At 36.1% G+C, this 72089-nt stretch overlaps 2 protein-coding genes across 20 annotated transcripts; one reads left to right on the top strand and one right to left on the bottom strand.

Moving 5' to 3' along the window:
* Positions 1–24359: 24359 nt before the first annotated feature.
* LOC18424908 (putative lipid-A-disaccharide synthase, mitochondrial) lies at positions 24360–44417 on the top strand. Of its 14 annotated transcripts, none has more exons than XR_016043147.1 (9): positions 24362–24811; positions 27050–27149; positions 27270–27375; positions 27465–27688; positions 30251–30329; positions 41048–41077; positions 42858–43096; positions 43447–43673; positions 44072–44417. XR_016043147.1 is itself a non-coding variant. In XM_088850099.1 (8 exons), the coding sequence occupies exons 1-8, from the start codon at positions 24555–24557 to the stop codon at positions 44253–44255; spliced, it is 1416 nt and encodes a 471-aa protein (XP_088706225.1). In that variant the 5' UTR covers positions 24360–24554; the 3' UTR covers positions 44256–44417. The 14 variants fall into 14 exon arrangements, 8 of the variants coding, with proteins under 8 accessions (XP_088706225.1, XP_088706226.1, XP_088706227.1 ...); XR_016043146.1 differs by lacking the exon at positions 41048–41077 and adding an exon at positions 34380–34498 and having other exon boundaries at positions 43447–43577; XR_016043145.1 differs by lacking the exon at positions 41048–41077 and adding an exon at positions 34380–34498.
* A 2326-nt stretch (positions 44418–46743) lies between these two features.
* LOC18424907 (putative carboxylesterase Os04g0669500) lies at positions 46744–71346 on the bottom strand. 6 transcript variants are annotated; one of them, XR_016043151.1, is made up of 8 exons: positions 70887–71346; positions 66410–66462; positions 66130–66253; positions 65919–66040; positions 53531–53615; positions 51167–51274; positions 50950–51078; positions 46744–47289 (listed from the first exon to the last, which is right to left on the bottom strand). XR_016043151.1 is itself a non-coding variant. In XM_006829479.4 (7 exons), the coding sequence occupies exons 1-6, from the start codon at positions 71206–71208 to the stop codon at positions 50989–50991; spliced, it is 819 nt and encodes a 272-aa protein (XP_006829542.2). In that variant the 5' UTR covers positions 71209–71346; the 3' UTR covers positions 46744–47289; positions 50950–50988. The 6 variants fall into 6 exon arrangements, 4 of the variants coding, with proteins under 4 accessions (XP_006829542.2, XP_088706234.1, XP_088706235.1 ...); XR_016043152.1 differs by having other exon boundaries at positions 46878–47289; positions 53531–53690; XM_006829479.4 differs by lacking the exon at positions 53531–53615.
* Positions 71347–72089: the final 743 nt, after the last annotated feature.

Genomic DNA, 72089 nt, shown 5'->3' with positions numbered 1-72089 from the left:
GCAAATTTTGGACACTAATATACTTTTGTTTTGCATATTGATAAGTTTTTTAGCAATGATATTTTCGATCATTAGGAGGGTAATGACATCATCCACATAGAGTGTGACATCACCCACATTTAGCATTTATTATCTTGTCTTTACCTTGTTATTAATTATCTTATACTTTATTTCTTTCTTAAGAGATAATAGGAAATTTTCTGTGTTTCGTATCTTGTCTTTGATTTGATTGATTTCTTGAAGTCTTGGTCTTTCTATGAAATTCACTTTGTGGCCTTCGAGTTCTGATTCTATTACTGTTTCATACAATTTTAATATAAGATAAAGTATGTTAGGGAATGGGGTTCCTAATATAACAGATTGGCTCAGAGTTTTTACCATGATAAAATGCATAAATAAAGCCAGTTCCATTATTACATATAGAAACTTCTGATAATTTGTATTTAATTTTCATTCTAGTTCCATCTGCAGTGTTGAGAACATTGGTTGTTTTGTCAAAGTATTTTGTGGATACGGGCCCATCATTAATATAATTTAAATTAGTTCCTAAATCAATAAGAGCTACAGTTTGAAAACTATATTCTTTGCTACTACCACAGTGATTAGAGTATACCTTTTTTGGGTTATTACCTTATGAATCATGTTTATGTATTTTATGTCTTTTAAATTTTCTTTTGCTAGTGTGTTTACATCATTTTCTTCTGGATTTAATGCAGGGGTTTGGCCCATATTTTGGATAGAGACCTGAGGCTCATTTGAGGCTTGAGGTTTATTTATAGGATTTTCTTCAAGAAGATTGGTCCTGTATTCTTCTATTATTTCTTCAAATTATTTTTCACTTTCTTGGTATTATGGTTCTTGCTAAGAAACGTCGTTTGCTAATTCAATGATATTAACCCTTTTTTTTAATGCTATTAATTCATTGCAAACTTCATTTAGTTCGTGTCTATATTCCTGAACATTGGGTTCCTTATTTATGTTGCCTTTTTTTTTAATATCCATGATATTCCTAAAATTATAATGTTCATGTTGGGACCGATTTATTGGTTTAGACTTTGGGCTTTCTTTAGCTATTTTGATATGTTGTTGTAATGCCTCTTTTCTGGCTTGAATATCTTTAATCTTTTCTATAATGTCTATAATGAGGCGTTCTTCCTTAGATAACACATTTAGCCCTAAACCATTCATATTAAGAATAACCTTATAATAATAATTATATTTTCTTCCGTAGATAATACATTCACTATTATTTTCTTCTTCACATAGCTATCATCTGAACTAGATATGATTATATCTTCATCTTCAATAGCACCGATAACCACTTGATCTTCCTCATAATATGATAAAATCTCATTTTCAACTATAATTTGAAAGATTTGTTGCTTAACCTCTTCGTCGATTTCTAAGGAATTTATTTTCTTCTTAATTTTGTATTTATTTTTATAATGTCTTAATTTTCTAAAATTATAACAGATAGGGATTTTTCTTTTATTTCCTTTTTTAAGAAATTTATACCTTTTCTTTTTGAAAAGTTTATTCTTTGTTTTAAAAGACTTTTCTACATATCTTTTTTTTATAAGATGTATCCTTACTCTTCTTTTTAGATGTATAACTTGTTTCCAAAGTCTCTTATCCAAATTGTTCACAAAAATAGCCTAATTCTTTTTTCGTTGTTAATCTATCTTTTTCCTGCTGTTTTCTGAGTCTAATATCAGTGCATAAGGCTAGTCCATATGAGAGTTGCCCCAATGTATATTCCTCCCAAGGTATTATCCCATGATGCTTGTTTCTCAGTCTGGTTTTTACCTTTTCAGAAAATAGATATGGGAATCCTGAGACGAATTTTTCCTTCCAGTAATTTGCATTTGCATCTTCTCTAGTTAGCAGTCTTTATCAGAAAACATCTTTATAACATTTATAATGGGACAGAGTGGGACATCTACGGTTTGATAATAAATCCTTGGATTTTTCCAGCTGTAACGTATTACTGCCTACAAAATTGTATAAAGCAAAATGTTTACAACATCCACTAAGTTTCTTTGTTTGTCTTCTATGCTCATATAGACTATCCGCTGCTTTTTAGCAGTAAGTATCTGGTTTCTAGTTTGTTCATCCAAGACAAAATCCCACCAACCTTTAAGTTGGCTTGCAAATCCACAAACAATTGCTTTAGCAATGTCTGGATTCTTATAAGCCGTGACATACATAGTCATATGCTTCATTAGATTTATGATTTGATGCTCAGACATCCCATCAATATTCCATTCGACTATTGATCTGCTAGTATATTCAGCCCCTCCTATGGCTTCTTCTTCATAATGAAGGTCTACTGGTGAAGGCCTAGGATAATACATTTTTGTTGGGGTAGTAGGAATTGTTTTAGTTCTATAAGTAATTTTGTTTAACTCTAGGTTGGAATTAAACCTTATTTCAATTTTGACTAACTCTTCTTCCGAATAATCTTCTGTTATATCTTATAGAGTTAAGGCCTGACCTAAGCCCTGAGGGTCTTCTTTTTAATGTCTAATTGAGACAATTTGGTAGTAAGTTGATGTAAGAATTCACTGGTAACTGGATTAAGTTTAAAAGTCTTATTTGGATGTTCAAGAGGAGGTCTGAACATAATTGATTCATTTTCCTTATTCCTAATCTCTAGTATTTGTCCAAGATTTTCAGGATTTTGTTTTATAGTATCTTCTTTATTAATCATGAGTTTTATTCTAGAAACTTATTTACCTAAGCATTCAAATATAGGTTTGTATAATTGTTCTGTTCAATAACGTGGTTTATGCTTTCAATAGTTGCAGTTTGATTTATTCCTTTTGGCTCCAGTTTATAAGGAACTGCTTGCACCCTTTTAAGATCCAGAGGATGGACAACATGGATTTCTTTCCCTTCTTTGGTAATAAAGACTTAGAACTCTTTTTTTACCATGTTTATTTATTTTTTTTGAAATTAGGGATATGGATTCCTTGACCTTTTAAGAAATACTTTGGCCACTCAAAGAATTTTATGTTAATTCTTTCTTCTTGTTCAAATTTTATAAATTTTCCATAAAAATTTGATCCTGAGCTTTTTTTTAAACTCATTATGGTACCATTTCCTTATCTCCCTATTTTCTTCGGAGTAAAAATCCTTTTTTATAGCCATTCTATTCATTTCAAATACTATTTCTTTACTTAATACATTAAAGTCAAACACCATATCTGAGAAGGTAGGACTAGTAGGATTTATTGATTCTTCCTGATATCTTGAGGATCCAGGAGTTTTTACCATGTAATGAGGTCTCTGGACTTATCCATGGGTGGTCCTAATTCCTTCTAGAATAATTCTTTCATAATTTTTTTGCATGCTCACTTTGAGGGATAGAAGAGCATGACACCCTAGAGGGAATCTTGGTTGACCATCAGCTATATTTATTCTAGCACTTCTTAGTGGGGTAAACTGGATCTCAATTTCTCCACTATCATTTTCAATTATTTGCTCAACCTCCTTATTTTCAAGAGGTCTTGGTGGAACCTCATTTTGTGGGTTTCACCGATCAGGCAACCTAATTTCATTCCAAGCAATAATTATGGGAGTTATTCAATTGGATTTTACTACCTTAGTTTGGAAAACTATTGTTTGTCTCTTTTCATCAATCCTTTTAACATTTAGACAAAGCATAGTCATAGTCGTATAGTATATTTTATAGACTATGGCTAGATTTTGGGATCCTATATCCATATCAAATCTTTGAGTCTTTAGGTTTAAAATTAGAATCCTGAGGATATTTTTATCTATTAACAAGACTGGAAAATTTATAAAACAATTAAAGTAAATAGGTCATTCACTTAGACTAGATTCTACAATCCCTAATAAGGAATCAATGAATTTCTTATGTTTACAATCTCTTAAACATAAAAGTACTGAGTTGTTTAACCTTATTCTGATTAAAGGTTTTATCTCAACCTGGATCAAAATAATATGCAAAGGGACAAATTGAATTCTGTTAGCCCACGGGTTGATAGCTACAGTGTCAGTCAACAGCCCAAATTGAATATAAACAATCAATTTAGACAATTAAGGGCACACCTCAAAAAATCACTAAAACATGATGTTTTGAAGCTTAAAAATCCTCAAATCGACCATCTCGACCTCAAGATGTATGGATATGAGAAAAATAGATTTTTAGTCTTAGAAATAGTGCATCTTGTAATGCATTTTAGTACCGTCAATTTTTAATATTTTCAAGTGTTTATAGATCTACTTGATCTCACTAAATAAATTTTTAGACCATCACAAAGATTTCTAGTTTTGACACGGTATCTTTCGACATCATTTGAAGTTGCACCTTACTTTGATTGTTTAGAGCATTGGCCTTATACAAACCACACCCTTATATATATACTAAAATTCAAATACAAAATGTAATCGTGACCATTGGATCGACTCAAGTTCAATCTGAATCATTGGGCATTTACTCTAATTGTCAGCTAGCGGGGCCAACTTCATATTATCCCAAGTTTATGGGCACACAATACACTTGGAGCAACAATTTTGCCTCTCAACTACAAATGCCCAAATTAGACCACTTTACTACAAATGCCAAATTAGACCGCTTTTTAACTTCTGTACTATGGGAGGCAAACTTTCTTAAGGTTCTAGTCAAATCCGCCCCATTCAACCTCATACCACGTTCCCTTATTGCTTGATACGGAATATGATACCTATGGACTATCTCCCTTCTGATTTTAGCTTATGTGGTTGGGGTAACAAACTTTAAATGAACTTGTAATAGATACATGGAATAATACTCTTTTCGAGAGATGGTCAGGGGACATTATTATCTATACACCAAAACTTCTCAAACAGAGGCTTAAACATTGGGGCCATTGCAAATTTGGAACTATGGCTCACAAAATCGCTACCACCACGGCTAATATTGAATAGAATGTAATTTCTTGGAGTAATACTCAAATCCAATCCCAAGAGGATCTGAAAGGCCAACTTGATAATTTACAGATGTTGGAAGAGATATTCTGGTTTCAACACTCTCGATCAAAATGGGTCAAGGAAGGGGATAATAACACTAAATATTGTTATGCCATTGTAAATTCGAGATGAAGGAAAATAATTTAAGTGGATTCAAGGAGTAGATCATGAGGACAATAGAGCCATAGAAGAAGTTATTATCAATCATTTCAAAGGACTTTTACATCAGAACCTAGCTCCCTTTCAAGCTACAAGACATTCCATTCAAGACTGTATTGGAATACTCCGTCAGATCCCTAGAGGAACTCTTTACACTAGATGATTTAAGGGACGCGACTTTTGGCCTACCCAGAGACAAAGCTTTGAGACTGGATCGCTTCTCTTTGGTTTTCTTTTCAAAGAGTTTTGGGACATGGAAAAATATGATCTAAGGCCATGAGTTAATTAGTTTCATCATAATGGACTCATTAATAAAACCATAAACTCTGCATTCATTGCCCTTATTCCCCAAAAATACAATTTGAAGTCTTTGCAAGGTGTTAGACATATCAACATTCTATCTATAGTGTACAAGATTTTGGCTAATATGTTGGCAAATAGCTTGGGAAAAGTCCTTCATCAAGTAGTGGAGGCCCACAAACGGCCTTCATAAAAGACAGACAAATAATGAATGGAATGTTGTTAGCACAATAATTCATCCATACTATAACACACATGGGGCTCAAGGGGTCCTCCTAAAACTAGACTTCGAGAAGGCATATGATCAAGTTGAGTGGAACTACCTAGATAAGATCATGCACCTCACGAGTTTCGACAACAGATGTTGAATATGGATAAGAGGTTGTTTACCTTCGACTGATTTCTCAATTCTCAGTAATGGTAAAGCTTGCAGCAACTTCAAGGCTTCCCGGGATCCTTGACAAGGCGACCTATAGCCTTTCCATTTTACTCTAGTGGCAAAATCCTTTGGTAAGATGTTGGAGGGGTGGTAAACTGCAAAATGATCAGAGATCTGCAAGTGTAGCCAGGAGGACTATTAATTTCGCATTTAAAATAAGCGGATGACACACTTATGCTGCTAAAGGCTACAAATGTCTACATTCATAATACTTAGGTTTTTTTAAAATACTATGAATTGATTTCTGGGGCCAAAATTAATATGAACAAGACCAGGCATTTGGGGATAAACTACTCAGAGACTAAGGTAAATGATTGGGCTACATGGATGGAATGTGCCACAGATACTTTCCCTTCAGGTTGTCTTGTTCACATTGGAATCCACTCATTCAAAGTTTCCAATCCAAATTGGATGGGTAGAAATCCCAGTATCCTTCTTTGGGGGGGTCATATTACTCTCATTGAAGCCTCATTAGTAAATTTACCAATTTATTACCTTTCGCTTTTCAGGGCGCTAACATGGGTAATTAAAAAACTTAAATCATTAATGAGGAATTTTTTGTGGAGTGGTGACCAACATAAAACAAAGATCCATCTACTTAAATGGACTTGTATTTGTTTGGCAAAGAAAGAAGGTAGTCTAAGTATCAAGAGGCTAAAAATAGTAAACGGAGACCATCTGATGAAGTGGTGGAGGAGGCTAAACAACATGGTCAACTCTGAAAAATAGTTATACTAAGGAAATATGGCCGAAATCCTGATGGATTCATTGCTCGACAAATCCCATAAAGGGCCACGGCCTCCTTGGTATGGAGAGGTATCTTATTAGTCAGACTCCTTTCCTTAGCCTATACCTAGGGAAAATAATCAGTTTTTCACACAGTAAGTGGCTTGGTCAATGCCCCCTCAAGACCATGTATTCAGAGCTTTACAGGAGATCCAAACAAAAGGATGCTAAGGTGTAGGCGATGGTTTCGAATGGAGGATATGAAGTTATATGGGATATTACACTTGATGTGAGAAAGGTTTACGATAGAGTGGAGCAACAATTTCTTTGCCTAATGTCTTCTCTCTATAATTTTTACTATTACTCGAGGAGGATAAATAAACTAGTTTAGACTCTAAACCAAATAGAATTTTTACAACGAACTCATTCTATGATAATACCTATCAGGATCGCTATATTCAAGACAACAACAAGGTTTATAAACTATGGAATTGTAAGGTCTCACACAGAGTGAGAGCCTTTATGTGGCTACTTGGAAAACGAACACCCCTCACCATCTACTGTGTAAAAGAGACATGATCTTAACTTCTGATTTTTTATTTTGTAACAAACAATGAGAAGATGTTTGATCATATTTTTGTTCATTGTCTCTTCGTCTCGGCTTTGTGGGGATGGTATGTGGTATATCTGTGAGATTTAGTGCTATCCAAAATCACCCACATAAAGAAATCACATATTATGTGGCATTGAGATTGATATTGATAAGTTTCATAAAGGAAATAGAAATCCAAAAAGATTAGGACACTTAGATATATCTCTTGGTATTGAGATATATGTAATATCTATATGAAGTTTTCTATTTAGTGTGAATTCCTAACCTTATATATATGAGATGAAATAGCAGAGAATTGGTGTGCCCTATTTAGGCCACCATATGGGAAAGGTGGCTTCCTAAAGAGAGAGAGGGGAGTAGGGCCTCCTATGCATAAGATGCAAGGCTTCCTATTAGATAGATGAGAGTTTCTTCCTATAGAGAGAAACATTGTAATGGTGCCTCATGTAGACTCTTAAAGATTAAGGGGCTTGTTTCTTGTAGAGAAGTGGTTCCTATGGATATTTTGGATTACATTGTTTGATTTGGAGTTACTAGCCATAGTTGTATTATTTGATTTGAAGTTAGAGCAACTTGATGTCAAGACTACATTCTGTAATAGAGAGTTAAAAGAACAAATTTATATAACTCAACCAAAAGGGTTTGTCTTTAAAGGAAGGAATACCATGTCTGCAAGCTGAAGAAGTCATTGTATGGCCTAAAGTAGTCTCTTAAATAGCGGTACAAGAGCTTTGATACATTCATGATTGGACGTGAATATGTCAAAAGTAAGTATGACAATTGTGTCTATTTTAAAAGATTTACTAATAGTTCGTTCATCTATTTATTGCTCTATGTGGATGATATGTTTATTATTGCGAAGAATTATTCAGAAATTAGTAAATTGAAGACTTAGCTTGTTAGAGAATTTGAAATGAAAGATTTAGGTTCAACAAAGAAAATTTTGAGCATGGAGATTGGCACTGGTAAATTGTGGCTATCTCAAAAGGACATTGAGAAGGTCCTCGTTAGATTCGGGATGGAAAATGCACATCTCATATGTACTCCTCTTGCTGTGCATTTCAGATTGTCAACAACATTATCTCCAAGTTCAGATGCTGAAAGGGAATACATGTTTGATATTCCCTATGCGAGTGCAGTTGGAAGCCTCATGTATGCACTGGTTTGCACTCATCCATATATTTCTCATGTTGTTAGTGTTGTCAGCAAGTATATGGCTAATCCAGGAAATGAGCATTGACATGCGGTAAAATGGATTTTGTGTTACCTAAGGGGTACATCAGATGTAGGTCTGGTGTTTATTAGAGATAACGGGTTTGGTGACAAAGTTATTTGTTATATTGATGCTGACTTCGCAGGTGATTTGGATTGTAGGAGATCTACTACAAGTTACGTATTTAAACTTGTAGGAGCTACAATCAGTTGGAGGTCGTTGCTACAAACCATGGTTTCCTTGTCTACGATTGAAGTAGAATACAGTGTTGCTACTGAGGCAGTGAAAAAAGTCATTTGGCTTGAAAGGCTTGTAAGCGATTTGGGCTTATAATAGGATGGAACTATTATTTATTGTAATAGTTAGAGCGCAGTACATTTGGCGAAGAACTAGGTATATTATGCAAGGACAAAGCATATTGATGTCAGGTATCATTTTATTTGTGATATAATAGCTGAAGGTGATATCTTGTTACTGAAGATTGACACTAAGAAGAATGTTGTAGATATGTTGACAAAGCCGGTTCCATTACGGAAGTTCAAGCTATACTTGGATTTAACTAATGTGTTGTCAAGATAAGTGCCTAGTGTGAAGATGACGGTCGATGGAAATCTCTTTTGAAATTCAAGCCAATGTGGAGATTTGTTGATAATTATTGTCATGAATCTCAAATATTAAGGATTAGTTTCCTTTAATTTAGGTTTCTTATTTTTAAATAATTCTTATTATGTCGGATCTTATTTTATGGATAAGTCCTACTTAGATTAGGATGAGTCCTTGGGCCACATGGGTGAGAGAGCTTTGGCAGAACTTAGCAAACGTTAGTTGATCAATGACATAAAGAAGTGCAAGTTGCACTTCTGTGAGCATTGTGTTTATAGTAAATAGTGTAGGGTTCAGTTTCACACGTCCGAACATACCACAAAAGGTATTCTTGATTATATTCATTTAGATGTATGGAGCCCTGCATCGATTGTCTCCAAAGGTGGACCTCTATACTTTGTTTCCTTTATAGATGATTTCTCAAAGCATGTGTGGATTTACACATTGAATAAAAAGGCAGGCGTATTTAACACATTCAAGCATTGGAAAGATATGGGAAGAAGGTCAAGCACTTGAAGACTGGTAATAGTGGAGAGTACACTTCAGCGGAGTTTGTGAATTTTTACAAGAGCGAAAGAATTATTCGTCACTTCACTCCGAAGACACCGCAACAGAATGGAGTTGATGAGTGCATGAACATAACACTTCTAGAGAAAGCCCATAGCATGTTGAGTAATGCTAGTTTGTCAAAGGACTTTTATGCAGAAGCAATCAATACGACGAGTTACCTCCTCAACTGGTCACGATAATCTCCACCTTGATATCAAAATAATGTACTCACCGTGCCAACATCCATTTGATAACTTCATAAATTTTTCATATTTTGCCAAATAAATTTCTTAATCATTCTTGTTGAAAAATAGTACTTGCCATCAAATTTCTCTACCTTGAACTTTGCATTTGACATCTTTTCTTCCATACTGACAACCACACATCAGGCTTTGATACCCCTTATTGTATGCGAAAACTCTAAACCCGATGGGTTGATATTTGGAAAATAAAGTACGAAAAATAAAGCACCAAACGCACACTATAAGAACACAAAGATTTGTGTGGTTCACCCCAAGAGGGCTACAACCATGAGCACGGCAAACTGAAATCCAATATATCAATAAAAGTTATATCATAGATTTTGAGACATAGAGTTACTTCTCTAACCCTCTATAAAACCCAGTCAAGCAAACCCTTTTAAATCACTCTCCCGACCGACAGCACATGTCGTTCTTCCTTCTCTTTACTTCTGGCAACCATTGCCGACCATAGAAATACGAGAGCAACAAGAAATTGAATTTCTCTCTAACTAAAAGGACAAACAACCCAAAATCTATAATGTAACTGTTCTTGGTATAGTGGACTTTATTTTGTCGTGCCCGTAGATGTAATCCTCTTAAGATGAACCACGTAAATCTTTGTGTTCTTGTAGTGTGTGTTTCATGCTTTATTCTTGTACTTTATTTGCTAAAAATGAACCCATCGGGTTTAGAGCTTCCGCGTACAACACTATTGGGGTGGATATGGGTCCAACACAACTTCATAGATCAAATGCTATATCAAATTTAGACCCCTAATTTCACAACTATTGGACTGATCATTTGGAGGATTCTACTAGCGGTTATCCTTTGGTACGTTAGGAAAAATGAAACCTCAAAACCTTTGAGGGCAAAAGGAAAGACACTGCTTAGATCTCTCAAGCCATTAAAATTATTGTCATAGTTTAGGCACATGCTTTACCTCATTATTGGTCTATCCTCAATCTTTACCTAGTTTAAAGACCTTTTTTTCAAACGTAGGGCAGCTTATTTGATCAAGTCTTTGGAAATTGCCACCACTAGGTTGTTAGAAGTCAGGAGCAAGTGCGGGCTATCCCGTTTTGTGGGATTAATGAAGTAGAGTCGCTTGATTATTGAAAGTGACTCTGCGAATTTAATTGCATGGTCCATTGACCCTTATGTCATGGTATTGAATCTCAATCATGGATGAGATTATATAAACCTTGTATGGGATAAAAGTGGTATACAAGCACATACATAGGGAGCGGAATGGAGAAGCTGACCGTTTTGCCAAAGAGGCAACAATGCTCTAGACCTTTGTACCCTTGCTCCCTTATGTCCCCTTTCATCTCACCTATATCTTTTCTTTTCTTCTTGGTTTCTATTTGTGTTGTACCTTTTTCATTCTCTCAATGAGATCTATTTAATGTTTTTTTTAAAAAAAGACTTACTCCCTTCTTGCCGAGGAGGATAATAGTTTGGGATCCACTCTAAAATCAATAATTAAGTCCTTTTAAACAAAGGAAAATTAAAATAGATTTTTAGCTCCTAAACGGTTATATCTAATTACTTAAAAGTCCAACGGTCTTCATTCAATTTTTGGAATATTATTTTTTTTAAGCTGACATGTAGTGCTCATCATTTTTTTTGGGTCAGTCCTTGGTTAAGAAGGTTACATAACTATAATGTGGGGCCCTAAAAATAACTCTAGCTAGGATATTTTTAGGCAGTTAGCCAAGGTTTACCGAAGAGAGTAAAGGTGCATTATCCTCTTGGTGGAGCATATAATCTTTGGCACTATTCTCAAGAAAACAAGGGTGATAAAAAGTTCCAAAGAATTGTATCTCTCTTTGCTAACCGGACTAATATGAACTTACCCACACAAATGAAAATAATGGCCACTTAGAACATACGTTCACAACTTTTTTTTTCCAAATCCCAGTGGGGTCTATACTCACACACACCTATATATAAACTACCACATGATATTGTCCAAGTAAATGTGGCTTCCGTCCCACTTAATGTGAAGTGAGCTTGTTATCTCCTACTTTAATGAGAAAGGAACCTCTTAACCCATTCATGTCTTCCCTTTACATGTTTGTCAAGATGTGAGCCATATAATATTTGTGGTGACCAGGAATTTCATTACTTGCCAAGTATTGTAGCTGATAATTCATTTTATTTGTCAAAAAATCAATATTATTATCAGGTCCTTATCTCAATTATTTGCGGTTTGTTTTATTTGGCAAAAAAATAAAACTAATCATACGTACACAGAAATGGGGTCAGCTTCTTTGTTCAGATTTTATTCATAATCCCAACTTGGCCACCAAAAGTACACACAAATATCTTGCGTGTACAAAATAACATAACCAGGTACATGATGATGAAGGACTATTGTGGAGTAATGCTACTTTGTCCATCATTCTCCAAAAAAGTTATGCCTTTGTCTAGGGGCTTGAATATGCTCTATGTAATATATTGTTTATTCATATCTCAATAAACCATGTGAACATACGATTGGATTAAGACGGTTTGCCAATTCCAAGCAATTTGAACCCATTAGTCATTGTTGGCATCCTATATAAATAATAAATAAATAAGTAAAAGATTCCTCATTATCAACCACCATCTACATGATGGACTCGACTACATGATGGACTCGACACATTAAGAAAATCACCATGATTAGCAAAAATGATGGCACTCTTTTTGCAAGAGACATGGGAAGGAGGCGTCTTTTTTTATTTTTTGGATTTGTTTTATTACTTTTTGAATCACATGACAGTAGAAATTTATTTTATGAATTCAGAAGTAATCTATGGTTCTCCACCACTAATTGTGACTCTCTTCGTTTTTGTTTTTTTTTTTTGCCTCTTACACAAATGAAAGGAAATTGATACAATGATACTATTTACTTTTTATACAAGGAGACCACAATCATCATCAATCACTAGATTTGAAATTGGGTAATTGGAAATATATGATTGATTGAGCACAATATCCAAAATAAAATTCTTTGGTATTGTGAAATACTGTCATCTATTGGATTTTAAACCCAATAGCTAAAAATGATTGTGATATTATTGTACCAAAAATAAATGGTCTCAAGATTTCTGATTTTGTATCACATGTATCCCATAATTAAAAGAATTTTCTATACATTATATATCTATGTAGTTGAAAAATGTCAATGGAAAGACATGTATTCACGTACAACTTTTCTAACATGGTATCAAAGCAAATGAGTTTTCTGTTACCTAACTATTTTCTCTTCTCTCTTTAGAATTCTTCAGTGAGCCTTATCAAAGGGAGATTCATAGCTATTGTCCTTGCCATTGCCATCTTGCTTACATGGATGATATCACATCAAAGATTTTTTCTCTTTGCAGAAACGCCTTTAATTCTTATTATACGTTGCTGGTATTAACTTAAACTTTGCTTCTTTGTATGCATTTTGTTTCGTGGGTCCCAAGTTTGTAAACCTATGCATAAGTACGATGGCTTCATATTGATGGAATCAATTGTTTTTTTAGAGCTTTGCCGACTTTCCCATCACAAAGTTTTTCAAGGGGACATTTTCCTTCTACTTCTTGAAGAATCATAGCATAACAATGTGTTGTGTGTTTCCTGTGTTTTTTCGGTTGGAAATTTGTAGAAGCATATTGATTTAAAGATATTCCACTATTTTATTAATATAATAGGGGTTTGTTTGGGTAAATAAATTCGTAATATCTTGGATTTTGCCAAAATCCACCCTGTGCATTGCTTAATGACTAGGATTCTTAAAATTGGGAAAATCAAAATCATGGAAATAAGGCCTCCTTTTCCATGATTTCATTTCCACACCACAACCTATTTTTTTTCATTTTCAACGCCCATGGATTTCACTCATTCGCTCCCTGAACCCGAAACATATGGAGCATTTGGTAGGTATGAACATTTTAGAGAGAGAAAGTACTTAAATTTTTTAAAGAGAGAAACTATCTCAAAATATTTAGAGAAAAAAACTATATCAAAGTTTAACTTTTAGAGAGAGAAATTATTTAAAATTTTAGAGAGAGAAAGTGTGTTTTTTTATAAAGACGAGAGAGAAAGTATGTTAAAATTTTAGAGGGAGAAAGTACCAATTTTTTTTGAGAGATAAACTATCTCAAAATTTTAGAGAGAGAAACTATCTCAAATTTTAACTTTTAGAGAGAGACAGTAGGTTAAAATTGTAGAGAGAGAAAGTACTTTAAAATTTTAGAGAGAGAAAATAACAATTTTTTTTAGAGAGATGAACTATCTCAAAATTTTAGAGAGAGAAACTATCTCAAATTTCAACTTTTAGAAAGAGAGAGTATATTAAAATTTAAGAGAGAGAAAGTATGTTAAAATTTAAGGGAGAGAAAGTATGTTAAAATTTGAAGAGGGAAAGTACTACAAAATTTTAGAGAGATAAACTATCTCAAAATTTTAGAGAGAGAAACTATCTCAAATTTTAAGTTTTAAAGAGAAACTATCATATTTTAGAGAGAGAAAGTATATGCAAATTTTTAGAGAGAGAAACTATCTCAATTTTTTAGAGAGAGAAACTATTTCAAAACTTTTAGAGAGAGAAAAATATTTTAATTTTTAGAGAAAGAAACTATATCAAATCTTAGGTTTTAGAGAGAGTATTCTTAAAATTGTAGAGAGATAAAGTATTATTAAACTTTTAAAGAGAAATTATTATAAATTCTAAAAGGAGAAACTGGCAAAAAAATTTAGAGAGAGAAATATCTCATTTTTTAGATAGAGAAACTATCTCGAATTTTGAGTTTTAGAGATAAACTATCTCGAATTTGGAATTTTAGATAGAGAAAATATATTAATTTTAAAGATAAAGATTATATGAAATTTTAGAGATAGAAACTACCTAAAACATTTTAGAGATAGAAACTATCTCAAAAAGTTTGGAGAGAGAAACTATCGCAAAATTTATGTTTTAGAGAGAGAAAGTATTTTAAAATTTTGGAGGGATAAACTGCATCAAATTTTAGATAGAGAAAATACATGAAATTTTTAGAAAGAAACAATCTCCAAAAAAATTAGAGAGAAACTATATCAAAATTTTAGTTTTAAAGAGAGAAAGTATATCAAAATTTACACTGTATCAAATTTTAAAGAGACAAACGATCTCAAACTTGAAGTTTTAGATAGAGAAAACATCTTTAAATTTTAGAGAGTAACTATATCAAATTTGAGAGAAAGAAAGTACATAAAAATTTAAAAAAAGAAACTATTGCAAAAAAATTAGAGAGAAATTATCTCAAATTTGAGCTTCTAGAAAGAGAAAATATCTTAAAATTTGAGAGATCAACTATATCATATTTTAGAGAGTGAACTACTTAAAAATGTTTAGATAGAGCAACGTTCTCAAAATTATTGAAAAGGGGAACTATCTCAAGTTTTTTAAGTTTTAGAGATAGAGTATCTTAAAATTTTAGAAAGATAAACTATATTAAATTTTAGAGAGAGTAAAGCACCTAAAAATTTAAAAACATAAATTATCTCAAAATTTTTAGAAATCTACTTTCAAATTTTAAATTTTGGATAGAAAGCAAAATAAATTTTAGAGAGAGAAACCATATCAAATTTTAGAGATAGAAACTATCTCAAAATTTTTATAGATACACTCTCCCAAATGTTGAGTTTTCGAAAGAGAAAGTATATAAAATTTTTTGAGAGAGAAATTGTATCAAGTTTTGTTACCAAATAATGGACATGGAAGTGATTCCAAGGAATCCATGAATTTTGTATGGTTTATCAAAATAAGAGATTTGAAGAATCCATGACAAAAATCCTTGATATTGAAAATCCATATATTTCCTTAGGATTTCAAATATCTACGATTCTTAATTTCCTCCTATCCAAACGGGCCCTAGGAATAATTTTAATAACAAGCAAGTTTGATTGTCTCTTTGGACCACATCTTTCTTTTGAGCTTTTATTTACCTCTTACAACTCTCACTTCTTTTCTCTCGATGCTGGATTTTCTTTCCTATTTGTCTCATCTCACGGTCATCTCCTTTTAGAGGTTTTTTTTTACCGCCATACTAGATGGCTCTAGGTGATCCACTGACTTCTAAGAGCCTTCTTGATGGTTGCATTCCTCCATCTTTCATTTTTTTCTTATTTGCACCGACTTCTCTACAACCAAAGTAAGAGAGAGGCAAATTATTTTTAGCATTCCTCCTTAATTTGTTACTCTCATAATATCTCTGAATTGGATAAATTTGTCTATTGTAATTGTTTTCATGAAGATGTCTGCTAGCTAGTCATTTGTGTTGATGAATTTTGGGTCTATTTTTCCTTTTTCTGTCAGCTCCATGATAAAATGATGTCATATTTCGTTTATGAAATACTGGCTTTTTTTCATTGCAATGACTGACTTGTTGTCATAGAAAATTGTTGTGGGAAAATTTTACTTTTGCTGCAAGTCTGATAAAATTCTTTTGAGTCAAATAGCTTCACATGTTGCGCCTGTTGCTGAAATATATTCGACTTCTGTTGATGATAAAACCAGAATATTTTGCTTTCTTGATGACCACAGTATCACTTTTTTTTCTAGGCATAATATATAGCCGGAGGTGCTTTTTTTATCATCAATCGAACATGTCCAATCACTATAAAAAAATCCAACAAGATTAGTATCATTTTAATAAATATATTTGATATTGTGTTTCTTTGTTCCTTGGATATATCTTAAAATCCTTTTTGCTGCTGCGAAATGTAGTTTACTTAGTTAATTTATGAACATGGAACAATGCTGATTGCATGCACAATATCTAGCCTTGTGTTAGTCAGATAAATTAAACATCCAACCAAGCTTCGATAAATCAATGCATCAATTTTTCTGCACCATCATATTTTGATAATTTTTCATTCACTGCCATTGGAGTACTCACTGGCTTGCAATTTGACATTCTGAATTTCCTCAAGAGATCTTCAACATATTTTTATTGAGAGATAAAAATTTGCCCATCTGACTATTTTACTTGGATTCCAAGAAAATATTTCATGATTCCTAAATCAATTATTTCATATTCTTTCATCATAGCTGTCTTAAACTCTTCTATTATGTATATAAAATTATCTACATAAAGGCATACAATTAAGAAGGAATTTTCATTTCCCTTTTTCACATAAAGTGAAGGTTCACTTGGGCTCCTTCAAATTTATTTTTCCGAAAATATTTGTCTATTTTGCTATTCCAAGCTCTTGGAGTTTGTTTAAGACCATATAATGCCTTTTTCAGTTTATGAGTTTTTTCTTCATTTCTTTTTTCAACAAAATCCAATGGTTGTTCAATATATACTACTTCTTCAAGTTTCCCACTTAAAAAAGGCAAATTTTATATCCAACTGAAAAAATAGAATTTTTAATTGGGCAATTATAACTAAAACAGTTCGAATAGTTTCCATTCTGGCAACCGGGGCAAATGTTTCATGGAAATCTATTCCAGGTTGTTGTGAATAACCTTTTGCCATTAGTGGAGCTTTGTGTTTTTTAATGGACCCATCTTCATTATATTTGGTTTTATAAATCCTTTAAAACCAATTACTTCATTTTCTTTTGGGTGATCTACTCATTCCCATGTATTATTTTTCTTTATAATAGAAATGTCTTCATTCATGGCATTTACCCAAGTTTTCTCTTCAGCTACTTCTATAAAATTTTAAAATTTTATGGTTCACTAGAAAAGCAAGCAGCATCACATAATTCATAAATATCTGAAAGAGGCCTTACTTTTCTGGGAGGCGTCTCTAAATCTGAAGAACTTGAACTTGGACTTTCTTGATTTGGACTTGAAGGGCTTGGTTTTGAACTTTTATTTGAATCATCATTCTCTAAAATTTGTGTTTCTTTGCCAGAATTTTCATTTCAGTTCTATTTACTTTTTTCATCAAAGATAACATCTCTGGAAATTACCGATTTATTTGTTTTTGGATTGTAAAGACAATAAGATTTTGAAACGTCATTGCATCCAACACAAAGATATATTTTTCACCTTTTTCATCAAATTTTTCTCTATTTGATAAGTACTTTTCCTATAAGAATTACATCCAAAAACTCTCAAATAATTTACTTTTGGTCTTCTCTTCTACCATACTTCAAAGGTGTTTTATTTTGGAGGGATTTTGTAGGAGATATGTTCAAACTATTGACTATAGTATAAACAGCTTCAGCCAAAAATTTGTTATGAAGGTTCTTACCTTTCAACATACTATGAGACATTTCAATTATTGTGTTGTTTCTTCGTTATGTTACTCCGTTTTGTCGTGAGTATATGTTGTTGTCAACTCTCTTCTGATTCCATTAGTTTTGCAAAAATTCCAAAATTCTTTTGATGTAAATTCTCCTCCTCGATCTGTTGTCAGGGTTTTAATTGAAAACCACTTTGCTTTTCTGCATTAGTTTTAAATTGAGTAAAAACTGAAAATTCTTTTGATTTTTTAGCCAAGAAATATACCCACATTATTCCGTTGTAGTCATCACAATTAAAAGAAAATATCTTTTTTAATTAAAAGTTTATGTTTAAGTCAGTCCACATATGTCTGCATGGACCATTTCTAATGGAGCTCTTGCTCTCCAAGATGACTCTAAAAATGGCAATCTATGTAGTTTTCCATAGACACATCCTTCACATATTTTTCTTTCTTCGGTTCTTGATGGCAGTCCAATTACCATATCTGTCTGATTCATCAATTTCAATCTTTGAAATTTAAATGCCTAAATCTTAAATGCTACAAGTAAGATTATCAATATTTCCATAACTCAACGCATCATTTTTACATGACGGCAGCACCATAGGAAAAACCTTATTTGGGGTCATTTTCACCTTAGCTATAGTCTGTTAATTTTTCTTATAAAAAATCACACATTCATATATATTGATTGAATACCCTTTTTTCATCAATTAACTAGCATTAAAAAGATTTGAGTCAAACCAGGAACATAAAGAACATCATGAATGAATTTAGGATTACCTCATTTTAGTTTTACTGCAATAACTCATCATCCTTCAACATTTTGGAGCTTTCCATCACTGAGCTTGACTTTAGCAGTGACTTTTTCATCTATCTCAACATACTCTGATTTCCTGTCATAGATTGCTAAAACCATTATCCAGATACCATATGTCATGTGAATTTTGTTGAACATTGATACATGAATAAAACATATGGCTTGTATTATTATTATTTTCAAAAAATGCACTTCTTTTTTCTATTTGAACCAACAATCTCTTTGAGAACGATTGGGGTCTCTACATTTTTGACATTTATATCGGCAATCCCTAGATTCATGCCCTGATTTTTTGAAAATAATGCAGTAAGATTCAAATTTACATTTTTAATCTGGATTTCTATGGTTATTGAAATTATTTCTTCCTCTTCCTTGGTCTCTGAAAATTTTTTGTCTTCCACTACCTCTATGATAATTTTGAAGTGCCCCCTTTTTTTATTTTCTTTAATAATTTTCTTTTATGAAACTGTCATTTTTTACTGAAAAACTTGTTCTATATTTTGGTTTAAAATTTTTTCCATTCTTTGCTCATGTACTTCAAGAGACCCACTTAATTCTTGTAACGAAAATTTAGATAAATCTTTTTACTCTTCTATGATAGCTACAACATAGTCAAACTTTACAGGCAAGCTTCTCAAAATTTTCTGAACAATTCTTTTATCAAGAATATCATCTTCATAACATCTAATCTGATTTATTATTCCAGTAACTCTAGTAAACAAGTTCTAAACAACTTCACTATCTTTCATCATCAAATTATCAAATTCTCTTCATAAATTTTGGAGTTTGATACAAGTCACTTTTCAGATCCTTGCAATTCATTTTTCAAAATATCCCAAGCTTCTTTGAATTTTGAAGCAATTTTTATTTTAGAAAAGATAGATTTACTTACATTTTACTGGATGAAGAGATGAGCTTTTGCATCTCTCTTTTCATTTTTCTTGAATTCATTCTTCTTTGCATGCGACCATGAATCAAGTGTTGTTTTATCTTCTGATACTGAATAACCTTCTTCATTCGGAGATAAAAAGAGTCTTTATTTGGAGAATCTATGATCATTTCCATCTAAGAAGGGTATTAGAGTTTGAGTATAATTCATATCCAAGTTGATGCCATAGGTAAAGGGGTTGTTTAGGAAGCACAAATCTGGTTATGATACCAAATGTTGGAAATTTGTGGTAGAGTTGATATAATAATTTGATTGGAAAATAGCAAAGAATAATAATAGGGGTGAAGATGCAGCAGTATTTACCCAAGGATATTTCACTATTTCATCGATACAATAGGAATTATTTTGATAATAAGCAAATATGATGGTCTTTCGGGATCGCATCCTTCTTTTTAAGCCTTTTCCACAACTCACACTTTCTTATCTCTCAATGTTGGGTTTTCTTTCTTATTTGTCTCGTCTCACGGTCATCTCCATTTATAGGTTTTTTTTTTTACTGCCATACTGATGGCTCTAGGTGATCCACGAACTTCTAAGAGCCTTCTTGATGGTTGCATTATGCCGTCGTTCATTTTTTCTTTATCACCAAGGAACTATGTGGACCTCCAATTTGTATTGACTTTTCTACCACCAACGTTAGAGAGAGACATTATTTTTAACATTTCCTACACCATTTCTAAACCATTCAAAAGTACTCTGACCCATACTCAACAAGTCTTCTTCGGCTGCGTACTTCTCTTCATTCCCATTATCCATGACATGGCTAAAATACCCATGGATTCAATTGATGAAAACTCTTAGCTACCTTTCTTTATCCATGCTTTGTATGATCTAGGAAATGTCCATGAATATTAAACTTTGGTAAGTGATAAGTATTCTATTTAGTATAGGGCAATGAGAATAGCTCTCATGACAATCACATATTTCAGATTCGTAAATTGATCTCTTCCCAAACCTATTGAATTTGATGCGACATTCTCTTAATGGGAACATTGCAATCAAATGATATATTCTTCGATTCTTAGTTTTATCCACACTAACATTAGAGACAGTATGATGTATGTACTGTCAGTGAAATGTAGAGTGATCTTAACGATCGCTTTTCTCAGAAAAATGTGTTTCGCATTTATCAAATATCCTGTAATATTCCAGCCCTGCAGCATGGTTCCATTGCATCTTATTTTACAAAGCTCAAAGCTTCTTGGGAAGAATTGCAGTCTTATAATACCATTCTCCTTTGTTCTTGTGGTTCGGCCAAGGCCATGGTTGAGATTCATTAGTGTGACAAAGTAATACAATTTTTAATGGGCTTACACAAATCACATGGTGCTCTAAAAAGTTAAGTTTTTCTTATGGATCCCCTTCCCATGGTCCAGCATGCATGCATACTCCTTCAGGAAGAGAAACAAGGAGATTTTCATGTTCGGCCTCAATCCATTGAGGCCTCTGTTTTACTCTTTTCCAAGGCTTCACGAGGAGATCAACTTTCGAATGAACGTGCTACCAAAGGTTGCCCAAAGGTGAAATGCAAAGTAAAAACAACCACAATGTCTCACATGTTGACCATATCGTTGGCTTCCCACCAAAGAAGCCAAACCATCAAGGTGGTCATTCTTCATCTAAGCTTGTTGCAACCAATGTCCAGCAGTCCCATAATAGTGTATTGGGCCATTTTTCATTTTATGATGCTTTAATCCTGATTTGCAGTTTCTCCAACACACCCTAGCTCTCTATCGAGCAGTACCAAAATCTCGTCAATTTAGTCACAGTAGATCCTTCCTCTTCTAAGGCTACTTTGCAAGGTAACAAAGATTGTTGTTGTTCTTTTCCTTCCAAATAGGTTATTGACACAGGGTAACCCATCATATGTCATCCTCCTCTGCCTCAACTTTACAACCTGTTGCCTTACCTAATGGAACCAATGCACCCATTTCACACATAGGTTCTATAACTCTGAGTTATGATATTCCTTTACCAAATTTTCTTGTTATTCCTTCCTTTAAAAAAAATCTTGTATCAATTAGCTAGTTGACAAAGTCATTAAATTGTTTTGGTTCAAGCCCTATTTTTGCCTCTTTCAAGACCTTCTTTCAAGACCTGCCAACCCAGAAGACAATTGAAGTGGGTAGGGTGGAGCAGGGCCTTTACTATCTTGAAGTTACTTCATCAAAGCTCAAGACACATTCATCAAATCTTGCTTCTCTTGATTTATGGCAATGTAGGCTTGATCCCATTTTGCTCTCCCATTTAAATTCACTTTCCAAAACTATTCCTTTTATTTCATCTTTGAATAAAAATGTTCGTATTATTTTCCCTCAGGCAAAGAAAGTCCGACTATCACTTACTTCTAGTGTCATCACTACAAAATATGCCTTTAGCATGATCTACTATAACATATGGGGTGGATGCCAAACTGCTTCACTATCTAGCGCTCACTATTTTCTCACTGTAGTTAATGATTTCACTCATTGCATTGCAAATGGGTGTTTCTCATGAAGTTTAAATCTGAAATAAAGAGACACCTCCAAAATTTATTTGTCATGGGTTGAAACTCAATATGATCGTCAGCTTCAGATAATTAGAACAGACAATGGTACTGAATTTATTTCCAATGACATACAACAATTTTTTTACTAATAGTGGTGTTGTACGCCAACAAAGATGTGTATCAGCAACCCAAGAAAATGGGGTGATGGAACGGAAGAACATGTATCTTCTCGAGGTTGCATGTGCATTAAGGTTCCATGCAAATCTACCCCTTCAATTTTCAGGCGATGGCATCCTTACTGCAGCCTATTTAATTAATATAATGACTACATCATTGCTATCTAATTGTAGATATCCCGATCTCGATTGGAAAGATATTGGAAAGGTCGAATATTCCAGGCAGTACCCGGGTATTTTAAACCATTTACCCCACCAGTACCCCTTCTCCATAAACCTAACCTCCACCAAACCCTCATTGCTCAAGTAGGACCAAGGGTGTTAAGAGGCTGAACAAGGCAAGGGAAACCCAAAGCGGCCTGACTATGAAGCATTCAAGAGGAAAGGCTCTGATGTTACCTCAACGGGCACCAAAGCCTTACAAAAGTCTGACAACAAAGTACCAGAAACACCGAAGTCACAGCATAGGCGACTTGGGACACCAAAGGCCTGATGCCATTTCCATTGGTGCCAGCCAAGCCCCGGGCTCCCATTTTCAAGTAGAAACAAGATCAAGATGCCTGTGCGGCTAATCCAATGCCGCCAGTGCCATTCCAGTAATGCCTGGCCCCGAGACCTTCACCAAGCGGGACATAGCGTGACCGATGTGATTGAAGTGGCGAGCTGACATGTTAGTCCGTACGCGCTATCGTGGTATGCTCGTACTAACATGTCAGCTGTCATTACGGAGTGAGGTTGTCGATTTCCTATTGGATGATGATCAAATGAAGGTACAATCAAGATAGTTCGACCATTGGTACCCGGCGACAATTGGAATGTCACTGGCGCTAGTCGGAATCGCTTCAAACTGCGATTGATCAAATCAGAGCTACCAAAATACGACACATGTTTTGAACAGTCTTTGAAGGCAGTTAGAATGCTGTCGGCGCCATTGCCAATGGCACCGGAATCTGGCAGGTCATACAAAACCCTCATTAATGAGCAATTAATATCTCTATTGACCGTCATCATTACAGCATTAATGACATGGCATCATTCCAAATAGTACCAGTCTAGTCCAAATAGTGCCAAAGCTCTGAAGACCCAAAAACAAACTGGATACAGACTGTCATGGGTTCATTTTCGCCTATAAAAACCCCTTTTACCTAAAGAAAAAGGTCCGAGATCTTGATATTTTTTGTGCCTAAACTATACCAAAAAATCTCATGATTTTAAGCCTAAGCTTGAGCTTGTGAGAGAACTCAAGGAGATCCCTTTTGAGCAAACCCCCATCCTACCAAACCCTTCAATCCAAAGCTACAAATACAAATTCCTTCAAGCCACACTTCAAACCAAAGGCGGTCCGGATAATCAAACCTTTTGGACCCGCTTCTTCCTATTTCTATTTGCCCCATTAAGAACTGAGAAAGTTCAGGTTGATTGTGCAACTTTACTATCTGAATCAACGCTGACTTTAGGAACCGAGCCTGAGGGCTCGACCTTGGTTAACAATAGTTCATGTAGGGAAAGAACATCTCAATATTCGTATATTGATGTAAACAAATGAAAGTTCTTAATGGAGTACTGCTATTTCTTATTGAATTCCTAAAAAACAACATTTATAACGAATTTTAATAATTTTTTTAGATTTTTTTAAGGTTAAATCTGACCGATTCGACCGATTCACGATCCGAATCGCCGATTCACCGATTCAGATGAGTTTTTGAAGTCCATTTTTTAAACCACGGCTCTAAAAAAATATTTTTGTTTCAAGATAGCATTGAAATCTTCAAGTTTTTTCTTTTAAAAATAATTAACTAGTGACTCTTATGGTTTTCATAATTTTAGATTGAAAAAAACCAACTCAAGTAAAGGAAAAAAAAAAAAGAAAAAAAAAAGAAAAAAAAGAAGCCCAAAGTGCATAATGACTCACGATGAACCTCACACTCGGTTCTTCTGGGATCATAAAACACAGGCTCTTTGCACTTCATACCAATCTCCCGCTTCGCAGTCTCAAGTGGCGAAGAAATCATCTTAAAAACAGAGAGAGAGAGAGAGAGAGAGAGAGAGAGAGAGAGAGAGAGAGAGAGAGAGAGAGAGATTTGATGCAGTGAATGGATAAGATGATGTTGATGACGAGAAGTGCTTATTTTTTGAGAAAGATTGTGAATACTGATAGCAGGAGGACATTTAGCAGCACATGTAACAATAAAAATAGTTGGAGGAGGGCTCCTGCTTCTATGGTGGAGAATGAGGAGTTTAGGGTTTTCATGGTTTGTGGAGAGGTCTCTGGTGACATAATCGGTGGCCGCCTCATTTCCTCTCTTAAGCGCCTCTCCCCATGTCCTCTGCGCTTCGCTGGAGTCGGCGGGTAAGCCCTCCTCTCTCTTCTATTTATCTATCTATTGATGATACTGGTTTTTTTTACATTGTTCATGGCAGTGGATTTTTTTTTCTCTTTTGAACAAAAATGGACGTTACAGTGAAAATCATTCCTCTATTTCTGGGAATGGTTTTCTGAGTTTTGCTTCTGGTCTATGATCTTTTCTCATCTCTTTTATTTAAAGGGCATGAAGAAATCCAAGAAAAGATTTTCTACTATAAACAAAAGTCTTTAAATGAAAATTAAGAGAATAAATAAATCAATGAAAAATGTTATTGTTTTCATCCACTGATGGGAGGAAGGAAGTATCATTTGGACTCTTGCTCCTGCTCTAGCTCCGACATTGCCGGATTGAGATTCCAAGAGGGGATCGCCACCCTTGGACTATGATCGCTCCAACAATGGGCCAAACCCCTAAGCCTGATAGCAAGGCCCATGAATACCTTGAAGCCCACTGACACCATTTTTTTTTAACTGGTTCTTGAGTTTTGTTTTAGCTAAGTGATATATGTAAGGTGAAAATGTATTTCACATACATTTTGTACTGTATAAGCTTCATTAGCATTGGATATGAAGAAATTATTTCTTTGTGGTGAAATTAGGTAATTGCATTAGTTAAAATTTTTTAATCCCGGAGCAGGGCAATTTAAGTAATTCTAATAATATTTCCATTCCTTAGTTAGTATTATGTATTTATGATTTTATTCTTTTGAGTAATTTTATTATTTAGATTTAGTGATAGATATGTGTGTGTACGCGTGTGCATGTGTGCCTAAAAATCTATTGGTGGAAATATTATGCTTAAAAAGTTTGAGGCACACTATGAAGGCAACATTTATTTTAGAGACAATTTATAAGTATGTTATTGTCCACTATTTATCTTTTTGTTCTATTAATTTCACTAAATAACAATTTTAAAAATAATTACAAAATTACATGTTTTCTCTTATTTTTTTTTAAATTTTCTGGTTTTTTTGCGCAATGCTTTCAATTTTAATATGTCCACAATTTTAGTAACTCCATTTTAAATGGCTAGCCTTCTAGGCTTGTTATTTAGGAGAACATATGGCTCTTTCTTCTTAAGGGGATGCAAAAGGTAAAAACACACATGGGTTGGGGTGGGGGGGATCGATCCTCAGACCTCTTGGGAAAGGGTCGCAACAACTAACCAACACGCCCTTTCACGCTTTGTGTAAGAAGTGAGTTATTTATTATATATTGTGTCTTTACTTGGACCCCAGTAACTCGCCTTGGCCAATGGGCAAGTAAAATGGCCGAGGTGAGTCCTGGCACCTTGAGTGAAGTTTATTATTGATTTCTGTACCAAGCCTGAGATACTGGGATCTAGTCTATCCGTGGTCATGATCCAAGTTCTTACAGTTAAGCACATGATGAGAGGCTGGTATGGATGCCGGTCTACAAAATATCTATGTCCTACTTACACTTATGTTTCAGTAAAGTTTGCCGAGGAATCTAGTATAAAGAGATTCTGAAATGACCATCCACCATGTGATGGAAATGGTGAGATTATTTAGGATGTCCATATGGCATTCATCCCCTATAATGTTCTCTTGGTCATATGTGAATGGCATGCTAGAGAAGGAAACTTTTAGGAACTCTAATCCAGTCTTTGAAATGGGGTTAATGCTAACATTGGATTGCCTTTATAGGGACTATCTGTATAGGATTAAGGGATGGGTCTTGAAGTGATATTTTGCCTTTATAGGGACTATCTGGATTTAGGAATGGGTCTTAAAGTGATATTTTGCTTAAGGTCCTTTGTCTCATTTCTTATGCAGTACTAGCCCTTTACTTTTTAGACTTTGGATTGTATTATTAGCACAAAGGTTTGCTGCACAAAGAAAGAGAACCTAGTGATCATTTGTAGCATAGAGGTCTTTATTCCCAAATATGTTTATATGTATTCCTTTTGGAGTGGATGAAGCCAGCAACTGGCTCTTTTTCCATTGGATTCATTATTGGGAAACCTTGGGAATTCGAACTCTTTTTAATCATTCTTCTATTCCAAAATTTGCTACTCTGTGCAACTAGAAGTCTTTCCAAAAGATTTATTTATGTTTTTGAATAAGAGAAAAGAAACTAGAAATCTTCCAAATCTCTCCTCCTTGCATCTTGATATCATTGTATATAGTCATGCATCTACATTAGATAGTCATATGCACTTGCCTCTTATCTGTTGTGGCTGATAGCTATGTTGCTTATCAGGTCCATGATGAATAATGAAGGCTTGAGATCTCTTTTCCCCATGGAAGATCTTGCTGTAATGGGCATATGGGAACTGCTACCCCATTTGAATAACTTCAGGGTCTGTATAGTGATTGGCTGTTATGGTGTTTCACATTAGCTAGTTAATACTATACACCAAGTTGTCCAATTAAGAAAACCTATATGCTAACTTTTCTTCCTTGGAGCTTGATCATGACAGAAGAGGTTGCTGGAAACAACAGAAGCAGCATTTCTGTTTCAGCCCCATGTTGTAGTGACAGTTGACTCCAAAGGATTCTCATTCCGTTTCCTGAAGTTATTAAGGGGTAACATACATCATAAATTTTTTTGACCTCCTACGATAAATGTGTTATGGTGATTAGATTGTCATAAAAACAACAGATGATTTTTGCAGCTAGATATAATCAGCAAGGACTAAGTTGCCCTTTAAGGTTCCACTATGTTGCACCTTCGTTTTGGGCATGGAAAGGAGGTGAAGAGAGAATGAATGGGCTAGCTAAACTTGTGGATCATGTGTTATGTATTCTTCCATTTGAGGTGGATATTTGTAGAGCACATGGGTTGGCTGCAACATTCGTGGGGCATCCTGTTGTGGAAGACGCTTTAAGTGCTCAATTGGTATGACATTTTTCACATGCCTATTTCAGTTATTAATTTCTACAAAGGTGCATCGGTAAAGTGGAACTATTTATGTGGCATAAAATCCCACATCCCTATTTCATTTGACACTGATATCTGCCACCCTCTCCCAAGTCCTGGGTACAAAATTATTGAATAAACAGCACATCTTTGTGTGCATGCCACTAATGTTTATGAAAATCCCTTCTAATTTTCCATACAAGAGGAGACTCCTTCTCTAGCATGGTAGCACCATATAGCATTAAAAGCGACACCTTCAATAATACAGGGCTTGTAAGTTCACTAGATCCTCACTCCTTTGAGGGCCACACAAGTTTCAGAGCAAACTCCTGTAGCTAACAGGAATTCCCACTTCCTCTGTTAGTCTCCTTATCCCTAACGACAATGTAGTAGTGCGCCCCTGGGATGGCATTTTGAGTACTAGTGTTATTCGTTAGAGGCTATATTATTATTCCCTATATATTATGTATGGCTCCACTAGAAGTTAAAGCCAAAATTCTACAAGCCTAGAGTTCCTGTAGTAATATTATCGGCCTTTAGCTTCAAGTTTCCTTGAGGGGGATTTGCTTGACATAAGGCAGTGGATTGAAAGTAATTTGTGAATGGTTTAAATCACAGTAGTTGGAATCGAGCGCAGGGTGGGACGCAATTAAGGGATCGGAAGAGGGGGATTGCGAAAGGCTAGAAGATCCCTATGATAGGGAGTGCCATCCATACATTGGATATGCTAGGGTAACCTTTTGGGTATCTTGATTCCGACCTTTTGGGGATCTTGCTCTCAACTGTTCGGGATTGTGCCGAAATATGACTACAATGTTTAATTTTACAATTTCCACTAAGAACTAGAATTAAATAAATAATGCAGATTAAAAAAAAAAGAATTAAATAATGTAATCTTAATAAATAAAACTATTTTATTAAAAATACACTCTGGATATTTTGTAAAAATTGAACAACGTAATCTTGAAAGGGTTGGGATCACTCCTAACATTTTGGAATCTCGATCCCTATCATTGGGGATTGAGATCCAAAAATTTAAAAGTTGATCTCCCTTGAAGATCCATCTCCTGGTGGGCTGAAGACAGGTTCCGTAGTGGAATCACGATTGGCATTAGGGCGATCCTGGTAATAATGGTTCAAATCCTTAAATCCTGACGATTAGCTCTTCCTGCAGCACCAATTTGATATCTTTTGAGGTCCAAGATCTGCGATCTACATTGATTATCTTTACCAACAAATGAGTTTGAGAAACCCCTCAGAAAATTCTGTACTAATTTTATATCTTTTTGGGCTCGAGATATGGGATCTAAATTGACCTTGACCAACAAATGGCGTTGAGAAGTCTCCCTTAAGATTCTGTTCTCTAAGAATTGGCTGGCTGGTTGCCTAAGAACTGGCAAACGAAATGTTACCTCTCTTTTTAACAGTTCCATACAGAACTTTGTATCAAATAATGAAAAACACAAGGGACAGCCTAATTAACATTATAGAACTGATGCACACCTATAAAATTAAGTAGGCACCTTGGAACTTACATGGTTATGTTCCTTTGAAAATTCTCAAAAAATATTACAATACTAAATGGAATAAAATTCTTTTTAGATACAATATTTGGATATCCAATGTCGCACACATCGCTGACTCCCTGACCACAGAAGGGGCTGTGTGATCTGAGATCCTTTTCATGTGTCCACAAACGTCAGTGTCATTCTCAGAGCTGCCTTGAGAATAAGATTTTCACACTTTTTTGTATGAACGCACATGCACAGCAGAAAATTTAACTTATATTTTATAGCATTGATACAAATAGTCATTTTATCTATAAAAAGCTTTCTGGAAGGCTGAATACAGATGTTGATAATTTATGTTATCAGGACCCTGGTTATTGAACCAGTGAAGGTGATCTGGTTAAATTGGTCGGACCCCTTTTCAATCTTAATTTCATTGTGATAGATTGATAACAAATGTGTAGTGTTTGAAGTTAAAATACAAAATGGATTCAACTTGGTAGCTCTCTTTTATTCCTCAAGTCCGTGCCATCATCATCATAATTGTGACTTTCTTTCTTTCACATGCTCTCCCTCATCGCCTCTTAAGCAGCTTCCGACCAATCTAGACCCCTCTGCTCCAACATTCAGTTATTCTGTGCCATGCATCATAGGAAATCCCTCACCATCCTTTTCTGGGTGCATATCATTTTGATTTTTATCTAATTTTATGCTATTAAGTTTTTTTTCTTTTATTTTATAGGATCCTATGGTTTTAGTTTAACATATGGCCACACACACACACCGAGGGATGGAAGACCCTCTAGGTCAGTTGAGTTTCAATATGTGGTTCAGTTTGAGCTCAAATTCCATTAGTGTCTTTCTTTGCTTTAAAGAGGGATGTAGTGAGGGAGGGCCCTATTGGTTATCTAAGGTTTAATATGTTATTTAGTTTGTAACTAGTAGGCTACATCAGTGGTTGCTTTATTTATCTTATTGCATTTCATTAGAGATTAATTTTTGATTACCTTTTTGTTTGGAAGTTGACTTCTAGGGGACGAGCTCGCAAGTAGATGAATTGGTGGTTCTTGGAAAAGCAGATAACTTCCGCAATGAGCATGGAATATCTTCAGGTAATATAGTGAGCACAACTCCTATCAAAGTTTCCAACTGCAGATTGTTGATGCTTTCCTTGATAATAAGATGTTTATCATCTATGTCATTAGCATTTATTATCTATATCATTAGGATGAATAATGAGAAAAAATGATCAATGCTATGATCCTCATCAGAAAGAATAATAAATGACTACTTTCAACTTTGGCATTTAGCTAACTTGAAGCTTATTGGGCTATCCTACTCCATCCCAATCCATGGTCTTTTGTAATGTTATGCATACGGTAATGGTGGGATCCCACTCACGTCATCCCTCTTTCTTGATGTCATGAAACCATAGAACTATGTTGAATGTTACCATAGTAACATTCAACATATTATTATGTCAAAGTTACCAATAGTAATATGTCAAATGACTTCACTTATAAAGGTCCCAACGTCTTGCACTCCTATAGTTGGTGGTATAGCAAGGTCTGTATTGGACTCACTCAACTGCTAATCGGGTTCTTGGTGGAGCTAGTTCAGGCTGCATTTATTACTAGGAAGCCTCGCAGAAGCCCTTCAGACCATGTAACTGAGCAGTTACAAAGTTGGTGCCCACAAGAAGAGCCACTTACTTTCTATGGGGGTTCTGGTGATGCTTTTGAGTTAACATGTTGAAACTGCCAGTGTATGTCTCTCATGCAGATTTCTTGAGGCAATTATTGTGCTTGGTAGTGGTCAAGATGAATTCCACTTTCACCAAGTATCCCAATATAAATATAGGGATTGGGATTTGGAAAATGAAGGAGTCTAGTATCGCCTTGCGTGGTAAGTTGCATCAACATTTTGGAGAGGTGATTGATGGTCTATGCAATGTTGGAGAATTCTTTAGGCGGTGCCTAGGCAGTAGGCGCCGAGGGTTTTGGGCCTAGGTGCCTTCCTAGTGGGTGCTCAAAGGCATGGGCACCAAAATGGCCCCTTTTTTTTCAGGATTAGGTTATATACCAAACCCCCCAGGTATGAGTTATAAACTTATATTATGGTTATAAAAGAAAAGAGGGAAAAAAAACATACATATACATTGAATGACCCAATTTTTCACGAAGTGATAAAAAAATATTATAGTTTCAAGTTTGAACGAAAAGCATCCAATGTTTCAACATTCAAGTTTCAACGACCTCAAGATTAGGAGGGGGGGAAGAAATAATCTATAGGCCCCTTGATTTGGGCCTCTTATACCCAAAACCCCTCCTTGCATAGTACTAGGGCCCTCAGCAGCAGCAGGTACATCATCATCCGCCTCTACTCCAAAAATATCAACTGTCTTGAGGAGATCAACTTCTTTCTTTGAGGCTTGTTCTTTTTCTTTTTTTTGTTTTCCTTACTCTCTCTAAATGGTCTAACATTTCTTGCTTTACAAATTGGGGTACTTGTTTGCATGTGGCCACATCCCTTCTAATACTGGCCAAGTGTTTCTTCAACTGATTAATAACAGCATTTTAACAATTATTGCAAAATTTGCATTGTACTTTATTTTCGTCCTTAGGGTCAGGAAAAAAACCATACTTCCAACCTAGATCCGAGCTTTTATTTGTAGATCCTGAAGATGACATCTTCTCCTAAAGACTAGAGACCAGTGTTTTAAAATGCGGCCGCATCATGTGGGATGCGCTCGCATCCGCATTGCGAACTGGCGCATATGCGCTTTTGACAGATGCGGCTGCATATGCGCCGCATCAGGCCACATCATGGCCGCATCCCGCATCGCACCGCATCAGACCGCATCTGTTTTCGATTTTGCCCCTCTGGGAGGGGCAAAATGGTCTTTTTATAGTTCCAAAGTTTAGGGAAACTGTTTGGGGGGTTATTATACCCCCTAAACGAAGATTTCCAGCCACTTTTGTGGCTTTTATTGTATCAAATCGAAGGAAAAATAAAATTTGGCGAAAATTTTTTTTTCATCCAAATCATCGATTTGGAGTGATACTTGGATGTTCATTTGATGCTTTTGATTGTTGATTTGGGGATGTTAATGTGAATTTGTGTTAAGAAATTGGGGATTTCAGAGGCCGTGAAGAAATTGAGCACTACTTCACAGAGTCGGTAACTTTTTATTCTTTCTTGTACAATAATACTGTTATACTTATTTTTGGGACAATGTCTTCTTCCCAATTTTCTAGTAACAAGGATCCGGCTTGAAAATATGCTAAACTAAAAAATCCGAAAGATAGAAATTGTGTGATATGCTTGCTCTGTAGAAATACTTATATGAGTAGTATTTTTTGACAAAAAGAGCATTTCGCCAGAATTTTCGGGAATGTAAGAGCATGCCCACAAGCTACAAATGATATAAAAAAGGAGATTAAAGAATATTTGGATAGATTGAAAAAAGATAAAGAGAAAAAAAAGAAAAAGAAAAGAAAGGAATTACTTGATGATATGCAATTATTTGATGACGTTGATGATGATGATGACGATGATGATGATGATGATGATATGTCTGAAGTTGCTATGAGGCAAAGGGGTACTCATACTCCAACCTCAAGAGAGGGTTATAAATATTGGTGATAGTGCTGAGAGAAGAACACCTCTCTCTAAGGGGCCAATGGATTCTTTTTTCACCCCTACCCCCGAAATTGTAGTTCAGGAGAGAGAAAAAAACAAAACAAACCACAATTGACAATAAATATAAGAAAGAACAAAGGAAGTCGGTATGTAAGTGGATTGCAAAGTGGATTTACATGGCCGACATTCCTTTTAATACTATAACTCTGGATAGTTTTGCATGTATGGTCCAAGCAATTGAGCAATATGGCCCAAGACTTATTCCTCCTTTGCTACATGAGGTTAGGGAGCCCTTGTTGAAGGATGTTGTATTTGATATGAATAAAATTTTGATTTCTCAGAGAAAAGGGTGGGAGAAATATGGGGCCACTATTATGTGTGATGGTTGGTCCGATGGGAAATCAAGGGCATTCATTAATTTTTTGGTTAACTGCCCAACAGGTACGTTTTTTGTTAAGTCTATTGATGCATCTGACAAGTCACATGATGGTACATACTTATCTGGCTTGATGGATGAGATTGTCGATTTTGTTGGGGAGCAAAATGTGGTACAAATTATCACTGACAATGGTGCCAACTATGTTGCAGCTGGGCATTTCTTGACTTTGAAAATGAAGCATATGTTTTGGACTCCTTGTGCAGCTCACTGTGTTAATCTTATGCTTAAGGAAAAGGGTACAACATCTTTATTTAGTGGGGTGATTTCAAGAGCTATGTTTGTTGTTGGATTTATTTACAATCACACCATAGTCCTAAGCATGATGAGGTCTTTTACAAAGAAGAGAGAATTAGTGAGACCGGGTATCACTAGATTTGCCACGTCATTTCTCATTCTTCGAAGCCTAGCCAAGCAAAAAAGTGCCTTGAGGACCATGTTTGCTTCAGAGCAATGGAGTCAAAGCAAATGGTCAAAACATAAGGATGGGAGAAAGGCTGAAAAAATTATTCTGAATACATCTTTTTGGAGTCAAATAACTATTGCATTGGAGGTGGCTTGCCCTTTTGTGAGAGTGCTTCGACTGGTTGATGGTGATGCGAAGCCCTCTATGGGCTACATACATGAGGCAATGACTAGGGCAAGAACTGAAATAAAAGATGTTTTAAAGGATGATGAAAGTATACGCTAGGCTATACTTGAAATTATTGATAAGAGATGGGATACCTAGCTTCACAGGCACCTCCATTCAACCGGTTATTTTCTAAACCCATCTCTTCACTGCAAGCACCCATCCATTGAGTCAGATCGTGTAATAAATGGTGGGTTCTTAGATGTACTGGAGAGGTTGGTGCCAGACAAAGATATCCAGGATGGGATCTAGAGCCATGAATTGATTAAGTTCAAGTTAACCTTGGGAAACTTTGGGAGAGATATTGCCACTCGAAATAGGGACACTACAGATCCAGGTATAGGCCAAAAGCCCAAAAATAATCTTACTTGTCTCTTCCTTTATGTATAGTTCCATTATTTATTTTATACCCTTAATTTTTAAGTATATTCTAAATTATAAAATATTATACAGCTGCATGGTGGGCATTATATGGAAGCGAGACATCAAATCTACAACGTCTCGCTATTCGAGTGTTGAATCTCACATGTAGCTCATCTGGTTGTGAGCGCAATTGGAGTGCATTTGAGCATGTAAGTCCTTTACTCCTTATTCCTTAATCATTATTTCTCTAATTTCACTTTTCTAATGTAAAATCTAATTTATCTGATTTCAAATTTCTACCATAGCTCCATACAAAAAAAAGAAATAGGTTGGAGCAGAAAAAGTTGAATGATTTGGTTTATGTGCGGTATAACGAGCGGCTTAGGGTGAGGTATGAAAATCGCACGAAGCTCAACCCTATTCAATTATATGAAGCTGATGGTGATTCCATAAGTGAGTGGACCATGGATCCAAGACAAGAGCGTGTGTTTGAGGGTGAGGATCTTACATGGCTTGATGTGGAGCTAGCAACAGGGGCTAATGAAGAAGATCGACCTAACACTAGAGCACAAAGGAGTAGAGGAGCTGCTGGGTCTAGTCGCACTTGCACGTTAGTTTTAGAGGTCGAGGAGGAAGCTGGCTCAGAGGAGACCGATGAAGAAGAATACATGGAGGCCGTCAAGGATGATATTGATGATGCACATGACGACTCTCAAGATGACTTGTCTGATTGATATTTGAAAAAATGAAGTTCAAATTTCAAAATTGACTCTCAAAATGGATGATTGTATTAAGTTATTATTTGTTAACTATTAACTCTTCTTGAGCTTGACTTTTGATTTGTATTTTGTAATATCATTATTTTGTGCTTATGGTTGTTGATGGTTGTGCTTAATTATAGTTGTGCTTATGGTGCAAATTTGTGCTGATGGTTGTTGATTGTTGAATGCTTTATGAAGCTGGTTTCAAGTTTCTAGTTTTTATCAGGGGATAGTAGATAACTGGATACAGAATCTCTGACAGCTAATAGTTTTGAAGTTAATCATTAAACTAAAATACCCACTATCACATATATCACCTTCATATTTTTTTCTATGCATTAACTTTTTTTTTTAGATTTTTTAGAATTGTTTTACATTTATTGACCGCATCATCGCGATGCACCCGCATCCGGGCCGCATCGGCCCCCCACCGCATCAGGGCCGCATCCTGCATCTTAAAACACTGCTAGAGACCACCAAGTCAGAAGTCACAAACCAAACCTGAAATTTTACAACAGAGAGAACATGTAAAAAACTAATCAAAACTCAGAAGTAGAAGAAAAAAATAAAAATATGTTTGAAATTTAATTTTCAAACTATATCAATCCTTTCCTGTCAATCCATATTCTAAAGTTGCATTCTTGCAAAAAATCCACAAAATATAGGAAGTTAGAAACAACATACATGATAAACCAAACTACACCGATCTATCTACATTCTAAAGTTGTAAAAACTCATAAACCAAGAAGTAAAATTATAACTAAAAATAATAAGAATGACATAGTTAGAGATAGGATTTGGTTTATTTAATTTGGTATAGGTTCAAGTCTATTGAACTTTGGATTTCGAATCATCATCATCATCCAAGCTATATTCTAATTATTGTGAGTCAGTCACATGAAACTTATTCATCTATTCTTCTTAAGTTTAGGATTCATGATAAGATGTGGCTAAGTTTTAAACTGGCTACCTACTTAACACAACCTACCTCCTTTACCTAGGTTTGGACGGGGGTTAAGGGAAAGTTTAAGGTCCTCACCCTTATTAGACCATGAACTTTGGATTTCAAATCCTAATCCTTATTCCAAAGTTGAACTAAGAAGCTTAAAAATTTAAAACACACCCAAACTATACAAATCCATATACTAAAGTTGAAAAAAAATTGCAAGTTTAATTAATTTTGGGTCGCAAATCATAATACAAATTTGTAAAAAAAAAAAATTAAAATGCATCAAAACCATACTAGTCCACATTTGAAAGATGAAATAAAACATAAAGGGAAAAGTTTATATACGGTTACAACCTTATTCCTATAATTAAGGTTGCAACCATATCTACCGTCCAATAAAATAGATGGTGGACATTAAGAAGGAAATAGGAGAAGTCCAACCGAGAAACTGGAAGCTCCGGTTCCTTTTTTTTTTTTGTTTCCCTCCATTTCTCTCTCAAGTACTTCTAGAATGCCTCTCTTTCTGCAAATCAATGGCGATCTATTCCAAGCTCTAAGAACCCCTTCTGCAAATCAAGGGCAGGTAGCCAAGAGAATATAATAGATCAGATCTTTCAGCTGAAGATCACCTCCATATCTCTAGCTCCATGTGAAAACAGAGAAACCGCAGGTAAAAGCGAATAATATTGTTAATATTGAGAATTGTCCTGCAAAATACTCTCTCGCAATATTGGTTTCTTTCTCTATCTCAGTCCTTCAATTGAAATTGGTAAGTTGGGTTTGGAGTTTTATCGGTCAGTTTTACAATAAATGCCCTCTCTCTCAAGCTTTTGGTTGTGAAACCGTTCCACCAACGAGATCCTCCCCCCTCTAGTATAGTCTTCAGCAGGTCTCTCTCTGTCTTTCCACAGACCTCTCTCACTTTCTCTCTCTAGTTTTTTGGTGTATTTTATTGAGGCATGGAGTTGTGGCCATATTTCATAGATATGAATTCATGGAGAACATGGCACCAAATCAGTCCGAATATTTGATTTTCATGATCAAAGAATTTTGATTCAGTTCGTGTTTAATGTTGGGGGATGATGAAGGCTTCAGTTTTAGGAAAAAATAGTTGCACAACCACATTATCCTTTCCTTTCACTCTCTAACCCATTATCCTCACTCTCCTTAGTCTATATCCATTATCCTCTCTCTTCAAATTCTCTTGCAGATGACAGGCCAATCTTTGTAGAGGGGCTAATTGCGTATTTTTTTCTTGAAGCTTTGTTGAAGTTTTCGAATCTATCCCCGCATCGTTACATTGCTGTGGGGATTGAAAATGGGAGACTGAAAGGAGGAAAAGATGAGAGAGAGAAAGAAGTACGGATGGGTCTTTTTTGTCTTAAAAATCCTAGTAACCGGGGACGGGAAGCCCCGGTTTTTTTTCTTGGGTGGAGTGTGAAATCCTCACCATCCAAGAAATAGACAGTGGAGATGACTGCAACCCAACTTCAACAGTTAGGGTTGCAGCTGTATAGAAACCAAACCCAAACATAAATACCACAAAAAAAAAGAAAAAAGATAAAAGATAAAAAGATAATGTGTAAATATCTCATAAAACCCTAATACAAAACCTGAAAATCTCTAGCCTTTAAAGCGGAGTCCTTCAAGCTTTGAAACAGGGAGCTTTGGTTGCCAAAAACTTCTTCTCACAACCACTTCAAGCCCCAAATAGATTCAGCGTCAAGCGCCAAAGAGATTCAGCGCAAATACCTTTTCATTTCCCAAGAAGTTGAAAATTTTCTATTTTTGCTCAATCTTCGATTTTTCACCAAAAATCTGGATTTGGGAATTTTTTTTGGCTCTAAATTTTGTTCTAGTGGGGTGGGGGTTAAAATGATCCCCCAATGTCTTAAATAAAAAAACGAGGGGCAAAATGATGAATATTGCCCCTACCTGTGGGGTATTTCTGCGCCACTCGTAATTATCGCGGGGCGCTTAATCTCCTGCCTTGTGACATATGCCCCATACGCGCCTGACTAGCCCTGGGCGATGCACCCAGGGCATCTGGCCACCTAGGCGGCCAGGTGGGTGAATTTTCCAACATTGGGTCTATGGAAAGATGTGATAGGTCACAAATATGAACATCATGATGATAGTTGCAGCCTTTTAGGGGTTTGGTCATGGAGCGAGTAGTAACAAATGGTAGGCATTATTTATGACAGTTCAAGTGGGAATTGCAGTTTGGGAATGGTATTTGACTAGTTGAACAAGCTTTTGGGACCAAGTCTTGTGTGGGGATTCTCTATTGCGGATCATTTCCTTTTTTGACTACTTTGAGAAACCATGTCTAGAGCTTGTATTTTCGACAAGACATTACATGGTAGGGGTTTGGGGAGTTAAGTTGACTAGAGATTATGCTGCACTTCCTCTTGGTGGGGCTGATCTAGACCCTTGATTGTGGAAATTTTTCTTGATAGATTTTCTGTGATTCCATGACTATTGTTGTTCCTTAGCCTCCCAGCTCGTGTGGTTTGCTCTTGCATTGCCCATGGTTCAGGTGGCTAGTATGTGTGGATGAGATATATTGGACCAATTGTAGCATTAGGGTGAAATCCTTAACAGTGGCATTAAGAACCAGGAGAAAGTACAGGCTGTCTTCTATCTCGTAATTCACTTGGAGCTGTAAGATTAGTGGTGGTGTGGGGTCACAGTACGTTGGACTCCTTTGGGTGTACTGGATGATGCATGAGTTGATAGGTACATTGCTGATTGCTTGTTTCTCTGTTTAGTTACGCCAGAGAGGTTGCATCACTTGAGGCTATGTGACCTAGCAATTAAGTAGGGTACCTGGAAAGGGGTCATGCAGAGAATTTTCGAAGGAACCATGACAATTTGATCAGCTTGTAAAGAGCAAAGCAGGAAGAACATCATTGCATTTGTTAGGAAGTACTTATAGGAAACCAGGACACTATACTTAACTATGGAGTGAAGGACAATTGTTTTGTGCTGTGTTACCTGGGCCAAAGATATATTGGTGGACTTTCTTGATGGTTTAGGTGAAACAAAAAGCTGGGATCACTCGGGCTTAAGTTATATCTGCATACGTCATTGGGCCTACAAGTTGAGGGTAAACCCCTTTCCGTGATTAGATGGGTGCATTGTTGGACAGTGATCCCATGGTGAGTGGCAGTTTTATTTAGGAGATTTGAATGTTCATGGTTTTATTTTCTCACCCCACCATCTCATTGCTGATGACCTGTTCAGCTTATTGCCCACTGGCAAGGATGTCGGTCTCACATAAACTTTGTATTGATGACCTTGCCCTTTTGTAGCTATTTGCAATCTGTCATCTGTGTTTCCTTTATTGACTGATGCATTTTAATTTGGAAATGGAAATTTATAGTCTCAATAAGAGAATCTTTGTAAGCAATTAACTCGTGGTCCTCGGTACTGAATACTCTGGCCTTAGCTTCATTAATATTGAGGGATCATAATGATTACATCTTTTAAATATGTTTGGGACGTTTTTCTTTTACGCAATAATTGATTTGATGCTACGAACAGGAAATAGGTTGATACGCATGGTATATCACTGAATGAGAAGTTTGGCCAAGCTGGGGCAACCAAAGATTTTTGAAATTTTTTGAGTTTTATTATTATTATTATTATTATTGTTATTGTTATTGTTATTGTTATTGTTATTGTTATTGTTATTGTTATTGTTGTTGTTGTTGTTGTTATTATTATTATTATTATTATTATTATTGTTATTGTTATTATTATTATTATTATTATTATTATTATTGATTCTTCTAAGATTATTGTGTGAATTTTCTTTTTCACTTTACATTGCCTTTTATAATGGCCAATTTTTCCGCATTTATAGCATACAGGTAATTTTTTTCGACCTTTATGATATTTATATTTGGGAGAGAATCTCTTTATAAATTTTTCTTTTTTATATTTTTTATAAGATTTCTTGTCCTTTCTTTCTGACTTATATCTTTTCTTTTTATAAAATTTATCTTTAGATTTTTCTATATGATATCCAAATTGTTCACAAAAGTCTCCTAGTTCTTTTTTACCAGTCATTTTCTGTTTATCTAATTGCTTTTTTAATTTCATATCAGTTCATAAGGCTAATCCTTCTGCACATATTTCTGCAGATAATTCTCCTAATGTATGGTTAGTATCTACTGGTTGATCAAATTCAACTTCATCTGTATCAGTTATGGTTCCTGATATGTCATTTTGTAATTCTAATATTTTGATTCTAGTATTTAGTTGTCCTACTTCTGTTTTTATTTCATTTACTTCTTTTTTTAATTCAGATATTATGGGTTCTCTTTGGAGTATATCTTTTTTATTAATTCCTTGGAGTATTTCAGCAAAATTATAATCTTCTGGGGGTTTGAGTAAAGGAACTGGTTTATTTTTTGCTTTTGCTAATGTAATAAATTGGGTAATGGTTTCTCTTTTTTCCTCTGGATCATTTAGTTTTTCTATGAGGTCTAAAATTAATGTATCTTCTTTTGATAACATATTACAAGAACATTCTTCCATGTTTTGTTCAGATTCAGATTGTTTTGTGGAGGACATATAATATTCTTCATCTTCCATTTGTCCTAATAAAGAGGTATCTGTAGAAGTTTCAGAAGAGTTATCATCATATATTTGTATGATATCATGTAGCTTATTTCTAATTGATTCTTCTAAGATTATTGTGTCAATTTTCTTTTTCACTTTACATTGGCTTTTATAATGGCCAATTTTTTCGCATTTATAGCATACAGGTAATTTTTTTCGACCTTTGTGATGTTTATATTTGGGAGAGAATCTCTTTATAAATTTTTCTTTTTTATATTTTTTATAAGATTTCTTGTCCTTTCTTTCTGATTTATATCTTTTCTTTTTATGAAATTTATCTTTAGATTTTTCTATATGATATCCGAATTGTTCACAAAAGTCTCTTAGTTCTTTTTTACCAGTCATTTTCTGTTTATCTAATTGCTTTTTTAGTTTCATATAAGTGCATAAGGCTAATCCTTCTGCACATATTTCTGCAGATAATTCTCCTAATGTATAGACAGAATATGGTATGATTCCTCCATTCTTATTTTTTAATCTAGTTTTTACTTTCTCAGCAAATAAATATGGTAATCCTGCAACAAATTTTTCTTTCCAATGATCCTGTTGGCTATTATCTCTACTTAATAGTTTAGAAAAGAAAACATCTTTGTACCATTTATAAAATGGGATAGGGTTGGGCATCGCAAATTAGATAATAAATCTTCAGATCGGGCTTCCAGTAAGGCTATACTCCCCACAAAATGACAGCGTCACTTTCAGAATATAGAATTTCTTGATTATTTTCATTTTTAGCAGTCCATTGACGAGTATTATTAAGAATTTGTTGTTTGGTAGTTTCAGGTAAGTGAAAGTCCCACCAACCTCGAAGCCATCCTGTGAAGCACAGATAATGGCTTTGGCAACTTCTTGATCATGGTTGCCTACCATTTTGTATGCAGAAGCGTACATGGTCATATGTTTCATGGTGTCTAATATCTGTTGTTCAGACAATCCATCTATGTTCCAATTTACTATTGATCTTTCAGAATAAGAAATATTCTGAGCTACTAAGTCTTCTTCGAATTGTATATCTACAGAAGTAGGTCTATGATGATAAGGTCTAGCTGTCAATGGTTTCCATGATTTTCCATATGTTATTCTTTGGATGTTATTGTTGTCTTGACTATGACTGTTTTCAGTAAAGGCTTCTTCCATATTTTCTTTTGTGTCAGCTATTATGGGTGTCTCGGCTTGCAAGGTTAACGTAGACTATTCAGGGATAACTTTGCCTTTTCCTTTTTTATCCTGGATCTCTAATTGAGATAATTTTGATATTAACATATCCATTAAGGTCTTATTATCTTCTCCAAGTTTAAATCTTTCTTTGTCAAGTGATGGAGCTGGTTTGAATAAGACATTTTTGTGTTTTTCTTGTAGAGGTACAGGTCTTAACATATTTTCAATTCTGGATGCCTGCTTTCCTAATGATTGCATACATAGATTGGTGTAATTATTTTGTTCTATCACATGTGGAATTAATTCAGCTTTATGTTTGTAGTCATTTTATATGGTGTAGCTTTTGTTTCTAATTTTAAGTCTGGATTTGATCCTTTTATAACAATACTTTTTTCAGGAGGATGGATACTAGTTAATGTATTTCCATCTATTGTCTCATATGAACTATATTGACTTTGTAGTGTATTTACTTCAAAATTAGGAATATGAACTTTTTTCTCCTTACATATTTCTCTTAACCATACAAAAAATCCTTTATTATAGTGTTCTCTTTTTCGTGCCTTGTTATATTTTATATGTAATAATTCTACTAATCTAGGTTGAAAATTTTGTTTATACCAAGTTCTAATTGCCTTATTTTCTTCAGACAGATAATCCTGTTCAATAAATTTTTTATTATGCCTTTTTTCTTCCTGAAGAGTTAAGACTTGAAAATCCATTTCTAAATCAGTTAATTCTCGTTCAGATTTTTGTGCTAACTTATATTGTGGGATGACAATATTTTCTCTTGTTCTATATAAGCTTTCTAATTTTGGATGTATAGATGAAGTAGAACTCCTTGGTAATTCTATTATAGGATTATTAGATGATTTTATTTCAGAATCATCTTTACTATGTTGAAGATGTGTTTTTTTATTTTACTTATAAAAAATGAGTGTCTTTTGAGTAAGTTGTGGCAGTTTCAATGATGCAGTGATGATGAGCATAAAATGGTTTTATTTAGAGTTCAGGTGAATCCTACTCTCCATAATTCTTCCCTTATCTCATGATTTCTTCTCTTCTGGTTGACAGAGACCACCATTATCAGTTTACTTCCTGGCAGTAGATTGCAAGAGGTTACACGCATGCTGCCTATTTTTGCTGATACTCTGAAGTTACTTAGATGCTCTTTTCCTGATATGGTGGCCGTCATTCCTGTAGCATCTAATCAACATGTTCAGGAACACATCAAGAAGAATGTTCAGCAATGGGTGGTGCCTGCCATATTGATATCCGGGGAATCTTCTTTCAAAAAATATGATGCTTTCAGCGTATGTTATTCTTGATCTGATTTATGCTATTGATCCACATTGTCTGATTTTTCTTATGAGAAAAATGCATCATGGTTCTGGCTTTTCTTCTTCTAAGATGTAAGTGGAAGTATCTGAAAAAATTTCAACTTTTGTGGCGCTTTGATTACAACTGTGAGAGTTGCTAAAAGCATGTCAGGTTTGATTGCAAATATATGAAAGTTGTCACAAAATGCATGTCATAATTCATTTTCGTTGTATTATACTATCAAATTTTCATTTTATGTATCCGTGTACATGGTGTCTGACAAGTATTTTTTTGTCGGACTAGGTTCAATTTATTTTAGACATTACTATGGAACTTTTTGCAGGCAAGCAAAGCTGCAATTGCTACTTCAGGGACAGCTGTTATGGAATTGCAACTTGCACGGCTGCCTTGCGTTGTTGGGTATCGTGCCCATTTCTTGACAGAATGGTTTATTCGTTTGAGGACAAAGTCAAAGTACGTGTCCCTACCCAATATTCTGTTGGATTCAGCTGTTATTCCAGAAGCTCTATTATCCAATTGCACAGCTGATAGATTGTCCATGTTGCTCAAGTAAGATGATGCTCAATTAAGTTGATAATAGGTGGCCAAGCTAGATCTTTTTGACTGCTAAGCTTTCTGAATTTTAGTGAACTTTTGACATTTGCTTCTCCAATTGGTTGATTGCATCCCCTGTCCTGGTTGGTCCTCATCAGCATTGCATGGATGGATTTCAGTCCATTATTGTGTAATGTACTGAAATAACGCGCTAACTGCTTGTGGATTTCCTTGTCAATGAAATCAGAGGCATGCACTTTCATGCAGTCTATCATTCGTGCATGATACATGTATGAATGTGCTTAGGACTGATGAGTACCTTGCAGAAAGAAAAGAAAATTGTCACCGATTAATAATGAATTAAAATTGTGGAGGAACTCATCTAAATAAACTTGTCTTACCCCCAATTGCAGCAAAATCATTTGGGACGAAAGCCTTCGTGAGGAACAAATGGCATCTGCTAGGAACGTGCTTAATATTCTATGCCCAAAGCAGAAAAGTTTGTATAATTTGCATGGGGGAAGGCTTGGATCTTCATGCACACCAAGTATGATTGCTGCATCTACCATTATGTATGAATTGACTTGTAACACTTGAAAAGTGTATAATCTCTGTAGCATCTTTTTGGTTAGGTGATGTCTTCCTTTTCTCTGGTTAAATTAATTTTTTCGGTGGTAGTTTCATTATCATCAGATGAATATTTGAACATTAAGCACAATTATTTAATCAGTGTTGAGCACGTCTCATTACATTTCAAAATTGATTGCATCTATATGCTATACAAGGCCTTCTAGGTTAAAGAGATCCACCCCGAAAGTGTAGTTCGAGTTTGATGGGTTGGGGACTTGTGTTACATTTTAAGGTATGAAGAGCTTGTAATCACCCAAGCAAGCTTGGAACTGAAGGCATACGAGACGGTTTCCAACTTGTGAGGAAATTTTGCCTTGAAATTGGAGCATTGTTATTAAAACCGGGCGATCTAACCACTAACCGCCCGGTTAGATCGGAATCGGCCAGTGACCGGTTCTGGTTTGGGGCGGTTTTGGTGATTGTCCAGTATTTAAAAAAAAAATTCAAAAAAATGTATATAAATTCCCAAAAGTAAGGAATTTGGTTTGTAATGCACTTTCTATTATTCTTTACATTATGGTAAAGATTAAAAATTATTTGTCATTAATACTCATTTTAATTCAAAAATCGATTTGTTAAAATCTATGTTTCATTAGTTTTCAACTTCATTTGAATGTGTTTAGTTTTAATCATTTTTTATATGTTTTTTATATTTTAGCAGATTTTTTTTGTATTTTTTTATTTTTTCAACACTTTTTTGACTACCCGAGACTTGCTCGGTTAGAACGGTTGAATTGGTCGGTTTACCGGTTAGATTGGTTAAACCACTTCTAGGCCCATGTCTGGTTAACTGTTCCGGTTCGATTTTGCAAACAATGGCCAATGCTTCATTCTCTTTTTTTTGTTTTACTTAAATTCTTCTTACACGGTACCAAAGAAGGCAAATGCTTATGTAGTGTTCTTGGTTTGGCTGGGTTGTAATATGTTACGCCTTCGGAAGTTAAGGGGATTATCTAAAACTTAGTATTATCTATGCTAAATAGATGATTTGGAAAATAGCAAGAGGATTGATAGTATGGGAGGTTTGGAAGGAAAGAAATAGAAGAGTGTTTGACGGGATAAGTATGCGTGTTGAGAGAATTTTGGAGAAAATATTACACTCAGATTTGGCTTTTGTTCTCAATTACATTGGGAAAGATATTATGGAAATCTTTTTCAATTGGGCTCTTTTAGCTCGTTAGGGACCTTAGGGTTAGCTGGTTATGGAGGAGTGGTAGCTGGTTATGAAAGAGTGGTGAGGGATTGGAATGGAACTGTTGTTTCTCTTATGCAAGTGAAAAGAGCAGAAATCTTGGCTCTCTTTAATGGTTTAAAACTTTTCTTTAATGGTTTAAAACTTTTTGTGGTAAGGAATTTAGGATCTAATTGTGTTGTGGTTTAAAACTTTTTGTGAGGAGGAATTTAAGATCTTATTGTGTTGTGGAAGGTAATTCACTTAATGTCATCAGATGCCATAATAGGTCAAATGGATAGGAAAAGCAATTGCGGTCAAATGGTGTAATAGGGGATAAAAATTGCCTAATGTCATCAAATGCCATAATAGGTCAAATGGATAGGGAAAAAAATTGCGGTCAAATGGTGTAATAGGGAACAAAAATTGCCTTAGGCGTTTCAGTCTAATTTGATACAAATTTGGAACATTCGTGAAGTCAAATGTGTAAAGTCAAATGTATTGGTGGATTTCCATGCCAAAGGAAGCACTGCTTTAATTAAGACTTTGTCTCGGAACATTCGTGAAGTCAATGTATTGGCGGATTTCCATGCCAAAGGAAGCACTGCTTTAACTAAGACTCTTGTCTTGGATTATATAATTTCCTTTTAATATCTAATTAATAAAGTTCGGAATTTCTATAAAAAAAAAAGACAGTTTCTACTGCTTCCTACTTCGTGCCGGCCCACATTTGCATTCAAGTTTCAATTTGGTTGGATGCGAACGTACAACCAAGATCTAATTTTCGTTAAGTGTTCCATTGCAAACTACTTTTTCTTTTGTGATCTTGTTCACATATATCATAGTGCGGGCCCTTGGATCTGCACGGTCCATCTCAATGGATGGTGTGCACTGGAATTTCATCTCAGGTAACCTGGGCCTGGATCCTCTCTCTCTCTCACTTTTCTAATTTTTTGAAGGGCAAAAATAGCAGAAACCAGTGTTATGAAACCATTCTCCACTCTTTTATCTTTCTCTCACATGGTGATGAAGATAAAGATAAGAAGTTCTCTTGTATTTTTTTGCCCTTTTTCTTCTTTTCATAAATGGGCTAATGCTGTTTGGGGCTGCTTTAGTAGCGAGGAGATTCGGAAGAAATCATGGTGGTGGTGGTGCGAAGGGTTTTCTTAAAGGAAGCCAAAGTATGCCGTGCAGATTGAAGTATTTGGAAGGTTACCAACATTGGGTAGCGAGCCTTGCTCCTCCATTGACAAACATAATCAACAAAAGAACATGACAACCAGAGATAAAACTCGGAGCTTTAAATTTTATTCCTAAAACTCAATAACTTTTGTTGGTATTGAATTTTACGGCACACAGCAATAATTCTCAAGATCACAGGGCACCATTGCAAAATTCGCAGCTGGCAGTGTTCAAGCTTTATAAAGAGCATTAATGAATTAACCCCTCGCCCTCAAAAATTGTCAGAACATTAAGCTGAACAAAAATGGTGAGAAACTTGCTCGTAATACAGGCTTTCAGCTCATAACAACTGAGCTTGCAAATTTACATCCAAGGTAGAATCCAACTCTGAACAACTCCCGGTGGTGTTGGTCTGCAACTCGTAATGGAAACAAAATCATGCCATTTTCACCATCTGATCCTTAGAATAAGCCCGACAAAATCCTTTCTATCGCCAGTGCTACCATTTCCCACCATCTCTTTCTACCTAAGTCGATGAATCAAAACTCCATTCGCAGAGTCAACTAAGCAGCAGAGCCTGCGTCTCTTCCCTTATTAAATGTTCTCTTTCCAATCTCTGTATTTAGCAAATGTCCTTACTCCTTGTGCCTAGAAATATCATAAAAACAATTGAGCAAAGGAATTTTTTTTGGAGTTCCAATGAAGAAGGAAGTATCATTTGGTGAATTGGCAAAACGTATGTACTCCTAAAAAGGAAAGTGGCGTGGGTATCCGAAAATAGAAGTTAGTTAACCAAGCATTAATTGCCATGTGTTGGTGGCAGGCAATGTATAATGAGCAACAACTATGAAAAAAGGTGTTAGTTGTCAAGGATGGTGTGGACCCTTCAAATAATTTGATTGCTAGGGGCCGTAATAGTTTACATCAATCTCATGTTTGGAAATCCATTTTATCTTTGCACTCGTTTATAAAAGGCATGCAAGGTGGTCAGTTTGGAAAGGTGACAATATCCTTTTCTAGCATCATAAATGGGCCCTTGATATTACTTTTAAATATCAACATCCAGGTTCGTTTCAAAGAATAGCTCAGCCATGGCAAAGGTGAGGGAGATGTGTGAATGGAATGAGAACTCAAATTTTTGGAATGTCAATTGCCTTTACAATAGAATTCCTTACATTGTTGCTGAACAAATCTTGGAATTGTTGAAGGTTATGGAGGGAATTCATAAATCTAGTACTATGGAGGATGAATCGGTATGGGAATTCAAATATGATGATATCTTCTCGGTCAAGTCAACTTACTCCATTCTTTTTCATGATCGGTTTAGATGGAGCCAGGCTAATTTGAAGGTAATTTGGAAGTGGTGAGTACCACATAAGATGCAGGCCTTTATATGGGTACTGACACAAGGAAAAGCTCCAACCTTTCATTATTAAGAAGAGAGGGAAAATCTTAGCTCATGTACACCTATTTTGCAAAAATAATGAGGAAAACAGAGACCATCGATTTCTACATTGTCCTTTCTCTTATCATATTTAGTGTTGAGCAATGCAAAAAATAGGTGTTTCTATGGTTTGTCCTAATTCTCATGATTCTCATAAAGACATCCTCGACCTTCTCAAGCGAGATGCAAAAGTAAGCGGCATGATCTGGGACATTTTTCGGGCAGCTATTATATGAGAGTTGTGGTTGGAAATGAATAGAAATTTGAAGGAGTATCATCAGAGATTCAAGGGATAAATAATAGAATTTTGTTTAGGGTGTGGAGCTGGTTTAGAATTACTAGGAAAGGTTCAAGTGTTTCTGAGGTGGACGTTGAGTTGAATTTGGCTAAGCTTATCACTTTCAATTTCATTAAGATTAGACCTAGATGTACTTGGCAGCCACCATTGACAGGGTGTTTCAAATTGAGTTCGGATGGCTCATCTTTAGGAAATCCAGGTTTGGCAAAGGTGGGTGGTGTATGCCGTGATAGCGGAGGCAATGTGGTTTTTTGCCATGTAGGACCTTGAGAAAATGTATCTACTAATCATACTGAAATGGCTCTACTGCAAGGAGTTAAAATTCGGAGGGAAAGGAAGCTTGGAACTTTTTGCTAATCATGTTGAAATGCCCCTGCTGAAATGGCTCTGGTGCTCAGCGCCTCCTTGTACTGGTCATCCCCATCTACTATCTTGCAAGTTGAGCTAACATCTCCGTAGTCAATTTTCATAAGACGACAGAGACAACATTATTGTAGTGCATCAGCTCACATGTGGAAACACTCTCTTTTGTTTTTAATCAACTAATTAATGTAATCAGAATTGATTACAAGTGTATTTCTATTTGTGCACAAAAATGAATCTGTACAGTAGATTTTACATAGCTATGATAAGGAATAGATTCTGCAGAACCATAATAAGGAACAATATCAAAACTCAAAGCTTGATAACAGTTAAGTGTAAGTTTCAAAACTCCATCCCTAGCAAGAGCATCGGCTGCCTCGTTCATGTCTCAACAGGAGTGAACAAAGACCTATCTATGTTACCAATTCATTGTCTTATTTCATCTAAGAAATTGATTAACCTCCATGGACATGGTTGCCAGTCACTTCCTCACTGTATCAAGTTAATTGAGTCTGCCTCCATTATCAAACGAACCCAGCAGTCCTCTTACAGCCTGAGGCCTTGGATCACTAAGCCACCCCCCACATTGAGTAATAAGGATGCACCCATTGTTAGAGAGGCTAGCAGACCATAGTGTGCGTAATAAGGATCGACCCATTGTTATCTCTAACAAAGCTCCCTACTCTTCCAGGGCCTGGGTCCCCCCCTCAAAGTCCTGGCATGATTGAGCTTTAAGATGCTGAACGGGGTAGGATCCTTTGGGTAGGATGCTTTGACCAGGCCTAGCCTTCTTTGGCTGGCTTGTGATATCTCTCTATACCATATCTATGTCATTATTAAGCCACAGTTCAATGGCGACACATGTAGCAAGAATAAAGGGGAACTTTATGTATAGAAAGGGCCTACAATATACGAGGGATTTTAGGGCATAATATAGCTAAATGAAGAGATTTTAGGGAAGATAGAACCCTGAAAACGAAATTTAGAGTAACATACACATATAGGATAAATCCTAAAATAATTTAGTGACAAAATCACATGCATTAACTTTCTAAATTCGATAAAGGGGTCACACACTCCTTCCTTGTTATTAAGCTACAGTTAAGGGATGGACATATGCCATAAAAATAAAACGGGACCTGCTTTCTAAAGAAGATTAGAGCATGTGACCTTCAAAGAGAGAGACTTCAACGGATTGTGTAGCTAATTGGATTCGGTCTTCTTATTGAGAGATTTTACGGAAGAGAGAATCCTCAAAAAAGAATTTAGAGTAGGTAGAATATGGGAGTCGACCCGGAAATAGTGAAACTCAAGATGTATGTAGCATAGCTAATACTTTAATATCTGATTGTTTGGAAGCTGAGAATGGTACACTCAGTTCAACCCTTGTTAGAGACTACTAATGTGGATAAGCTCTGCAGATGTGAGGCACATTATGAAATCAAAGAAAAACAGAAGATGCACTTTCATTCTGAAGAAGGTGGCAACTTTCTTCGAGTAGAGTGCTCCCACCATGAGAGAGATCAAACAAGGAGTCACTTCAGCCTCATACTTCAACTACAAGGACACATTTTCTTAGGTGTTCACCACCAATAACAGTGATGGTAGGACTCCTGGTTCATTGTCTTAGGTTCTCTTTAAAACCTATGGACCGACCCCCATGGATTGACGGGGAATGGTGTTCTGCATATTTCTGTTGAGGGTCTAGTACCGCTGTATGGTTTTCACCCTCTTCATCCTTCTACTTTTTATATGCTTTCCCAGGTTATTTGGACATATGATGTGCCAGGAAGTCTTGGCCAGTTTCCGTCTCCCCCATAAGTATGACAAACAATCCAGAGCTGTAGACTCTTGCAAGGACAAAACCAGTCCAAACCATGGCTGTTCAATTTACAGTTGGTTGGCCTCCCAAAGTTAAAACACTTACCAAAAGAATGACTCCACCTTAGGTGCATGGATTCACCTAAGATTTAAAGTCGGACAACATTTCAGCATCTTAGGGATTCGAAGTTGGGGGGGGGGGGGGGTGGTTGAGAGAGAGAGAGAGAGAGAGGGAAAGAGATATTTCCTTGAGGTTGCAACACTTGAAATTATAGGCCATAGTTTCTTGAGCGAGGCAGTGGCTGAAATAGGTCTCAATGACAACTTAAGCAGAGATCTACAAATTTTAAAGGAGCTGGGCTTGCAACCCAAAATGCATTACCTGACAACCTTATAGACCCAAAATGGAGGCCAATAGGTCTTATGAAGAACTTTGCAAGTGAGACTTGATCCACGACCCTAATGAACTCAGCTCTTCAGCAGTAATGGAATGTCCAAGATCTGGATATGCCTGCAAACCCACCACAAATACATGCCAATTACTTGCGAAGGTATGTGTGTTGTGTAGCTGTGCACATGAGAGAGAGAGAGAGAGAGACCTTGAATTCGCAACTGATACCAGCTTGTTCTAGGAACGGAGGAGCAGCCTGCCCAGCTTCAAAGAGTACCGTTTTATCAGCCATTCCATGAGACCATAAAATTGGTGTCTGTAGATGACAGAGAAACCTATCAAATCCACTATCAAATCACAGCTCTTTGAACATAATGCAAGTCTACGACTTTTGAATACTTGCAAATACGTCAAATTGAGCATCAAATAAACATGCTAACCCATTTTCATACTTCATAATATTGCAGACTCTATAGAACAAAATTTCTGAGACGATGGCTATTCACATTTTCAAAAGAATATTTTATTCCTTGATGGTTATCTTATTGTGCTCCGTCTAGGGAATCTCTCCCATACATTCATGCAGCATCGTCTCATCCAGCTTGGGAGCTTTGTAATAGCTGTATATGAATTACGAATACTCACTTTTCTATTGTGTAGGCAGTGATGGCTGGACCACAAATCACAAAGAGAAGAGAGGAGAGAACTCATCCCTAAACATATTACAAAATTATTACTTATGAGGATCCACAAAACAGGAGCCCATCAGCTGCACCTTAAGCATTCAATAAGGGAGATCCTCCAAATGCTCTTGAAGTGCAAATCCTACTTCCATATGTGGATAATTGATGAGCCTAAACTCAGACCAAATCATACATCTAAGTCCTAGCAGATTATGAGAAAAAATGATGACCATATTATAGAGGCAGAGAACATAACACAGGAAAGTACATGACTTTTTTTTTCCAATCAATGGCTTTTTCTATTGATAAATGAGGATGTACAATTCTCCGCATACAAAAAATGCATATGATGCAAGAGTTTGTTAAAACATTTCCCTATGAAAAGGAGGGAGAATGTTAGGATCAATCATCCACTGATCTTTTCACAAACAGATTGGGGCGAGAAACTCCAATATAGCTAAAGCACTGGCAGCTTAATTAGCTTCCCTCCAAATATGTCCAAAGGAGATCAGAATGGCAGATCACAATTCTGCAATAATGGCAAAAAGCGATGGAGTATCCGAGGACATGACAAGACTTGGGTAACCCATGCAATGACATTTTGAGAGCCAGCTTCCACTAAAAACTGCGAGCCTAGCTCTTCAAGCTTCATAGACCATCCAGGAGTACAAGTGTCTCAGCAAGGGTAATGTCCGACAGCCATTGAGCCTTGAGGAGAGAAGGGACTTCCCAAAATGGTTTCTAGATACCCAACCAATTCGGGCTGGCCATGGGTTTCCAAAAGAGCACCCATGAAAGTTTAAGTTTGATCCTTCCTTTTGGCAGTGGCCTCCATATAGCGGATATGCAGAAACCCCTAAGGCTAGTTCAGATGATGATAGCCCACTAACTTACCAGGTCCAAGGATTGAGTGGCTATGTGGAATTCAAGGAAGTATAAAAATTCTCTTTTTATTTTATTAATCAATATGAATTCCATGTAGAAGCGCCACAATACACAGCTGTAAAGAAGAAATAAAACCCTAAATCAGTGTTCGCAAAATTGAACCGAAACAGTTAACCGGACATGGGGCCGGGAGCGGTTAGAATTGAAAGCAGACTAACCGGTCCGATAGATTTTTTTTAAAAAAAAAGGGTAAAAAATCCCTTAAAAAAAATAAAAATAAAAAATAAAGAAAAACATAGATTTAGTGTATTTATTTTATTACCTACATTTACCTTAAGAAAACAAATTTGAGAAGCCCAAGCACATACAAGGAAATGGTGTAGTGTTTCATTGAAAAGAAGGCAATCAAAAATTTTTCATGCACTTAAAAAACCAAAATGTCCCATTTCCATTATTACAAATAGAACTACATCATGCAATTAAAAAAAATTAATTAAAAAATTAGAGCAAAAAAAAATCGAGCAAAAGATTGAGCGACATTATCATCCACTTCTTTTATTTTTGTTAGAAAAACAATATAACATTAAAAAAAGAAGAATTGATTTTTTTGTCATATTGATCAAAAAACATAGTTTTATCAAAAAACATAATTTTATCAAAAACTTTATTAAGCAAAATATAAAAACACTTCCCATATTCATCAAAGAACATAATTTTATTAAGCAAAATAATTTTTTTAGAAAAATTGATTCTCAAAAACCCCTAAAATCGAGCAACATTTCAAGCAAGAAACGATCCCCAATGTTTAGATAATCGAACAAATCAAGTCTCATGCATTGTAAGGCTTAGATCATCTTCTAAACGTACCAAATCTCATAAAAAATATTCAGTATTTCTTATTTAATTGAAAAAATGGATGAAATTTCAGATCTACGAAATTTTCATGACATCATGCAAAAAAAAAATTCATATAAAAAAATTTACTCAATCATAAATAAACATACCTATTTTATTTGATAGATGAGGCCTTGATGATCAAAATCCACAACTCAATTTGATAAAGAACGACCAATAAATTGATGAAAAAATCTGCGTTTTTGGATCGAACACAGGTTCTTTGAGCAGCAGCATTTCGGGCCAAAATCAACCCACAATCTTTCATTGCTTGAACAAATTGAAACACAAATCTAGTAAATGCTTCAGTTGTCTATCAAACCCCCCAAATATCATCCAGAACCATTCGCTTTTAAAGAGATTATTGAAAGAATGGCAGAAATTTTCAAAACCCGTGAAAATCCGCCATTTCAACCCCAATGAACTCTTTTTTTTTCGATGTTTCAAACCAAATTTCTTGTTTTATAGACATTAGATAGTGATTCACAGTGATAAGGCATGAAAAAAGCCAAAAACTGGTAGGAAAACAAATAAAAAAAGGTACTATACAATAAAAAATGGGTGTCGACTACATATAGTGGCCACTATTTCAAAATAATACTGTTATAGTCACATAACCGTTATTTGTAAAAAACACCCAATTTATTAGCTAACCGGTCCGGTTAGCAGAAAACTAGCTGGTTAGACAAAAACACGGCCGGTTCAACCCCTAACCGGCCGGTGTTTGGACATTTTAAGGGGTGTACCTTATGATATTATACACTCCAAACCGGTCCTAACCGGAATTGGGGCCCTAGCGGCTCCGATCTAACCGGCCGGTTTCGATTCTAACCGGCCGGTGTTTCTAACACTGCCCTAAATACAACCTAGGATTTCGTTTTCACTATCAAGTAATCCAGGATTGAAAAACAAGCTTCTACTAAAAATTTAAACATACATAATGATCTTAAAAATTTAATTAAACACACTTATGACTGAAAAATAAAAGTAAACAGCCGGGAACACTTACTTGAATATGCCTAGGGTTAACCCCATAGGACTCAGTATAGCCCACATTTGATTTCTGATTGATGGCGCACTCTTATCCTATTAGCGTCGCTGAATTTTCTAAGCCAAAACGCTTCTTTAGGCAATACCTCTCACCCCTTTTTAATTCTATGGGGCATGCCACCAGGTGGCACCTCCCCTTTACAAATTTAGGGCTTGGTGTGCCCCCCTTTTTCTCGCCCTTGTGGGTGGGCGGTGCCACCCCTTGATTTTTAAGGGGTTGGCATGCACTTAGATAGAGAAGGGGGAGAGAGAGAGAGCTAGAAAGATGAAAGTGAGAATGGGGTGTGGAGAGAGAATCAAGAGAGATAGAGAGGGGCTCGAACATTGTGTACAGATTGAAGGGGGAACCCTCCCTTATAAAGGCGTCAAGGGCCCTAGGTATGCCTATCCAATTGTGACTCATCATGACCAGTAGGATTTAGGAAATCTATGGAGTAAGTGAGATTTAAATTTGAGAATCCATCCTATGAATAAGCCATCATGATTTAGGGAGGAACATCAGGGACCAGTGATTTAAAGAACAGCCCGCCTAGCGCTTAGGCGGGCAAGGGGGTTGGGCACAAAGCCCAAGTCCAAGCCTAGGCAACACCCCCGAGTGGGGGCTCCTCAGGTGCCCACCTAGGCGGATGCCCACCCCATCGCCTAGCCCTGGGTGGCCACCTAAGGCATCCGTCCGGCCGGGGACAAAAATGCATTTTCATCTTCTTTTGTCTAAATTAAGGAGCGAAAAGGGCCAAGGGAGGGGGAGAGGGAGGGGGTTAGGTTCTCTCACAACCTAAACCTAAACCCCATTTATGACATTTAGAAAGAGATAAACAACACAAAAGTGAAATTTGCAATTTATATAAGATCGACGGAATTGTCAAAGTTTCGAAAAATAATCCAAACATCATCCTTTTAGTTTGGATTTGCTTTCAACATCTTTTTAAACTTATTAGAGAGTTTTTTGGAAGCACGTGATATTGAGAGACATCTCAAAAGTGGAAGTTTGAATATCAAGCAATCAAGGTCAATAGAAAAAACTTTGTATTTCAAATTGCTTTTGCTATTTTGAGATGTCTTCTTTGGGTTTTAATAGAAGTGGTGATCTGAGTTGGAAATACGACTATAACCCGAATCCTTTATATAAAAATGTATAACATGTAATTATTGTGAGAAGGATATAAATGGGGGTATAAACCGGTTCAAGAAACATCTTGCCAGTATAAGAAGGGATACTGCCCCTTATAAAAAAGTTTCTGATACGATTAGGGAGGAGATTAAAAATTATATGCATAAAGTACAAATAAAAAAGAAAATAAAGAGGCATGCATTGTATTTATGATAATGACAAGCGTGATGAGGTGAAGCAGTTTGCTATGTCCCAGTCTAAGAAAGGAAAGGGAGTTGCAATTGGATCTAGGGGTGGGGGGGACCTAAAAGACCTCAGGTTAACGGGCCTATGGATTTCTTTTTTATCCCCGCCTGACCCTGAGGTTGCAGGTGAGAAAACCAAGAAGCAAATGACCATGAAATAGAATAAAAAAAGAAGAGAGTATGAGAGAGAACTGCTCAATATATTGCATGGTGGTTTTACGAGGCAGGCATCCCTTTTAATGTCGCCCTCCTAAGAACCTTCTACACCTTCATAGAGGCAATTGGACAATTTCGACCTGGGTTGAAGCTCCCAAACCCATATGAGCTTTCAGCCTCTTTTGAAAAAAGAGGTGAATATCACAAGGGAGATTGTGGAGTCGCAAAAGGATGCATAAGCCCAATATGGGATGTCTATAATGACTGATACTTGGAGTGACAAGGAGAGAAGAAGTCAGATGCATTTGTTGGTGAATTGTCCTTTCGGGATTGTTTTTTTCGCTCTACTAAGCCATGATGCCCATTACATATTTAAAGTGTTTGAGAAGGGCATCAAGGAGGTTGGCGAGAAACATGTTATACAGGTTGTAACAAATACTGTTGCTCCTAACGTTGTCGCTAATTTGTTGCGCCTAGCTTACCATTATATTTTTTGGACACCATACGCAGCACACAACATATACCACATGCCTGAGGCTCTAGGTTAGCTACAAATAACATTTATAACCACACCTCACCCTTAGCATGATGCGCAAATTTACAAAGACAGAGGAAATTGTGAGGCTGGGGGCCACGAGATTTGCTGCCTGGAATCTATTTTTACATAGTGGCCTAAGAAGGGTGAGGATCTTAAACTTTCCCTTAACTCGTCTGAAGCTTAGGTAAAGTAAGCGGGTTATGTTAGGTTGGCAGCCAATATAACACTTTCTATGAATACTGAAGGCGGACCAGGATTTGTATAGCCAACCCCAAATAGTTAGGAAAATGCTCTGATGATGATGACGACCTATGTCTACATAGCATACATTTGAAGAGATTCTAGTTGAGGCAGATGTTCACCTCTGATGATTGGAGAGCATGCAAGTAGGCCAAGGATCAGAAAGGGAAGAAAGAGAGAAATATTGTCCTAACGCCTTTTGGCAAGGGGTCAATGGCATTCTTAAGGTATTTTTTCCTCTTGTAAATGTCCTTCATATGGTTGACAGTGACAAGCTCTCCAAGGGCTTCATATATGAGGCAATGAAAAGTTGCATGAGAGAGATAGCCCATAATTTGGGTAATGATGAGAGCCTCTATGAGCTAGTTTGAGAGATTATTGATAAGAAGTGGGATAGGCAACTACATCGACTGTTGCATGTAGTTGGTTATTATTTGAACCCAGCTTTTTATTATGCTAATAAGAATATACAGAGAAATGACACCATTATGACTGGATTTAGTAAGTGTCCAGATATGTTAGTCCCTAATCAGGATATCCAAGACATTATATGCGCTGATGAATTAAGAATTTACAACTGCGCATTGAAATCTTTTGGGAGTACAATGACGATAAGAAAAAGGAACAAAATTGATCCAGGTAATAATAATATACTTAACCCAGTCTTCAAGTTCAAGTTTCATTTTTGTTGTTTGTTTTTTATGTTTCATATATAATCGTAATTTATAATCAATTTGTAGCCAACTGGTAGAGCCAACATGGGTGTAGTGCTCCAAACTTACAAAAGTTGCATTTCAGATCTTGAATCTAACAACTACCTCGTCCAGCTAGGAGCATAAGTTATTTTATTACTTTACAGTTTACTAATTTGTATTAATAATTACTGATTACTATGTCAATTGTGATATTAATTAGTTTCATTTGATTTTATTGTATGTGTTTATCATTTTCATATAGATTAATACAAAGAAAAGAAACAAGCTTGAATCAAAGAGGTTAAATGACCTAGTTTATGTGAAGTTCAATTGACACTTGAAGAAGAGGTTTACGAAGAGGGATAAGAGAGAACCCCTTAGAATAAAACATATGGACAATGCCATGCAGTGATTGGTTGACGATGATGAGGTCGAGGGGCATGAAGGATTGAGATGGGACATGGTCATGGATGACTAAGGAAGAGGAGCCGACCCTCTTAGGACCTCTAGATCAGCTTCATAGAGGACGAGGGTGGCGGAGGAAGAGGAGAAAGCACAGGCAGATTCATAATAAACAAAGGAGGACGACCATTATGTTGAGGAGGAAGATGATTCTGATGATGATAGGCTCGACTCCGATGCATATGACCCTACTTTTTATGAAGATGACTGAAGACTCTTTTAAGTTTTCAAGTATATATTTATTTCCTTTTTCTTTTCCTCCTCTTATGTGTATCTATGGACTATGGAGTATAGAGTCATGGATTATATGTGGACTATGGACTGTGTTATTTTTTTCCTTTTCTTGATGATGAGTTGATGGCTGAATTTGAAAATCTTGTATGTTGAATTATATTTTCCTATTTTTCTTAATGTATCATTAACTAACTCTCCAAATCTCAAATACTTTGGACCTTGCCTCAATATCCATTTTTTTTACTGTGTATGGACTATGCACTAATGGTATGAAGTGTATGGATCATGGACAATGGATGGATTAAATGTTATGCATTATTAATGTGTTATATGCCTCAGTATGCATGTTTTAGTTTTTATATAAAATCTGGACCTTAAAACAATTCGATCAGATACCACCTACCCTTCCACCTACCCTTCTTATTCTATCTGGGCCACCGCCTAGGCGTTGGGTGGCCAGGAACCCCCCCCCAAGCCGCGCTGCCTGCCGTTATTTAGAACACTGCTAGGAACCTTATCCCTTTAATCTTTTACCCATATCCACTTCTAGTCAAACTAGAATAAGACCCATCTAAATTTAATCTTCTAGAATTCCCATATCTCTCAAGATTGTAGGAATTCAAAGATAAAGATAAAGATATGATCATATAATATTATCCAAAACTAACTCCCACAAAAAAAGGACATCATCTCTTTTTAAAAAAACATTTCCATAACTTAAAACAACCTTTTTAATGAAATAAAACTTAAAAATAAGAGGGAGGCATGCCACCCCATGTGGGAGGTGTGGGCCCCCCATGGGCTCCATGCCCCACCCATGTAGTGTGGCACACATGTGGGGCTGAATCCAAGGGCCCCACACATGCCCCTCCACGCAACCATAATTTTTGGATATACCCTTTTTACGGAATTTACAGCTGAAATTAATTTTTGAAGTTCTACAAAAATTCTAAAATTCACATAAATATTTCTCACTGAAAAATAAAATATTTATAAGTGGATTGGTACTAATGGGTCAAGATAAGAGACTATCAAGGCAATCCACCCAACCCAATCACCATGATCCTTAACTATCTTCTCAAACCGACCCAACGAGACCCATGACCCATAGTCTCATGCAGGGGCTCATGATTGGCTCTTCAAAAGTTGGCCAATAAATAGTAGACCCACAATCCTAGAATGTGAATTACAAGTTTACTACCTTAAGAGCAAGTCACACACACATATCACTATTATGCAAGGGGGACTCTCTCTAGGCCCATGTACACGTATCCCTTTTTAGGGTTGCTTACCGATAATGCAGTTGTCATGTGTATATACCATACAGAAGTTTGTTGAGGATTTAGCCAGCTCTCACATAGCTACATTTGCACACATGATACCACACAGATCTTCTAGCCCACAAACCATCCTTGGGCATCTTGCCAACCTCAACAAGAGATGACACACTGAAAACTCTTTTTGGTAGGGCCTTATTGCCTAGGGGTAAGGCTTTAAGACATGACCTAGGCCATAGACTACCTAACCCTAAGTCAGTCAGCTAACACATATACCCACTGAAGTGTATAATCCACTATAGTTTATATTTACGTGCTCCCACTGACTTTAAAGACCATAAAAACCCCAATAAGGATGAGTAGCTAAAAACTCTTTTCAAGTTATAGAGCCCAAGAGATAACCATGGACTTGATATGATCAGTAACACTTGATAATATGAATTCAGTGTTATGGAAAATCCACCGATTTTTCTCTACCCATATTGATGGCATAGCACCCAAGCCCAAGAGAGCCAAGAGATGGCGTGTCAAGGAGGGGCCCATAAAGGACCCCACATTAAACAAAAGAAACACAAGTTGGGGTGTGAATCCGTATAAGGACCTCCTAGGAAAAGTAAACGACCATGTGGTTCCAATTAGAGTATATTAGGATTTGGTTTCATTATTTAATGGATTCCCAAATTAATAGAATACCTTTCTTCCATTATTTCCTAGTTGTAATGGGTTTGACGTTAGTCTCTCTAGGAACTAAAAGTTAGTCTCCTAGAGAGCTTAATGTTCTTTCCTACATGGATTAGAACTATCTTTAAGTTTGATTAGAAAGCTTATTAGAGTAGATTAGGATTTGGTTTCATTATTTCGTGGATTCCCAAATTAACAGCATACCTTTCTTCTATTATTTCCTAGTTGTAATGGATTTGAAGTTAGTCTCTCTAGGAACTAACGTTCTATACTACATGGAGTAGAATTTGCTTTAAGTTTGATTAGAAAGCTTTCTTGATTGTTTATAAGTCCAAATATGGGTAGATTGGAATTCAGGAACCACTATAAATTGATGTACATGTCATTAGCCAAGAAGTAAATTGTTTTAAAAATAAAATTTGGGTTTTTAATTGTAGTGAGAGGCCAGCTTTAAATGGGAGATTCCCCAACTCTTTTTGTAGAGAGTGATTCCACAACACTTGCTTAAGACTGAAAGGGTCTCCTGAACAAGTTAGCGGCTTCTTTCCCTTCTTGTGTGACACATCCCCAACTACGATTCCCCACAACTAAAATCGTCACTCATTCAAAATTTTCCATCAACTCTAGTCATACCTCCCCAAACACTAACAAACTAGCTCAAAAGCTACACTAAAGCTCAAGTTATCCCTAAGATTTGACTTAAATTAAACCCTAGAAAAATTTTACCTAACTCAACGTGTGATGATGATGATGATCACGATGATCATGATGATAGAGCAACTATAATTTGCCTCGAGGATGTTGATTTCTATGAAAGAATGGATCCTCCACCTCTTTTAGACTGGTTTACTAGTATACAAGACTACCATGACTGGTACAATATGCATGAGGCCAGAAAAATCAGGTTTGTTAAAGCTAAAATTAAAGGAGTCAGCTACAGTCTAGTGGCGGAGTTTAGAAGACAAGCTCCGTAAATTGGGCAAGCCAGCCATCAAAACTAGTGGAGATGAAAGGTAGGATCATAAAACATTACAAGGTGTTAATATGTATTTGTTGGGCAGTGTTTCACAGTAGGAACATTTGTCTTTGATGATATAAGGTTTAGGGGGGTGAATGTCAATGGGAACTGTACGAGAAAATATCGCTGGATTTGGGGTAGGTTGTAGGTTTAGGAAGTAGGAATTCAGGTTGTGTAGCCTGCTATCATATGGTACGCCAAGGCCAGCATGCATCGCCTACCTGGCTAGGCATGACATTTCTTGTAATAGGAAAATATGTGAGCTTGAACCAAAGGAATCATTGTAATCTCATGGAAGCAAGGCAGCAAGAAGTCAACAAACCCATGGCTAGGAGTGAATTCTTTCCTCCTAATAAAATACATTGGTATTTTTGAGTAGCCCCTTTTAAAATATGTTGAAATTTGGATCTGATTTATTGGAACGAAGGGATCTGAAGAAAACTCAACACCTTTCCAAACCAGGATTGGTGTGTTAAATTCTAAATCCTAGAAGATAGACATGAAGCATGCAAATCTCTAAACAGATGGCGAGGGCAATGGTTATTCAATCATCACACCATGGGATCATATAGAGATATATGTGTTATGAAAATAGCCAAATAAACTAAATATGACCATTATTTCCTTGGCTTATATCATAGTTGTTGGAAACGCCTGGGAACCTGAATCGTTTCAGGAACCAGAATCGCGGAATCGCACCTGGCCAGAAGTTTCCCGTTGCAGGAATCGTTGTCCGTACAATAGGAATCGCTGGGAACGAGATTCCTAATTTTCAGGAATCGAGTATCCATTGGAATAGGTCAAAGTTTCATCCAGATATGGAATCGAGATTTTGGCCTCCTTGGAATCGAGATTCCCATCCCCTTGGGTTCGACACTCCAAGTGTCGAGTTTCATTAATATGCGGAATCGAGTTTTTGTCATCTATGGAATCGAGTTTCCGACATATGCGGAATCAAGTTTCCATCATATATGGAATCGAGTTTCCAACATATGCAGAATCGAGTTTCCATCATTTATGGAATCATGACTCTAACATATTTGGAATCGAGTTTCCATCATCTATAGAATCGTGTTTCTAACATATTTGGAATCAAGTTTCTGAAGTATATCGATCAGAGATCCATGCTGGTTTGAGACCGAGAATTACAATAGTGGAATCGAGTTTCCGATATCACTTGATTTGAGTTTCTGACATATGTGGTATCTAGATATGTTGCTGTGTAGAATCGTGATTCTAACATATTTTGAATCAAGTTTCTGAAGTATTGAAGGGGTGAGTGGGTCAGGTGTCACTGGGTAGACTTTTTAAACATTAGGAGTACTTCAATACCATTTAGGAAGAGTCAGGTGTCACTACGTAGATTGTTTAGCCATTAGAAGAGTTTGGGTTTTCTCAAGCTCAAGCGATGATAGTGTGCAATATAGGGGCCTATAGGCAGTGTCGTAGCTACAAGGCTGCATGTTGTGCATGAAGGAAAGATGGTGGCATCGACATGTGTTTGTGTATCATCTAGGGGAGAACGTGGTTGGCAAAGCTAGCACTGGAACACCAACTCGCCCCTTCATCAGTTGAAAAGACTAGCCAAGTGATTGCTGATATCCTTTTGAAAGCCATAGAGTCGATTGAACCATAAAATGTGGTTCAAGTCGTAACTGACAATGTGGCCAATTGCAAAGGTGAAGGTGCAATAATTCAACGTCGTCATTCTCACATTTTTTGGTCGGGTTGCTTGGCTCATACTTTGAGTCTACTAATGAAGGATATTGTTGACAAAAATAAGAAAAATCCATCTTTTGCTTTCGTTCGTAAACAATGTAAGCATGCAAAGGCAGTCGTAAAGTACATTCATAATCATACAAGATGCCTGTACATTTTTCGGACCCATTCTAACTTAGAAATTTTTAAGGCTGAGAAGATGAGGTTTTAGTATCACTATATCATGTTGAGGAGATTGATGGAAGTGAGAGTTGCCTTGACGTCTTTAGTGTTGGGTAGTGAGTGGGAAGGTTTGAAATGAGGCACATCAGATAATCAACATAGTATCGTTCATGATACTATCATGGACGACGAATACTAGAAGATGAATAAATTGATATTGTCTTTTACAAGGTCAAAATGGAAGACTATAAAGTTTGTAAATAGCAACAGGGTTGTCGTGGGAGATGCATACGAGTGCGTGGATACTATGTTGGGGGAAATTGTGGTGGCCCTATATGACGATCTTGTGTTATTTCAGAGGGTGAAGACTTTGGCCGTGGCTCATTGGAACCGATCAAATCTTCGGTTGCATTGTTTGGCATTCCTTCTCAGTCCTAAGTATTATTCACGAGAGTGGTTGGCTACACCAGCACCTGGGGGTGAAAGGATGATGAAGCCCCACCAGGACCCAGAAGTTTATGCATGTTACCACACAGTCCTTGATGTACCGATTCTAGATGATATGGAACGAGGAAGCTGCGGCAACAAATTGGCGATTTCTTGGGAATAGAGGGGTTTTCGCTGTCTCCCTATCTATTGTTGATAAGGGTTCTATGGAAGCAGTGTCATGGTGGGACATGTATGATGGTGGTACTTCAGAATTGCATGCAATTGCGGTGAAGGTATTGTCACAAAGTGTTAATTCCTCATATGCAGAGAGATGTTAGAGCACGTATAGCTACATACACAATGTTAAACAAAATCGGTTGAATGCGGATCATTCCGAATCATTGGTGCATGTTCATTACAATGACAGACTGTTGAGTAGATTGCGAGCGAACTACAAAGTGAAATGTAAGAATTGAGACTCTCATCTTGAAGACGATCACTTTGATGATGACATAGAGGCTCTCGAATTGTTGGATGCACGCCTTGATGTTGATGATGACAGAGTTGTGTCTACACTGCCTTTAGGATCTGTCACTCCATCGGGTAATTCAAGAGAGCTGCCTAGTACTCCAAGCCACCCCGATGTATTGGCAACTTAACGTACCATTGAGTGCATCCTCGGTCAGTCTTCACCAAGCGCCGCCCCAAGAGTGCATCCATCATCTTCTATCCCAAGAGCGTCTCCATCGTCTGCTACAGTTCGAGTTCCTCCAACATCTTTTACCATTACACAGAAGTTCCTCGAAGCAACCCGAAAGAGTAGAAGAAGGAACAAGTCGTAGCCCCCCTCATCCCCCTCCCCTTCCCCTCTCAACCTTTTTTTATTACACAATATATAAATTCTAGACAATCAATTATCAGTCCATGTGTGTTGTTTTATATGTTATTAAATGATTTTAAAAATTTATAAGCATTTAAATTAGAAGCGAATAAATAAAATTAACATTATTAATAATCACTTTACATTCAGTATTTCAATACTACGCAATGTTGCAAGGCTACACATAGCAAAGAGAGTGCATTCATTACCTAACCTGCTAAGAATGTATCTGACCTGGAATAAGGAGCAACCCATATTTCCAGGATGTCAAGTTTTAAAGAGCCTCTTGGTGAATCAATAAGACAAAAAATTAGAGTAATAACTCAAACAAGCTTTGAATGAGTTAATATTGATGAACGCCAACTACTGCCAGATCAGACAAGGAAATGAATCTGGATAAAGATAACTTATGTATATGATATTTGAACTCAAGTGGTTTGTTAATTATCAATTCCAAATGAGGCGTGCCTTCTTGAACGTTAAAGACCTTGAATACTACCAAATTGATGTAGAATACTCTATTAGGCTTCATCATCAGCATCCAAGCCTTATCCCAACAATCTGGGGTAGGCTATATGAATCTTGTTCTGCCATTCTGCTCTATCAAGAGCCATACTCTCAGTAAGACTATAAGACACCATATCATTTCTCACTACTTCTATCCATGTCCTTTTAAGCTTCCCGTAACGCTTTTATAGTCTACACTTGAACCAAAGAATACTCGCTTAAGCTTGTGAACTATAAATATTTCTGACCACATTTGAAGGAAAACTAAGGGAGAGAATAAAACTAAGGGAACAAACGATTCAGGAGAAAAGGAAGAGAATAAAAAACAACATCACTTTTAAGGTTCATCATCATCATCGTCAAAGCTTTTTCCCAACTAATTGGGGTCTGCTACACGAATCCTGATCCGCCATTAGCTCTATTAAGGGTCATACCCTCAATGAGGCCATAAGTCCTCATATCTCAGCACATTGCTTCTGGAAAACACCCTACCATAAGCAGATTTTAAGATTCATGATAAGTTTTGGCAAAGTTTTATGTTGGCTGCCTACCCAACATAACCCAAGCCTTTTACCCAGATATGTGATGAGTTAAGGGAAAGTTTAAGGCCCTCACCCTTCTTAATAAGCCATAAGTCTTTCTACAGCAAAAACATGGTGATGCTTTGCATAAGGTTGCTTACGATTAGCGATTTGTGATTATACATAAACACCTGAAACTAACGAAAAACACTACCCATCTCATCTGAGCAAAAGTGATACGAAGAAATCTTATATCACTCTTATTATCAACTAATTTAGGGAGCTTATGCTCATATTGAAAGATGGGAAGATGCTGTTGTAAATTGGAGGATCAATTTTAACATACTCATAATATTGGTAGTTTGAGTCGAAAACTCAAAAATCAATGCATAAATTGAAGGATCAAGTTTAACATACTCATAATATTGGTAGTTTGAGTCGACAACTCATAAATCCATGCATGTATACAATGAAAAACTATGACATCATCCCCTTCTTCTAAAGAAACATATTCCAAAAGACAATATTCTAAGAAAAACTCAAAAAAAATGTTGGTCAACTCAAAACTAGTACCCTTTTGGCCTCTGGAGAAATTTTCTCTAGAATTGAAGAATTAAATGGAACCCATCCACTAAAGACTGTACCGCCACCTAGAGTTTTTGGATACAGCAACACACTTGCCAAGGTCAATGCGCCTGAAAATTAATAGCCGGAAAGTTATGATTGATAGGTATATCATTTTCAAGGCTCAATAATAACCATATAAATTGATATATGAGCATACCTCCTTGACTAAATCCACAAACAAATATGTTATCTGGGCTAATACCAACAGAAACCTCCTTATCTATCAATGCATGCACATTTCTCACGGCTCTAACAACCCCTTCTTCATCTTTAGGGGACTCCTAAAACAATATTAATGAAAAGGAGATCAACAAAACTCTCTTAATTCAAAACTCTCTTAACATGGAAACTAAAATTTATAAATGCTTTTTAACAAAGAATAAATATTTGAAGAACATCTGAAAAAGAAGAGAGAGAGAGAGAGAGAGACTACTTACAGCAGTCACCGGTATCTCATAGATGTCAAACCAAGAGGGCATTACAGCACCATCTATAAAAGCAAAGCTAACAATTATGCTTATTAAAGTTTGAATTTGAAGAAGTAAAAAAAAAAAAAAGAATACAGGAAAAATGTATTTTAGATTGCTCCAATAAGCGTATGTGCCAAATGGATGGAAAAAACAACAGCAAGAGAGCACAATTAATATGAAAGACCGCTTACAACCAAGTTTTACTTCCAAATGTGGAATCAGCTAAAACGTGAATGAGATTTTACAAGCATGAGAAAAGAAAAGCTCATGATTAAATATACATGCTATTTAGAAGTTAATATTATTTGTTGGGACAAAAAATAAAGTATGGTAAAACATGCATGCCTATAAATTCACAGAACAATGCAGATCATGCAAATACATCCCATAATAATAATAAAGGACATGCCAGGGGGGAACCTCGAAAATGACCACATTGCCTACATCCATGAAATTGTTCACGAGGACCAAGTAACCCGTACCTAACCAGGATCTAGTTCCCATAAAACAATCAAATTAGGCTTCAAGTACTGATTAGGGAGATAGCCCCCATTTCCCTGATGCTAATACTGCAACTTTGTTCTCACTATTGCCTTCTATTCCCTGTGCACATACCATAAACATCTAACACAAACCCTAAAGCACCAAATGGATAATGTTCATTGATGTGATCCTCCCTCACAAGGCTACATTATCCCTCCAAATCCCCCAAAAGATTTATATTGATCAACACCTGAAGAGAATCCAACCTTCGAAAGGAATCCGCAAGCCAAGAAGAGATGAGGACAATCAGAGATTCATGGTGCAACACACAAGATTCTGAAAAAGATTGAAAAAACAACATAATCCCCTTTGCACATTTACAGTGTCCTTTGCCTCTACACATATCACAGAGTCCTCACTCTGGTTATTATTGTGCAAAAGGGTCACATCTCATATTGCCAAACCATCCACATTCTGCAACACATAAGCAGCACACATCCTCCAAACAAGACTCCTGTCAATCTATCCCTTTCCTGTTGATGCTAGAAATGCAAAAATAAAATATAGAATCCCATTCTCAGAAATACAAAAATAAACTATAGAGACCCATTCTCCCTAAACCTATCCATTAAAATTTCAAATCATTCTGAAACCTAAGCTATCTTTCTTTTTTGATATGTATCTGAAACCTAAGCTATCATGTACACTACTGTCCCAAACAACCGCAAAAATCTAAGACCAAGACAATCATCCCCACACCCATAGTTACGAAAACCTCTACCTTGTTACAATCACTGACCTTGTCCCCCTCCTAAAGTCTAACTCTATTCCTCTAATATAGCCCCAATCGCTTAGCCTGATATTAATAAGGGTCACATAGGAAGCACACATCCTCCAAAATGGCAATCTATTCCTTTCCTATCCCTGCTAGAAGTGCAAAATAAACTCTAGAACCACATCATCCATGAATAATACCTAAACAAAGAGCATAAATAGAATCTAAACAGAAACCCCTATCTATTAACATTTCAAATTATCCCCAAACCAACAGTTGCATGCAAAACCTTTACCTTTTTACAAACCCCAAGCTTGTAGCCCCCTAAAATCTAGTTGTACTCCACCAGTATAGCCCACAGTTGGTTACCCCCATAATCTCATATCCCTGCCTCAGGCTTTCTCTATCATTCACAACTCAGAAATGCCAGGCCATCAAAGTAAGTCATTAAACTTCTTTACTATCTTGATCCCAACAAACATCATCTTTCAATTTAAATCAAGGATAAAGTCATTAAATTTCTTTATTATCATGATCCCAACAACCGTCATCTTTCAATATAAATCAAGGATGAAACCAAATCAACTTAAGCATCGGTCTCCTTGTGTCTAAAAAGTAACTAGCACTGTAACTTATCCAACTAGTCCCCCACCAACAGAGGAATCTAGAATAGACCATCTAGAAGACAGCACTTATAGTAATAACCCAAAGAATTGATCTGACAAAGGAAAAAAGCCATCCCTTCTGAGGCTTGCCAAAACATATAAGTAATCCTTGCTTATATGCTTGCAATGAGACCTGCTCCCCAACAAAACCTTCATACAATGACCTTGCAAAGTCCATCCAAACATATATCACATTACTTTTCCCAACATCAGATTATAAAGCTAAATTGTCGGCCTCCTCATCTTAGGCATCGCATAAAATCAATATATCATTATCAAACAAAAGGTGGAGCATTGGATCCACGCCCAATATGATAGCAAATGCTTCACTGAATCCATAACCAATCATCAATGCCGTCATCTGAAGGAAGCCACAAATGAAAAATTATAGAAGGCAAGGGAACGCCTATCAAAGTTCTCAAGCCACAAGAAATATTACAAAGACAGAGGACAAAATAGAAAAATAAGGCCCATGTCCTGCTCTCCATCGCTGTCCATGATCCAACCTATCAGGCATAGAGAAGTGACCACATATCTTAAATCCATATTCGGTGTGTCTTTAGTCTTTGCACTCATGCACCGTCCAAGATCTGTTCCATCCGAACAGAGAACCATAATAGGTTGCCATACAAACATCCTTCATATAAAAAACAGATAAGAAATTAATGAATATTTGCACAGACCGTAAACTATGGTGGTTGTCAACTCCCCTGACAAATATTTATTGTAAGAATCATAAACATATCATCCATGTCCTGATTAACCTTCGTCAGGTAATATTTTCATGAATCCTTTCAGGTCTCAACTACCTGCAACTAGTTCCACAGTGGATTCATCAACATAAGGCTATTTGATTACAACATGCATATGTAAAAGTGGACTACTGAAATAGCATATCTAACCAGCCGGCATATAATACACCTTGAAGGTTCCTCCTGCAAAAAATTAGGAAAATGAAATGCCCAAGGATTAAGGATGTCTCATGGCATCTGGTTCATCCCGAAGTATATAAATTTCCCTCGTAAGAATTGTAGAAGAAATGTGTCAACAAAACTCATTCCAGATAAAATAATAGTACGGTTAACCTTTGCGTAAATAAGATTCTAAGAACTAAATCTGTCAACAATAGAACTCTTTAAAAAGGTAAAAAGTTATATTAAAATGTTTTGGAGCCTTTCAGGATCACAATAATGTGTCAAATGTATAAAGACCCCTTCCTGGGCCTAGCAACTCTGAAAAATTTTTGAATTATAATCTGGATAATTGAAGAATTAACTCATCATACCAGCTTGATCTATAATGCATATTTCAAACATTGGGGTCATACATGGTTCCTTTACCATTTACAAAATAGACCGATGTGATTAAGTTCTTGAAGTAGTTGTTTGCACCAACCCCAAAACAATCACAATAAGATATAGAAACTAAAAGTAAATGTTTAGAGAATAGCATGGAAGATTGATTAACAAAAGTTATAGCTTATCCAACACAACTGAAATGATTATAGCATTTTAATATCCTAGCATCCCCTAATCAATAGCTTCAAGCACTATTTGAAGAAAATATAACGATAACAGAAGTTCTATTCTAAATAGCTTTTACCCCCCTAAAGTACGGTAAAAGAAACAATAGAACTCAGAAATTTATTTGACAACACTTTTGACTAGCATATCCTACACATAAACGAAAATGTAGAAACACAAAAGTTAAATCCACTAAGGTACAACATTGGTAATTCCTGAAAAAGTATAGAACATAGAAATTCATTTGACACTGCTCTGAACTAGTATATACCTCAAAATAGAATGAAAAATGTAATATTTAAATATTGAAACTCAACGTATAATCCAAGTTGGCAAATAAAAATATCTCACGTAGTAAAATAAATCAACAAAAGAGCTCAAAAGTCTACATAAAATGATCACTACAGTGAGGGAACCTGAGAGCGATAGTTTCCCAAATATTTTATGGTTGGGTCGATTGAAATAAAAGGGCCCACTTTCCACCGTCAAAATGAAAAACTTAATACTAATAATAATAATAAAATGAAAGAAAAAAAGGAAAAAGAAAGAAAGAAATGACTCAAAGGGTAAAAAAACATTAGAAAGAAAATGTGACAGTCCAATTAAGCAACAGCAGGCACTTAATTCAGTAAAAGACTCAAAGCCCACAATTCATCGTACAAAAACAAGGAATCAAAATCTGCACCAGCATTACTCAAATAGTGCACTCCAACATCGCTCTAGGGCACTCCATTTAATCCTAATTTCCATCAACCACCTATTATAAAATGCCCAATTTCATTTACAGCAAGTTCAGCAGCTATGAACAAGTTAAATGATAATCCAAACAACAAATACCAAGTAAAATGATGATGAAGATTATTGAATCTAGAAATACCAAGAAGTTTATTTGACGATTATTACGAAAATACTCATCAATTAGAATTACATATAGAATTGTGTTGTCTTTGCAGATAGAGAGAGAGAGAGAGAGAGAGAGAGAGAGAGAGAGGACACACAGTTACAAGAGACTGGCACGGAAGGGGCAGAGGGGAAGAGCCATTTGGCATGGGAAAATTCAGGGATGGAAGAGAAGAAGGACTTAATGGGAACGTTGGCAGGGCCATTATCACCCAACCCATGAAGCCATAACACCAACCCAAGCCTCCTAGAGTGAGAAGTAGCCATGAGTGGTGGTTGAAGGCCAAGAGAGAGAAGACTGCTCTGGTGTGGGCTTTGGTTTTGGAAGAAGAGAAAGAGCAGAGCAAGAACACTGGTCAAGATAAACGCCACCCAACTCAGAGGTTTCAGGATATACAGCCTCGCCCCAACTCCTCTCATGGGAGCATGGATCCCATTTCATATGGGAATGTGCGAGAGAGAGAGAGAGGCACAAAAGGGAGTGAGCACTGGAATTAGAGGGACACGGTTTCTAAATTAGGAACAATTCGACGGACTCACATGTAAAAATACGGCCTTAATAATTTATCTTTGAAATAGAATTTAAAGGAATATATAAAGAAATTATTAATATATAAAAATAAATAAATTTTAAAACTAAAAATGATATTTTTTGTTAAAATATTTGAAATGTTGATTTTATTTTTTGTTAGAAGACCATTTAGTGAACCCAATTTTAGTGGACGGTATAGATCTCCAAGCTTGCATAATTACAAGCGTTGGCTTGGAAGCGCCAAATAACTTTCCTTTTGGACGCATTTGTTTGTTGGAACTTTGCCGAAAAATAAATGTTCCTCTGAAAAAAATAAGTTCTTATTTGTTGAGAAGGGGGCTTATTTATTCTAGAAGGTTAAACTAAGTTCTGAGTACTGTGATAACTTGCTGGAATTTAAAAGAAGTTATGGTTACCTATGTCTGATTACATGCTGAATTGTGGAAGAAGTTCATAGTACATATGTTTGATTCACCCCATAACTTTTGAATTGGAGACATGTCAACCCAGTTTGAACCGCTTGTTCATTTTTTTAGTGATATGGAAAAAATATGTTATGTATGAAGAAAATAATTATAACATTCCTAATCTCTAATTGCACCCCAAAGTTGATATTATTATAATCAACTTGACACTACATTTGTTGTGTAATATATTTTTGTCATGTTAATAATATTCATTGAGCTCTAATGTTATATGGGTTTTATCACCTTTCCTTTGAGGCATCATTAATTTTTTTGTAGAAGTAAACAAAAGAGAAAATCATCTA

This window comes from Amborella trichopoda, chromosome 10, assembly GCF_054954075.1.
Source record: "Amborella trichopoda isolate Santa Cruz 75 chromosome 10, AtrichopodaSantaCruz75HAP2 v2.0, whole genome shotgun sequence".
In the NCBI taxonomy this organism is placed as follows: domain Eukaryota; kingdom Viridiplantae; phylum Streptophyta; class Magnoliopsida; order Amborellales; family Amborellaceae; genus Amborella; species Amborella trichopoda.
The sequence above is the reverse complement of the archived record's forward strand: the minus strand, read 5'-3'. Positions and strand labels throughout refer to the sequence as shown.

What these genes read in the sequence shown, in the direction of transcription:
- LOC18424908 (XM_088850099.1), top strand. Translation starts at nt 24,555, where the DNA reads ATGGATAAGATGATGTTGATGACGAGAAGTGCTTATTTTTTGAGAAAG. An exon ending in CGCTTCGCTGGAGTCGGCGG is followed by an intron (nt 24,812 to 27,049) that starts GTAAGCCCTCCT and finishes GTTGCTTATCAG; the next exon opens with GTCCATGATGAATAATGAAG. An exon ending in CCCATTTGAATAACTTCAGG is followed by an intron (nt 27,150 to 27,269) that starts GTCTGTATAGTG and finishes TGATCATGACAG; the next exon opens with AAGAGGTTGCTGGAAACAAC.
- LOC18424907 (XM_006829479.4), bottom strand. Translation starts at nt 71,208, where the DNA reads ATGAGAGGAGTTGGGGCGAGGCTGTATATCCTGAAACCTCTGAGTTGG. An exon ending in CGTGCCAGTCTCTTGTAACT is followed by an intron (nt 66,463 to 70,886) that starts GTGTGTCCTCTC and finishes TTGCTTTTATAG; the next exon opens with ATGGTGCTGTAATGCCCTCT. An exon ending in GTATCAGTTGCGAATTCAAG is followed by an intron (nt 51,079 to 51,166) that starts GTCTCTCTCTCT and finishes GTGGGTTTGCAG; the next exon opens with GCATATCCAGATCTTGGACA.